Raw genomic sequence first — 72,089 nt, 5'->3', positions numbered from 1 at the left:
GTCATCATTTTGAGACAGTCGATGTGCAGGCGTTACTCCAGGCTTGAAGAGGAGCCAAACATTGGTCTGCCATTGTACAGTGCTCCCCAACCCAAATTTCCTTCAGGAGGTCAGGCCCAATAGAATGCCTGTCTGATACAGGCAAGGGTCTTCCAAGGGGCCACAGCTCTGATGCAGCATTGGGTGACCTTGAGGCGAAGCCATCCCAGAAGCCAAGCGTGGGACTGTACACAGGCTTTGAGCCATAACTGGAGGAGCCACATATGAAGCAAGCTCAATGGAATCACAGAGGAAGTTGCTGTCATGAGGCCAAGCATTTTCTGGAAATCTCTGAGTGGGCGAGAATCCCCCAATGTGAACGATGCCCACATCCCAGCCAAGTCGATAACTGTACTCATGTAGACAACCCGCTGACTTGGAGACAGAAAGCTTTTGGCTAAATGGATTTTCATCCCAAGAAGCTTTTAAAAACATAAATGTCCCGCTAACAATGACCCCACCCCACAGTGACATTGGACGCTGACCCGTAGAAGCCATCTCAATCTCAATGAAGAAAGGAAGAGGAGAGGGCCAGGTACTGCAGAGGCCAGATTACCCTCAATGATTTCTCGTACTTGCTCTCCAGGCCCTTCGTTTAGCTCTGAGTGATGGAAGCTTTGTTCAGGCTGGGCCCATCCTTCCCACTCAGCACGTGCGCAGGCAAATTACCGCTGTGATAGTGCACCCACGTACTCAAAAAGTACATCTCCTCTTCATATTAACACAAATTTCAGTTCACTACCCCGTGTGGCAACCTGCCACACAAAAAACTCAGACCACTTGCCACCCAGCTGCAAGATTGGAAAGCTATTCTGGGCTGGCGGTGGCTTATCAATATGCAGTCCTGCCCTTCAAACTGTTTCTCGCCTTTTTTCGCTGCATAAAATTGATGTATAGCTTTCTCCTCAAGTAACAGATTTCCAAGATGAATTTCTTGATGCAGCTGCAGACAGTGGTAAATGACATCTGAAGTACTCCTGAGCCCATGTGGCTATATTTAACACCTCAGCATTACGGTTTCTTAAGGCCGGGACACACCAAGCCGACTTCAAAGAACCAACGGCAACGGAAGCCGATGGTGTTGTCGACTCGCGTCGGCAGCGTTGGACCAAAAAGCTGCTCACGAACACACCGCACAGACTACAGCCGAAGGCAAACTAACACGTGCGTTCTGCGCTTGCGTGAGAGGAATTAACTGTCTATATCAGCAGCTCTCAATAGTATATATTCGTCATTCAAAAGGAGAAGCCGAAACAAAAGGATATACGAGATAAATGCAGATATACAAAACGTAAACAAATCAGCGCTTGCTTACCATTTTGAATATCAGTAATGTTGATAACTTTAATCATTTTAAGCGGCTCATGTTGTTATGAAAACATTCGCATATTAGAATGATTGGGAAAGATCACGTAACATTTAAACAGCCTTCTGTCTGTACCGCCTTCATTTATTCGATTCAATTAAAGTTTATTTGTATAGCGCTTTTTACGATACAAATCGTTGCAAAGCAGCTTTACAGGAAATTAAGTTTCTACAATATATTTATATATATATTGTTAGTTTCTATAATATATTTAACTTAAGGCAAAATTGGGTAATTCTGTATATTGTCTGAGGGCTGGCATCCTCTGAGGTCCTCTGAGGGGTTGGCATCATCTCTTCCCAGGTGTTTGGTCATCTCAGATCATTTAAGGGTTGGATCCAGACTGAAGCTTCTGTAATTCCAGAAATAGAGAAGCAAATATAGACATAATTAGCGTATCTGCTGTTCCATTTATGTGCTTGTTTTCATCACTTTTGCTGTAATTCTCAGGCACTGACTCGTTCACTAAACTGAACATCCAATCAGAGTTCTCCCTCTCGCCGACGGCCCCAATGTCAAACTGCCGCCAACATGAGCCCGACGAGAGCCGACAAGTGGAACACACCAAACAAACTAGCCCGACCGTCATTTGCCGTCGGCAAATGCATTGCCATCTGATGGCTCAAAGGTCAAGCACCTTCAACTGAGGTTTCCTGCCTTGCTCAACATGTACTGTGATTTCTCTGGATTCCCTGAATTTTTTCACAATATTATGTATGGTACTTGGTGAAAGACCTACATTATTTGCAATTTTGCATTGTGAAATGTGATTTTTGATTTTTTTTTTTTCACACTTCTCTTGTGAAATTTGGAACAAAATGATGAGCCATGATACAGCTTTGCTTGCAAAGACTGAGATGTTCCTTTTATACCCAAACACGATACCTTGACATGATACCATTACCAATTCACCTTCTTACTGTGAACTGTTTCAAAAGAGTTTAAAGTGGATATTCTATAACCTTTTCGCTTTTATTTTCCCTCTGTTCCTTTTTTTTGTGGAATGTGTTGCAGCCGTCAAAAACAAAATTTGTTCATATTTACAAAATAAATTTACGTACAGTAGGTCAGTGAACAATTTTGAAATATTTTCTTTGTACTTTTTTAAATTAAATTAAAGTTAGAGAGAATGAACAAATCACAAATTCTTGATTTTACTGCATTTCACAAAATGTCCCAACTTCTCTGGAATTGGGGTTGTACATCATACTACTACTCAGGTATTTCAAAATTCTATTTACCCCTGGGTGAAAAACGAAAAAGCGTGGCCTTTACATGACAGCATTTTTTGTTTGTAGTTTTGTAAAGCTTTCCCACACTGCTGATTCAGCTTCATTTGCACTTCTCATAAGTTTGTCTTCTATTGACATGGCATGACATGAAAAACGAGCTGCTCAAGTTCCATTCTACTGCTTTTCAATGCAAAAATGCTTCTGTGTGAATGGCCAAAAATGTGTTCTGTGCTGCCATCAGTCCATGTGCGAAATAATTAAGAGTTCAACATGCATAAGTCAGATTGTTTAAATCAGAATAATAAATACAATCAAGCAATAAACTACACAACAATCTTTTTATTCCATACCTGGTATGGTTCAATTTAAATATGATTGTCAGTTGATCACATTGGAATTACACTGTAAACCAGTAATCAGTTGTTTTGTTGAGTGGCAGTGAACATTTGATTACTTATTTCCATTTCCTGTTAGAGAGGCAGTGTCCTGTTTTAACATTAGCCACTCCCATGGGCGTAAATTTAATCTAACAATTGAGGTGGAGACAATAAACATTTCTCAAGAGCACTTTTTGAAGGGGACACAATAATACAGCCACAGCTGTACTATGGGGACTTTTTGTACTTGCCAGTACTTTTTGTACTGAAAAATCTGTCCAACAACAGAAACACTTAACATCATATTGAGCAAAACCCAACACAGCGGTAGAGCTACAATATTGGTCTAATATCAGTTCCCTATCAGTCGGTCACTCCGAGTCACGTCGGTGACCGACGAATTGGGATCTCGCTTAGAGAGACCAATCCCCTACGAGAGTATCTAAACGAGCCAATGCACATTGGCATGCGATTATTGCATCCAGCTGCCGCTAATCACAGCGTGAGTATAAGTAGGCAGCGGGTGCAGCGCATATTCAGCTTTTCGCTTCGGAGCCGAGCGGTTACATTGTTCTGCTCCTGATCTCTGCTGACGAGTAAATTCAACGAGTTAAGCACGCTCTTTGGGAGACTCTCGTGCTGGCGGTACGGCGCTTCAGCGGCGGTGGTTCTTCCTGTGTCGAGTGGATTGCACACATCAGGCTGCACTACCCCCTGATTGTGTTGCAAGTGGCCATCTCCCCTGTGCGCTTCAGCACACTGAAAGAGTGATTTCTCTAAAAGAGCATTCACGGGTGCGTCTTTTTAAAGACGACGTTGCATCTGGCAAACTCGACGTTGCGTCTTTGTAAAGACGAGTTGGGTCTTGCTTCAGACAACGTGTCACCCGTGCGTTTCTGGATGCGGTCGTTACCTGGTGCCGGGTGATGGTCATGATCACTGCCTCACATGCCTGGGCAGTAAGCATGCTGAGGTGGCGTTCGTGGATGAGGCATCTTCTCATGGTGGGAAGATGATCATCTTGGAGTTGCGGGACAGGCTCCGATACCTCGACAAAGGGACGGAGCTCTGTTGCCCCTGCCTTGATTTGGCTCTCGTTCTGGCTGCAGACAGACGGGGACCATTTCAGGCGGTGGCATGGTGGCAAACCCTCCAGGGAACCAACCCTTGAGGGACCATCGCCCCTCTTGCGCTCCAAAACCAGTTGAGCTGTCAGTGGAGCGTGCTGGGCCCTCTACAAGGGGAGCACCAGCAGTTACCCTGGCGCTCCTCCCGATGACCAGACGTCGACTGCTGCATCGGAGGGTGAGCTGGAGATTTCTGGGCAAGAAGATTCGGCTGCTGCTGCTCCGGCAGTAGCAGTGCCTGAGTCGGATCTAGAAATCACGGCTATGCTTTCCCGGGCCACTGAGAGGGTAGGGCTCGAGTGGAGATCCCACCGTGTCCCGAGCCCTCGAGGTTGGACGACTGGTTTCTCGGGGTAGTTTGCGCTGGTTCTCAGCGCCCTGCCCCAGTGCCTCTCTCCCGGAGGTGCATGGGGAGCTTACCAGGTTGTGGACGGCACCGTTTACTGCCAGAAACCGCCCTGCTAGCTCCTCCCCCTCACCACCCTCGGTGGTGGCGCAGCTAGGGGGTATACGGGGGTCCCCCCGGTGGAGCGGTCGGTTGCGATGCAGTTGTGTCCTAATACCGTCTCCACTCGGCTGGGCGAACCGTGCCTCCCCTTCCGGGCCTGTAGGTACTCGTCTGGTCTGTCCGGCGGTGCTTATATGGCCTGTGGGGAAGCTGCCTCCACCTTTCGCTACGGCGTTACTGCAGGGTCCTCAGGCTAAAAGCACTGAGGACATGCACGGGGGTGGTTACGATCCGGAAGCTCTGAGAGCTTGTACCTCGGGCCTCGCGCTACGAGCGACGAAGGTGACGCGGTCTCTGGGTCGTGCGATGTCCACACTTGTGGTCCAGGACATTCAACCCTGGCTGTGTCTGGTTGACATGGGGACACCGACAAAGTATCGGTTCCTCAAGGGCCCTGTGTCCCAGACTGGCCTCTGCGGCGACGCAGTCGAGAACATGGCCCAGCAGTTCTCGGCTGCTCACGAGCAGGCTGAGGTGATCCAACACCTCCTGCCCCGGCGGCCAGCTGCTGCCTCCACCCGTCCGCCAGCTGCAGTGCCCCAGCCTGCTTGTCGCCGAGGGCGGCCCCTGCGTCCGTCCCTGCTCCCGCACCGCATCCGCAGCAGCTTCCAGAGGTGGTGCCGTTGAGCTGGGCGTAGGCAGGCCGCCCCGCCCGTCCTGGCCCCCGTCAAACCTGGCGGTGAGCGGAAGAGCAAGAGGCGCAGGACGGGCGACCCAGAGAGAGAGAGGACTGCTTTGGGAGGTGGCGGATGAGGAGGGCTGGGTGGAGATTCTTCTATTTCAAAAATCTCGACAAGAAGCGGTTGTCTCTGCCTCTGGGTCCCAAGAGGGTATGGAGAGTCACGGACGGACCAACTCCGGACCGCGCTCATCCTCCTCTTCGCCAGCTGGCAGCAGTGGGCGGTTCGAGAGCATCATCAAAGGCCCTACTCACGCACCCTCTGCCAACCTCGGAACCAGGTAAGCGTGCACCGCACACCCAGACCCCTTGGTCCGCCACGGGCCGTGTTCCTGTGTTCCACCTCGCTGCCCCACCGCGGGTACGTCGGTGGTCCCGCTGGTCCGCTTGTACGGTGTCTGGGTGCCTGCGTCTACCCAGCCCGTCTTGCTGGCTCCAGGGGGCCATCTGACTCGGCTATGCGGTTCAGTTTCCTCCCAGTTCAGGGGCATCCACCTCACAGCAGTGAAGGCAGCTGATGCTCGTGTCTCATGTGGAGAGATCGCTGTCCTACTGGCGGAGGACGCGATGGAGCCGGTCCCTCCAGCCGATATGAAGACAGGGCTTGCAACCCTTACTTCATTGTGCCCAAGAAAGCGGTGGGTTATGACCAATCTTGGATCTGCGTGTCTGGAACTGGGCCCTTCACAGGCTTTCGTTCAAGATGCTCACGCAGAAACGCATCTTTGGGTGCATCCGTCCCCGAGATTGGTTTGCAGCGGTCGACCTGAAGGACGTGTACTTCCATGTGTCGATTCCTTCCACGCCACAGCCCATTCCTGCGGTCTGCGTCGAAGGACGGGCATATCAGTACAAGGTCCTGCCCTTCGGGCTGTTCCTGTTACCCCGTGTCTTCACGAAAGTTGCGGAGGCAGCCCTTGTTCCCATGAGAGAACAGAGCGTTCGCGTTTTCAACTACCTCAACAACTGGCCCATACTGGCTCAGTCTCAGGACCAGTTGTGCGAACACAGGGATTTGGTGTCACACCTCAGCCAGTTGGGCCTTCAGGTCAACTGGGAAAAGAGCAAACTCTCCCCGACGCAGAGGATCTCTTTTCTCGGTATGGAGTTGGATTCGGTCAGCCAGACAGCACGCCTCACGCAGGAACGTGCTCTGTCGGTGTTGAACTGCCTGAGTAGGTTCAAGAGCAGGTCAGCGGTCCCACTGAAACAATTTCAGAGGCTACTGGGGCATATGGCAGCTCCAGCGGCAGTCACGCCGCTGGGGCTGCTTAATATGAGACCGCTTCAACACTGGCTCCATGGCCGAGTCCTGAGGTGGGCGTGGCAGCGCGGCACTCACCGGGTCCAAGTTACACCGGCCTGCCGCCGAACCCTCACCCCGTGGTCAGACCTCTCGTTTCTGCGGGCAGGAGTGCCCCTGGAACAGGTCTCCAGGCTTGCTGTGATTTCCACAGATGCCTCCACCACTGGCTGGGGCGCCACGTTCAACGGGCTTGCAGTGTCGGGGGTTTGGACGGGCCTCCTACTGCACTGGCACATCAATTGCCTAGAGTTGCTAGCAGTACGTCTGGCCTTGATCCGTCTCAGAAGGCGCTTACGAGGCAAGCACATACTCGTCCGCACGGACAACACTGCGACCGTTGTGTACATCAACCGACAAGGTGGTCTGCGCTCCCGTCGCATGTCGCAACTCGCCCGCCACCTCCTCCTCTGGAGTCAGAAGCATCTGAGGTCGCTTCGTGCCATTCATATTCCGGGCTTGCTCAACCGGGCAGCCGACGAGCTGTCACGAGCTGCGCTCCCCGGAGAATGGAGACTCCATCCCCAGACGGTCCAGCTCAGCTGGCCGCGGGGCCTTCGCAAGTATGCGTCTCCCCCAGTGAGCCTTCTCGCAAAAACAGATACTATGCAAGATCAGGGGGGACGAGCAGCAGGTCCTGCTAGTGGCGCCGTACCGGCCCACTCGGACTTGGTTCTCAGAACTGATGCTCCTCGTGACAGCCCCTCCCTGACAGATTCCTCTGAGGAAGGATCTACTGACTCAGAGACGGGGCACCTTTGGCACCTGCGTCCAGACCTAAGAAGCTGGAAACTTCATGTCTGGTCCCTGGACGGGACGCGGAGGTTCTAGGTGACCTACCCCAAGGGGTAGTTGACACCATCACTTCGGCTGGAGCGCCGTCCACGAGACAGGCCTACGCCTTGAAATGGAACCTGTTCATCGAGTGGTGTTCTTCTCACCGAGAAGACCCCCGAAAGTGCCCGATCAGAGTCGTGCTTTCCTTTTTGCAGCAGGGGTTGGAGCGAAGGCTGTCTCCCTCCACCCTTAAAGTCTATGTGGCTGCGATTGCTGCCAACCATGACCCCGTGGAAGGGAAGTCGGTGGGTAAGCATGACTTGGTCATCAGGTTCCTTAGGGGGGCAAGAAGGTTAAATCCTCCACGGCCCCCCTCTATACCCTCTTGGGACCTGTCTCTGGTGCTCAAAGCACTACAGCAGGCCCCATTTGAGCCTTTGCAGTCAGTTGAGCTGCAGTTTCTTTCAATGAAGACTCTGCTCCTGCTTGCATTGGCCTCCATCAAGAGGGTAGGGGACCTGCACGCATTTTCGGTCGACGATTCGTGCCTAGAGTTCTGACTCCAAGGTAATCCTGAGGCCCCGGCCTGGCTACGTGCCCAAGGTTCCCACTACTCCCTTCAGGGACCAGGTGGTGAGCCTGCAAGCGCTGCCCTCGGAGGAGGCAGACCCAGCCCTTGCTTTGCTTTGTCCCATCCGAGCGCTAAGATGCTACGTTGACAGGACACAAAGCTTCAGGACCTCAGACCAGCTCTTTGTCTGTCACGGAGGTCGGCAGAAGGGGAAGGCCGTCTCCAAGCAGAGGATGGCCCACTGGATAGTGGACGCCATCACCCTGGCTTATCAGGTACAGGGTGTGCCCTGCCCGTTCAGGTTGAGAGCTCACTCTACTAGAGCTGTTGCATCCTCCTGGGCGTTGGCTCGTGGCGCCTCGCTGGCAGATATTTGTAGAGCTGCGGGCTGGGCGACCTCTAACACGTTCGCTAGGTTCTATAGCCTTCGTGTGGAACCGGTTTCCTCCTGTGTTCTCACCTCAAACGGGTAGAAGCACTGAGAGGTTCCGTTTTCGGGTCGGCTTACTAAAACTGCTCCAGAGAGTCCGTACTGTAGACCCTTTCGAGTTCCTCCGTCCCCTCTGCAGTCAGATGTGGCGGAGCATCTGACGCCAGGCCCTCACTCGCTGAATCCATGAGAACCGGTAGAGGGCTGGGTTCCATATGAAAGGCCTTTTGGACCCCATATGTGTATAGTCCACGGTATAGCCTGAGAGCCCGTGTTTCCCCGGCAGGTCTTCTGCCAATCTCCATGAGGTACAATTTCCTCTAATTCTCCATATGCGCCTAAGGTTGACCATATGCGTAATTGCTCCGAACCTCCTACGGGAAGGGCGAGCTTCCGTAGCGTCCGGTTCCAACTGGAACGGGTACGTTTTCCCAGTGTTATCCAGTCTTACTGAGTGGGTAGTGCCATGGCAGCAGTAGCTGGTTTTCTGCGGTAGCCCTGACCTGCGCCAAAAAATAGGGGCACAGGAGGCTTCCACAGGACACTGGAAGGGGCAGTACCCGTGGCCTTTTGGTAGGGATCCCAATTCGTCGGTCACCGACGTGACTCGGAGTGACCGACTGATAGGGAACGTCTCGGTTACGTATGTAACCCTCGTTCCCTGAAGAAGGGAACGGAGACGTCACGTCCCGTCGCCACGGCTGCTGTACCACCGCTGAGCGGCCGGGTCACCGGCTCAGCTCCTCAGCGAAAACCTGAATATGCGCTGCACCCGCTGCCTACTTATACTCACGCTGTGATTAGCGGCAGCTGGATGCAATAATCGCATGCCAATGTGCATTGGCCCGTTTAGATACTCTCGTAGGGGATTGGTCTCTCTAAGCGAGATCCCAATTCGTCGGTCACCGACGTGACGTCTCCGTTCCCTTCTTCAGGGAACGAGGGTTACATACGTAACCGAGACGTTCACACATTAGCTTGTCGCCGTGTTCAGTAGCGTTTACCCACCACGCAAAGCATGCAATTACATGGAGCCCCGCAAGCTGGGGGCCCCCGCGATTTCTCCTGAGGGACATCCCTCTCGGAGATTTGCTTATGGCTCCCCATACCGTAAACACACCCCTGGCTGTTATTTGTAATGGGTTACTTACTATCCAACAAGCACTAAACAAGCTGCCGAACAAGCTAACATTATAATTGTTAAAATAGTGGATTCATGTAAAAATACAATGGTTATCATAATTTTTTGTCATGACTGAGCATCATCTGTATTAAAGAGAAAAAATAATAATTTCATAAAATGTTTAAAGCAAATAAAATAGCCTTGACAGCCTACTTGCTGGAGAATCACAACTACTGAAGAACTTTGTTCTCACCGTGTATCAGTGAGGTAAAGCAGGCAGTGGACCAAACCACTGAGAGGCAAGGGAGGGGGACTCAAAACGCATTGCATTTGTATTGTTTTACTACTTATGCAATTATTTTAAGTATACATCATTATATTATTTACAATACACAGCGTGTTTTTTTTTTTTTATTGTATTTTTTGGGGGGAAACCCCTCATTTGTCCCCCTTTGGCCACTCCAATTTCTTATCTCCGAATGTTGAATACATTGAACACATACGTAACATATTCACACATTCTTCTTTGCTCATTAAAGCTGATGTAAATGTAACGGTACTACACACGGCTCAGTTTTTGCCTCTTTCATACTGTCATTATTTTCCCAAAATATTACAACTTACCCCATGGCATTAAGGTAGAATGTAGCAATGGAACATTTCTCAACATCAATCCTTCAAAACAGTTTTATAATCTTACAATGACTCATGTTGTTAGGAAACAGACCTTGCGTAACCTTCTGTGAAGATATGAGGGATCTGAAACTCCCATTGATGGAATAAGATTGCAATTATCAGGTGTCATGAACTATTAGTTTCCATGTAAGCCCTCATATAAATCTGAACTCATGTAAAATCTAATTGAGCTCTATTAATCTATGAATGTATCTAAAAGGTAATGAACCTTTTGTCCTTTGTGACACTGACATAAATACGTTAGTAAATAATAAATATATAATATTGTCACGTGCACGCAACGGGGAGGAACGAGGAACATGAGACATGGAATAAACTCAAATCAAACAGTCTTTAATAAATCCAAGGCAGGGCTGACACACAGAAACACCGGGAGTAACGATTAGACCAGACAACAACTAACTGAACAGGCAGGACTATAAATACACAGGATAATAACAGATAATTAGACAAACACAGCTGGACAAGAATTAACTAATAATCACACTTAACAAGGACAGGAAACAAACCAAATATGGAAACATGAGGGCAGGAAACGCAAGACACACAACACAAGGCTGACAAATATAAATAATAACTAAATAAAAAATTATATTTGATGTGAAACTGTCACGGTGCACACAGCAGGGAGGACACAGGAAACGAGGATGTAACTCAAAAACATACTTTACTAGGACATCAGGGCAGGACAAGGCAAGGCAGACACTGACAGGAACACCGGGGAGTAACGAGTAGACCAGACAAAATGGCACAACACAGACAGGACTATAAATACACAGGTAAATTAACAGACATGGCTGGACAAGGATAAACTACTAATGACATGAAACGAGAACAGGAAACAAACCAAATATGGGCACAAGAGGCAGGAACACATGACACACACACAACAGTTCTCTTACATTACTCCCCCCTCCCGAAAGGCTCGTCCCGAGCCTACTCAGTTCCATCAGGGAGGGGGGGTGGGCGCTCTGGAGGCCCCTCAGGACAGACACAAACATACACAGAACGGGGCCTCCAGCGCGGAACAGAAGGCCGCAGGCCGAGGTGTAACTCAGGAAGCCATGGCGGGTGGTCCTCATGCCCATGGCCTCGTTCCTCGGCCCGGCCACTCCAACCGGAACCCTTCTACCCCCCCCCAAAATTTCCATGGGGCAGCTCGGGGGTATCAGGATCCCGGGAACCAAATGAAATGGAATTTATTAAAAAGACCTTGGTCACTGGTCAATACGGCGGCAACCACGGCCGGCTGACCATCCCAACGGCGGGGACCGGTGGGCTGTAGGAAGCCCCAACCGGTGTCGGGCCGAGTGACTTCGGACGGCGGGTTGGCCTTCCCCGCGAAACAGTGGGCAAGGTGAGCCGCGAACAGCGGCGTGATCTCCCGCGAACAGCGGGGTCGGTGAACCGCGGACGGCGGCGTGATACCCCGCGAACGGCGGGGTCCTTGAGCCGCGGACGGCGGCGTGATCTCCCGAGAACGGGGGGCTGGAGTCAGCGGCGATCCGGCGGGCATTGAGTCAGCGGCGATCCGGCGGGCATTGAGTCAGCGGCGACACGGCGGGCTTGACTCAGCGGCGATCCGGCGGGCTTGACTCAGCGGCGATCCGGCGGGCTTGACTCCCGTGAACGGCAGCCTCCTCTCCAGCGACCGGCGGGCTTGGTGATCCGCGAACGGCGGCCTCATCTCCCGCGAACGGCGGGCTCGATGATCCGCGGACGGTGGCCTCACCTCCCGCGAACGGCAGGCTGGAGTGAGCGGCCGGCATGACTTGTGGGAGCCGCGGACAGTGGGTGTGCTTTCCCCACGGACCGCGGCGTGAGACCCGCGAACGGCGGGCAAAAACACCAAACACAGGAACAAAAAAAACACTAGAAAAACTTGACAAAACAAAACGCGGTGAAGGGACGACGCTTACTGTACTGGTCTGGTCTTCTGTCACGGTGCACACAGCAGGGAGGACACAGGAAACGAGGATGTAACTCAAAAACATACTTTACTAGGACATCAGGGCAGGACAAGGCAAGGCAGACACTGACAGGAACACCGGGGAGTAACGAGTAGACCAGACAAAATGGCACAACACAGACAGGACTATAAATACACAGGTAAATTAACAGACATGGCTGGACAAGGATAAACTACTAATGACATGAAACGAGAACAGGAAACAAACCAAATATGGGCACAAGAGGCAGGAACACATGACACACACACAACAGTTCTCTTACAGAAACATTGATATATATTAGCAAGCTAATGCAAATTATAACAAAATATTTCATTTTAAATTTAATTTTAACAACTGACACTAAAGACAAGTTATCTTGTTAGGTTGCAAGTTATTTTATTTATGTTTATTTTATTTTTTTTACCTGTCCAAAATAAGAGTACTGAATTCTTTTAGCGAGTAGTCATGTTCTTTTAAGATATGACAGTTTGTGTAGTCTGTGGGTGGCACATAGAAACACAACAGTGTTACTGTCTCGAGTTTTGAGATCTTTATAAAAAGATAATATATCATGATGTCATCCAGCTGCACTGTCAGATTTATAGCGTAAATCTGGAAGTTATCAAAGAGTGAATCACTGCAGAAATAAAGCCTGATGAACCAACTACATCACATGGTGATGGAACTTTGTGTATAAAAGTCTTCATTGGTTTCATCTTTAAAGTATGTGTGTTCAAACGTTCCTCCTCTTTCCCATTCATTCATGTTTGTTCTCTTTTTTCCTGAATTTCGGTTAAACCATATGTGACCCTGGACCACAAAACCAGTCATAAGGGTACATTTTTCGAAATTGAGATTTATATATCATCTGAGGGCTAAATAAATAAGCTTTCCATTGATGTATGGTTGTTAGAATAGGACAATATTTGGCCGAGATACAACTATTTGAAAATCTGTAATCTGAGGGTGCAAAAAAAAAAAAAAAATCAAAATATTGAGAAAATCGCCTTTCCAAAGGAAGTTCTTAGTAATGAATATTACTAATCAAAAAGTAAGTTTTGATATATTTACAGTAGGAAATTTACAAAATATCTTCATGAAACATGATCTTTACTTAATTTCCTAATGATTTTTGGCATAAAAGAAAAATCAATAATTTTGACCCATACAATGTATTTTTGGCTATTGCTACAAATATACCCCAGCGACTTAAGACTGGTTTTGTGCTCCAGGGTCACATATATGGATTGAGTGTATCCTAAAGAGGACAGGTTTGGCACGATACAATCCTTTTTAAAAGCAGATAACATTACAGTGCATATCATTTTATGGAAAGAGGAACAATAAATATAGTTGGTAAGCATCTCAAGAAAATTCCACATATTTTTTTCAAAGCCGACTTTGAATAAGTGAATAGAGTAAAAAAGGTGAAATATACTTGTTACTATTATTATTTTTTAAATGTTTTAAATCACAATTTACCCCCCAAATTCATATAATAAATACTCCTTTTTGATTACTTATACGTGTATGTAACGTATCTGTTTCTGTTTAGTTTCCTTTCTGCCCATATTTGGTTCTTCCTGTTTTTGTTCGTGTCCTAGTTCTGTTAATTAATTATCGTCATCACCTGTGTTCTATTAATTACCTTGTTTCCTCGTTTGTTCCTCCCCTTTATAAGTCCTCAGTTTTGCCATTATGTTTGTCCGATCTTAAGTTAACATATTGTCATAAGTGAGTTGATGCGGTTTATTAAAGACTCCTCTTTTGTTTATTCTGTCGTTGTGTGCCTTGTTACTACAACCACTGAACCGTTACAGAAGATCGGACCACACAGAAGATTACAGCATGCAGAGGAGGCGGTTGGTTTTGGTTCCCCGGAAGGGAGCTCCGGAGATCCACAGCTCGCTTCCCCTGTCCGCCAAGAGTTGGTGGATTCCGCCCGCGGCAAATTGGTTTCCGCCCGCGGCGAAGAGGAAACCGCCGTACACGGCGAGGAATGTTCCGCCCGCGGCGAAAAGGATAACGCCGCAGGAGGCGATGAACGTTACGCCGTCCACGGCGAAGAAGTTTCCGCCGCCCGCAAAAATAAGGATCCCGCCGTACCCGGCGATGTATGTTCCGCCCGCGGCGAGGAGGATTCCGCCGCAAAGGGCGATGAATGTTGCGCCGGCCACGACTAAAGGGGTTCCGCCGGTGGCGAAATGGATGCCGCCGTCCGCGGCGAAGAATGTTCCGCCCGCGGTGAGGAGGAAACCGCCGCAACCGGCGATGAACGTTGCGCCGAACGCGACGGTGATTCCGCCACCCACGCATAGGAGGATTCCACTGACACAGAACAGGGGGCTACTGGATGAGGCTCTTCCTCCGGAGTTCTCGGCTCCCGTGCTTTCTCCAGTGTCTGCTTCTAGCCAGTGCCTTCCTGTACCTGCTCCTCGTAAGCGCCCTCCAGTGCCAGCTCCTCGTCAGTGCCCTCCAATTCCTGCACCTCGCAAGTGCCATCCAGTGCCTGCTCCTCGTCAGTGCCATCCAGTGCCTGCTCCTCGTCTGTGCCCTCCTATCCCTGCACCTCGCAAGAGGATCCCGTCCAGCCCGCCTGAGTTCCCGCTGGTCCCGTCCAGCCGTCCTGAGTTCCCGCTGGTCCCGTCCAGCCGTCCTGAGTTCCCGCTGGTCCCGTCCAGCCGTCCTGAGTTCCCGCTGGTCCCGTCCAGCCGTCCTGAGTTCCCGCTGGTCCCGTCCAGCCGTCCTGAGTTCCCGCTGGTCCCGTCCAGCCGTCCTGAGTTCCCGCTGGTCCCGTCCAGCCCACCTGAGTTCCCGCTGGTCCCGTCCAGCCCACCTGAGTTCCCGCTGGTCCCGTCCAGCCCACCTGAGTTCCCGCTGGTCCCGTCCAGCCCACCTGAGTTCCCGCTGGTCCCGTCCAGCCCACCTGAGTTCCCGCTGGTCCCGTCCAGCCCCGCGCCTCCCGTGCGCCCTCTAATGTCCGCGCTACAAGAGCGCCCTCTAATGTCCGCGCTACCAGAGCGCCCCTTCGAATCCACGCTGCAAGAGCGCCCTCAAGTGTCCGCGCTACAAGAGCGCCCTCAAGAGTCCGCGCTGCAAGAGCGTCCTCAAGAGTCCGCGCTACAAGAGCGCCCTCCTGCGTCTCCGCTGGTCCCGTCCAGCTCTCCTTCGTCTCCGCTGGTTCTATCCAGCTTCGCGCCTCCCGTGCGCCCTCAAGTGTCTGCGCTGCAAGAGCGCCCTCAAGTGTCGGCGCTGCAAGAACGCCCTCAGGAGTCCGCGCTGCAAGAGCGCCCTCCTGCATCTACGCTGGTCCCGTCCAGCTCTCCTTCGTCTCCGCTGGTTCCGTCCAGCTTCGCGCCTCCCGTGCGCCCTCAAGTGTCTGCGCTGCAAGAGCGCCCTCAAGTGTCGGCGCTGCAAGAAGGCCCTCAGGAGTCCGCGCTGCAAGAGCGCCCTCCTGCATCTACGCTGGTCCTGTCCAGCTCTCCTTCGTCTCCGCTGGTTCCGTCCAGCTCCGCGCCTCCCGTGCGCCCCCCAGTGCCCGCTCCTCCAGAGCGCCCCCTAGTGCCCGCTCCTCCAGAGCGCCCCCTAGTGCCCGCTCCTCCAGAGCGCCCTCTAGAGCCCTCTCCTCCAATGTGGCCCCCAGAGGGGAACTTTCCCAAAGAAATTTTGGGGGGGGGCCATATAGTCCCAGTCTGTGTGGCCAGGCCAAACGCCAAGGCCACAAATGACCCAGATCCGCCAAGGCCGCCCGAGGACCCCGATCCGCCATGGTCGTCCAAGGACCCAGATCCATCAGGGCCTCCCGAGGACCCCGATCCGCCATGGCCGCCCGAGGACCCAGATCCGCCATGGCCGTCCAAGGACCCAGATCCATCAGGGCCGCCCGAGGACCCCGATCCGCCATGGCCGCCCGAGGACCCCGATCCACCATGGCCGCCCGAGGACCCAGATCCGCCATGGCCGTCCGAGGACCCAGATCCGCCATGGCCTCCCGAATCTCCTGATCCGCCATGGCTCCCCGAACCTCCTGATCCGCCATGGCCTCCCGTGTCTCCTGATCCGCCAGGGCCTCCCAAGGCTCCAGATCCACCATGGTCTCCCGAGTCTTCAGATCCGCCCTGGAGGCTTCCCTGTCCTATCCTGGCCCTACTCCAGCCTCCAGGACGCCCGCCCCCCCTCCCCGATGTTACTGTTACGGTGCGGGACGCACCTTCCGGGAGGGGGAGATACTGTAACGTATCTGTTTCTGTTTAGTTTCCTTTCTGCCCATATTTGGTTCTTCCTGTTTTTGTTCGTGTCCTAGTTCTGTTAATTAATTATCGTCATCACCTGTGTTCTATTAATTACCTTGTTTCCTCGTTTGTTCCTCCCCTTTATAAGTCCTCAGTTTTGCCATTATGTTTGTCCGATCTTAAGTTAACATATTGTCATAAGTGAGTTGATGCGGTTTATTAAAGACTCCTCTTTTGTTTATTCTGTCGTTGTGTGCCTTGTTACTACAACCACTGAACCGTTACAGTGTAATTAAAGTTGCGATTTTTCTGATAATTTAAAAAGCTTCAAAACAAGAATAAATCAATAATATATATATATATATATACTGTATATGTATATGTGTGTGTATGTGCTGGATGTTATACAATGCTCTTTAATAACTGCATAATGTAACTCATATATAATTTTTTTTGATGAATGGTACTTTTATGCATTCATAGATTTTGGAAACATTAAAGATTTATGAGTGACAGGTGGGAAACAAGTTGATAAAAAGTGCTGTTGTGAAGCGTTAACTGTGTGGCATTTAAAAGGGAACTATTTCAAGAGCTGTGTGTTGAACATGAATAAAAAACGAACAAAAAAAAAAACGGGTTGAACAGGTTGAGAGACCTGTCAAAATAAAACCTAACACACAAAAAAATTTATAAAATAAAACGGTAGCATGCCATGATTCGGTAGATTAAACACTGATTTTTATTAAACATTCATCGATTCTCATACGTCAGTGTACAAATAATACTAAAACAACAGTCAGACTTTCATATTTTTACAGTGAAGGATTCAAAACACCAGAAACAATTTCACGCCCAGAGGAACAACAGACCCAGATATGTCAAGAGTTTGCATAACACAGTCAAAATAGACATTCTCTTCAAACACGCTTATCAGCAACTAAACATGCTATTATCACCATTCACCCATGTACTCTTAGAGCAGGTTTTATCAAATTATTACACCAGAATATTTTTTTTGCATTAAATGTCAGCAAATTATTCCCCAAGAACACAGTGCAAAAAATACAGAACGAAAAAGAAACAAAACAAAAGCCAAAAACCCGAGCTCACATAAAACTACTCCTTTGTTGCTTTGTTGCAACACTGTGGATTTTTGCATTCAGGAAATGCAAATGGAGTTATATTTATCATCGCTGATACTGTAGAACTGTAGTAAAACTTTTGAAGACCTTTTTTGCATTTTGTCCTAAATATTTATATTTAGGCTAAACCTCCTGAGATAGTTGACACCTTCAGGTCAGGTCTGGAGATCACTGCTAGCCGACTGAACCGGCTGTCCAGATTTTTAAGCATCTCTGGATGAAAGTCATCCTCTGGAATGGATATTGCATCCAATTCATCATTGATTGTAGGCTGTCCTTCCTCTGCGTAACAGCACGGTTTGTAAATATCACATTCCTCATCATGGGCTTGGAGAGCAAGTAGTTTCTGAGGAGAAGAAGGGGAAAAAAGTACCATGAAAATTATTTCCTTATGTCCTGTCAAACATTTGGACACAATTAACCACATTTATTTCTCACGATCTAAACAATCCTGTTGATCTAGAGTTCTTAATGTTTACTCAAGGAACAAGGAACGTTTTCAGAATGGTTCTCTCAAAGTTATGAACAAAATTTATTCCAGTAATGTTAATAAAATGTTAATTTAGAGTTATCTGCTCTAAACTATAATTTGAATGTCCACTTTAGATGTTCTACTAACTATACTTTGCAACACAACTAGAAGTCATCGGAGTATTAGCAGACTTTCTACATAGTATCTGCTAACGCTTTATTTTGATGCTCCCCTAACAGACATTCTACTAAGTAACTTTGTATAAGTCAAATTATTCTACTGACCCTGACCTTAACTTTCTGTAACTAATACTCTTATTATTTAATAATAAGAGTATTAGTTAATAACGAGATAATTTTTCATGAAAACGTTTTTGCTCTGTTTTTCTGAATTAAGAAAAACAGAGCAAGAATTTCGTAAGAATTACGAGATAATTAAGTCATTAATTCAGAAAAACAGAAATAATTTTTTTTCATGAAAAATTATCTCGTAATTCTGAGATAATTAACTCGTTAATTCAGAAAAACAGAGTAGATTTTTTTTCCTCAAGTGAATGCAATACGCTTCCGTAACTTTCCCATAATTTTTGAAAAATTATAAAATGGAATGTTCCCTTATTGCTCAAACTAGTGCTGTCAAACGATTAATCACATCCAAAATAAAGTTTTTATTTACATAATATATGTGTTTATATTTATTATGTATATATAACTAAAAACACATGCATGTATATATTTAAGAAAAATATGTTGTTTGTTTATATTAAATATATTTATATATAACAAAATATAAGAATATGAATATGAATAAATGTATAAACGTAAATATTTTCATAATGTGTGTATTTATACATACATAATAATTCATAAATATATAATGTAAACAAAAACTTTTATTTTGTATGCAATTAATTGCGATTAATCATTTGACAGCACTAGTTCAAACAAACAAACAAATAAAGTTTGGTAACACTTTATAATAGGGAACACTTATTTACTATTATACTACGGGGCCGTTGAATGCTTGAATCTGATTGGCTGACGAACGTTCTGAGGTGTGCAATTATTTTCAGGGAAACGCACGGCGAACGTAGTTCCAGGCAGCTCTCTTGACCGCATTACAGTTCCATATCACTTCGCATAGTTAACTGTAATAACGGAAATTAGCATACAGTAGTGCTAGCGTTACCTATACAGCACACAGGACTAACAAAAACAACAACATGACAGACATTTCTCACTAGCGAGGTAATAACAGCGCTGCATCTTAAAGCAGACTTACAGTTTAGAGACGGTGCTTCAGAACACTGTTGAGGGACACACAGAGGTAGCCTAATTCATACAAGCTCTCTCTCTCTCTCTCTCTCTCTCTCTCTGTTTCTCTTTCTCTGTGTCTCTGTCTCTCTCGCTCTCTTTCTAATAACTTCATTATTAACTGCATTAGTCTGCTATCAACGGCTCAAGCCTCCATTGCCAGCTTTAAAATGACGTTTTGGAACTAGCAAAAGAGTCGTTGGATGAGATGCGGAAGAAATAATCCTACCCACAATAGCGATTTAAGTAGAAAAACCGGACGAATCCCTTGAAATATATAATCTGATCGATGTCTTGAGGTGTGGCAACCGTAGTATAAACGGAATAATTGACTCCGGACCAATTATTCCGCTTCGCGTCGTGGCCGCATCACCACCTCGGGTGTGCATTATTTTTCTAATAATTCAACGGCCCGTCGTCAATTATTCCTTACTTAACTACGACTTTTCTCTCAATAAACTCCTAATTAGCTGCTTATTAATAGTTAGTAAGGCAGTTGTTAAGTTTAGGTATTGGGTAGGATTAGGGATGTAGAATAAGGGCATGTAGAATAAGGCATTAATATGTGCTTAATTACTACTAATAAATGGTTAATATTCTAGTAATATGCATGCTAATAAGCAACTAGTTAAGAGACCCTAAAATAAAGTGTTACCTAAAGATTTTAAAATGTTTAAAAATTGGACGTCATTCAAAATTAACTTAATGGTAACATTAACACAAGATTCTTAAAACTCTTTTTTTTTTTCATTTTTTAGATGACATTACATTTTATCACAAAATTCACAAATTATAGTTCTGAAATTAAGAAAAAAAATATATAAATAAAGATTGAGTAGACACTAGAGTAGTAATGTACGGTGACATTATATATATATATATATATATATATTTTTTTTTTTTTTTTTTTTTTTGAATGACCCTCTAACACTAGCGTTCCCTATTCTAATTTTATTCTATCAATTTGTTTTATTTTTATTCATGATGAAAAAACCTTGCTACGTGTACTGCGTTGGGCTAACCGAGACTTGCCAAAGCACTTACATATTATTGCTGTTTTGTTGGTTTTAATTGCTTCTATTGTCCTCATTTGTAAGTTGCTTTGATAAAAGCATCTGCTAACTAAATGTAAATGTAAAATCACCTGCTTGATGAGAATGGCAAGGTTTTCACCCATGTAAGATGCTTTGGTGTGGCAGGAATAGTTGCTTCTACAACTTGATTTGACACTCGATTGCTGGTTGAAAAAAGCACAGACAATGTTGAGAAAAAGGCTGAGTTTTGCTGCAGTTAGCATATCATGTGAATTATTACTGTCATTTTATTCTTACCTGAAAATTTCCTCTGTATGCACGTCTTGTGGAATTCTGAAAAACATACAGAAACGGTCCATTGCAAATCAAGAGAAATGACCAACACTTTGAAATCTTGCTGTAGCTGTTAATACTGACCCTGTACGTCGAGTGTTGGAATGGCTGGTCGTTGTAGACTGACGATGGAGTCTGTGAAACGGCCAGCTGTCCTTTGTGCATCACCTGGATGTCATGAAGCAAAATTATCTTTTTAAGAAAATGTCTCCTGTTTATGGTAGCAAACAGGATGCACAATTTCAATTTAAGGAAGTAGGAATAAATACATTTTTTTTTTTTTTATTATTTCTGTTTGACTTACTCTTGAACAATTTATCATACACACAACATGCAGGCTATTTCCAGAAACATTATAGACAATATTAATAATAATTGTTTGAATTTGGTTTGACAGCAAAATATTATTTCCCAGAATGCTCACTGTAAAAAGTGATAAGTTGACTTAACTTAAAAAAATTGAGGAAACCCCTTGAACTTGACAATTCACTTAACGTATTTTTTTAATTATTATTTACTTAATAATTTTAAGGCAACGGGTTTCCTAAATTGTTTTAAGTTAAGTCAACTTATCACTTTTTACAGTGCTCTAATTCACCCCAACTGTCAAAGAACATGAAGAGTTTTATTGTTACTCACAGTTTGTGATGTGCCCTTCTGGCTTGAGTTCATAGTTTTAGTCGCATTTATACCGTTTACGTTGGAAGAATCAGTTTTGTGAATACCTACACTGGAAGACACCTTCATGAACACATAAGGATTTACATTAAAAGTTATTCAAGGCAACATGTTTAATGTTTGATATAAATATGAGCTGAACTTATCAATACTTTACACTAAGGTTAGGTTTATTATTATTAATTAATGATTTGTACTAACCATGGTCAAAAATGTTTAAAGCATTTTTTAATCTATAATCATAATGCAATGTAATGCTATTCTACAGTATTTGTTATATTGCAATAATTAATTACAACACAACAAGTGTGTGTGTGTTAAATTATACATTTTATATTTATATTTTAACATTAACAAATGATGTGTGCATTGTTCTTTCATGTTATTACATAAACTAATTACTTGAGATAATGTTGACATAAATCCTTGTTTTAAAGTGTTACCTAAAATTGAATAAAATGCACAAATTCAAACATTACTAGTTGTGTGATGAAATTACCATGCAGTCTGTTCCTGGATTTTCCGTATTCGTTTTGATGAGATAACCGAGGCCATCATCCATCATAATCATTTTTTTCTTTGCCTTGCAGGACATCAGTAGACTTATTAAGCACATTGCTGAAATATAAAAAGAGAGTATTTATATTAAACTTGGATACTTTCACAAAGTTATCAGCTCCATTGAACCCATTTTGAAGTGTCTAAATGAATAGTGAATTAAAATTTACTCAGGCCATTGAAGATGTTTGAGTTTGTTTCTTTATTGGACTTGGAGAAATGTAGTATTACATCACTTGCTCAGCAATTGATCCTCTGTAGTGAATGAGTGCCGTCAGAATGAGAGTCCAAACAGCTGATAAAAACATCACAATAATCCACACCACTCTAGTCCATCAATTAACATATTGTCAAGTCAAGTCACCTTTATTTATATAGCGCTTTTAACAATGTAAATTGTGTCAAAGCAACAGCACAATATCAAAAAAGGAAAATAGTGTGTCAATAATGTAAAATGAAAAGATAAAAAAAAAGATTTTCAGTTAAAGGCATTTCATTATTGAATTCAGTGATGTCATCATCCAGCTCAGTTCAGTTTAAATAGTGTCTTTGCAATCAGGTCGACGATATCGCTGGAAATGAAGTGTCCCCAACTAAGCAAGCCAGAGGCGACAGCGGCAAGGAACCAAAACTCCATCGGTGACAGAATGGAGAAAAAATCCTTGGGAGAAACCAGGCTCAGTCGGGGGGCCAGTTCTCCTCTGGCCAAACGAACCAGCAGTTCAATTCCAACTGCAGCAAAGTTAGATTGTAAGGGCTCAACTGGTTCCAGATGGCTGTCTAAGTGGCGGGGTCCTCACTGGGGATCTGTCTCTGGCGCTCATCTCGGTGTCCTGGTCTCCGCTGACGTTCAGGGCTGTAGAGGTCGTCTCTGGGTGCTGATCCACCATCTGATCTGGATACGGACTGGATCTGGTGACTACAGTGACTGGGGATATGTCCCCGGGGCTCATCCAGGTGTCCGGCCTCTGCCGACGATTAGGGCCACATACATCATCTCCCGGTGCCGATCTATCATCTGATCTGGACACGGACTGAGAAACTGAATAAAAACAGACAAATATTAGCGTAGATGCCATTCTCCTTATGATGTAACGAGTACATCATGTGTTATGGGGAGTGTTCCCGGTTCCGGTTGATCTAATTAATGCAGCCTAACAATTCTTTAACGGATTTGAATAATAGAAGTGTATTAGTGTGTTATGTGTAAGCCAGGTTAAAGAAATGTGTCTTTAATCTAGATTTAAACTGACAGAGTGTGTCTGCCTCCTGAACAGTGTTAGATAGATTGTTCCAGAGTTTGGGTGCTAAATAGGAAAAGGATCTACCGCCCGCAGTCGATTTTGATATTCTAGGTATTATCAAATGGCCAGAGTTTTGAGAACGCAGCAGACGTGGAGGACTATAATGTGAAAAGAACTCGCTCAAGTACTGAGGAGCTAAGCCATTCAGGGCTTTATAAGTAATTAACAAGATTTTAAAATCTATACGATGTTTGATGGGGAGCCAATGCAGTGTTGACAGAACCGGGCTAATATGGTCGTACTTCCTGGTTCTAGTAATGACTTGTAACGAGGAGGCAGTGTCTTTAAGATCCATGTGCAGCTTTATTATCACAAAAGAATGGTCATAAAAACATAAGTCAATCACAGGCGTCAGGTACCACTTGTCATGGGGCTGACGAGACGTGAGACGTGCGGATCCATGTGCAAAGCTTTATTATAAAACATGGTCATACAGGCAGGGTCGGGAGACAGCAAACAGGTATGGCAGAGGCAAGACAGAGCAATCCGTGGAGCAAGCGTGGGTCGACGATCGGCGTACAAAATCCAGACAGGGCAAGGCAGAGAGAATAATCCAAGAACTCGGGCAGGAATCAAAACACAGGAAAACTGACTAGAAAACAGGGAAACGCTTTGTAGAGTAGACGGGCTAATAATACTCGGCAGTGAGCAAGAGCAAGTCCCAGACTTAAATAATGAGTGACGGTGATTGTGAAATTGTGATCAGGTGTGGGCGAGATAGTGAACAGGTGTGCGTGTCGTCGGTGCAATGGATTGTGGGAAATGGAGTCCAGTGTGTTGTGAGTGAAGTCAATGTGGTGAACGGGTGACCTCTAGTGGTGGTTGACCGGGAGAGCATGGACCAGATTCGTGACACCACGTAGGCAGAGCAGAATCATAAACAGAGTTCGGGCTAGAGGTCTGGGCAGGCAGCAGACAGATAACACAACAGATCAGCAAGGCAGGCAGAGTCAAATTAGGCAGGCAGAGTTCTTTCATAAACGGGTAAACAGTCCAGGTCGGCAACAGGAAATCAAACACGGGATAAACGCTCAGAAATGTCTGCATGGCAAGAATAAGACTTTGCAATGAGAGCAAGGGTGGAGCAGATTAAATAGACCAGTCAATGGGGAACACCTGTGCAGGTAATCAGTCTCAGGTACGGGGTGTGATGGGAAATGAAGTCCGAATGACAGAGTTAATACTCAGGTGAAGGATCCCTCTGGTGGTGATCGGAGGGAGCCACAGAGGCTGAGTTCGTTACAGGACTGTAGCTGCTGCATTTTGGACCAACTGTAATTTGTTGATCAAGCGTGCAGAACAACTACCCAATAAAGCATTACAATAGTCTAACATTGAGGTCATAAACGCATGAATTATTATTTCTGCATTTGACGTTGAGAACATATGTGGCAATTTAGATATGTTTTTGAGATGGAAAAACACAGTTTTAGAGATGCTAGAAACATGGCTTTCAAATGAAAGATTGCTATCAAACAGCACACCTAGATTCCTAAATGATGAAGAAGAAATAACAGAGCAGCCGTCAAGTGTTAGATAGTGTTCTAGGTTATTACATGTGGGGTTTTTAGGTCTGATAATTAACACATCTGTTTTTTCAGAATTTAGCAGTAAGAAGTTACTCGTCATCCAGTTTTTTATATCGACTATGCATTCCGTTAGTTTCTCAATTTGGTGTGTTTCACTGGGCCGCGAAGAAATATAGAGCTGAGTATCATCAGCATAACAGTGAAAACTAACACCATCTCCTGATAATATCTCCCAAGGGTAACATGTAAAGCGTGAAAAGTAACGGCCGTAGTACTGAGCCTTGAGGTACTCCGTACTGCACTTGTGATCGATATGATACCTCTTCATTCACTGCTACGAACTGATGGCGTTCAGATAAGTACGATTTGAACCATGCTAATGCACTTCCAGTAATGCAAACAAAGTGTCCTAGTCTGTTTAAAAGAATGTTGTGGTCGATAGTGTCGAACGCAGCGCTAAGATCCAGTAGAACTAATAAAGAGATATAACCACAACAAGCAGGTCATTTGTAATTCTAATGAGAGCAGTCTCAGTACTATGATACGGTCTAAATCCTGAAAGTGAAAGGATGCATGTTTGTAAGAAACAAACAAACCCATCATTAACATTTTAACTGTTGTTTTCAGCTAAAATATGAGTCCATATTCCATAACATTTCTTCCTCCAATACATTCTTATGGCACCCATTCACTGCAGAGGATCCATGGTGAGCAAGCGATGAAATGTTCAGAACAAACAAAGTCACCCAAATCTTGGATGGCCTGAGGGTAATTAAATTGTCAGCAAATTTTCATTTTTGGGTTTCAGTTCTATTCCTTTAAAATTAAGTGAATAAATTACCCCCAATTCTTCCCCAAATGCAGAAAAACAAACATTCAAAGTGCCTTGTGGCAAAACAAAACTACAGTATTTACAGAGAACAAAAATAAAACTTTCAAAATTGTATGTGTCGTTCAAAAACAGGTTTCTACAGGTTTCCATGGCAAGTCTTCAATTGTTTTACCACACCTTTCATGCTTGGATTGACTAGGATTGTACAGAAGGGTTTCAGTATTATGAAACCGTTTGCAAAATCCTTCATTACCTATTAGTACTCATCCAAATATTAGACATCACCATCTCACCTGTGAGAATCAGAATTGCAAGAATAACCATCCAGGCGGCAACAGGCCCCATCCGAGTCTGCAAAACCATCCTGGCATGGCAGTTGGGAGTGATAGAGCAGTCACACACTGTGGCCGTCAAGTTCTGGATGGAGTAAAGTCCCTGCTGGTCTGATATTTTGATCTGGAGGAGGTGATGTCCTGAATACACAAGTTTGTCTTTTATAAGACTCACCGTTGTGCCTTCAGGAGAAAAATAGTGATGATAAAATGAGAGTTAGTATTAGTGTAAGTATATATGGGTCAATATTTTGAATAATTAAGAGATTTAAATGTTTTTCAAATAAGTCTCATATGCTCACCAAGGCTACATTTATTTGATCAATAATACAGTAATATTGTGAAATATTATCACAGACTAAAATTACTATTTTTTATTTGAATATATTGTAAAATGTAATTTATTCCTGATCAAAGCTGCTCAAGAAACATTTATTATAAATGTTGAAAATAGTTATGCTGATTAATATTTTAATTTTAAACATAAAAAACTTAATTATTCTAAACTCTTGGCTGTTAATGTAGGCACAGGAATCTTAAGGAAGTCATGGAAGAACACTCAGGACATAATTTACCTAAAGTCAGCATGTGTTAATAACCTATTTTATTTTTGTGATGCGTTTTCAAAATGAAATATGATGTTCTGGACTGAGTGAAGAAGACAGTGGCATTACCATGAGCTGGTTCAACCCTCCATTTGTCCTTGACATCTCCTAAAAGCTCATAGTAGAAAGGTGATCCATATGGAGGAAAGTCCAGGTCTACGGCTGTGATGTTGACCAGTGTGGGCTGTTTATCTATGCATATGCTAACTGCATTCCTCTCCAGTATTGGCACGTTATCATTTTGATCATTCAAGTGAATCACCAGAGTTCCAGTCCCTGTCAGCGGAGGAACACCTGCAGATCAGAGAATGGAGGAAACAGAAATTAGAGTATAAAACATGATCAGGAATCATGAGGTATTTTTTTTATGCAAGTAAACAAGATATCAGTTAAACTAGATGTAAGTAAATGCATGTATCTCAAATTAAATTAATTTGAAAATAAAAGGAAATAAAACGTCTTACCTTCATCCACAGCATACAGGGTTGCTATATAGGTGTCGTTTATCACAAATCGTGACTCTCTATCCAGAATTGTAATCGTGGATACTTTTCCAGTCTTTGCATCAATAGTTATCCATTTAGCAATATCTTCACCTGTAACAAACCTGAGATTCAAAGAAACACCAGATGACTTCACCTGATACTTTGCTTTTAACAGTGTCAGAGCCATTAGTGAAACATATACAGTAATATTAGCTTCTCTTACTTAAATGTGTTTACGTGGCTTCCATCCATGTCTTTAGCGGTGAAGGTTGTAAGACTTGTTCCAATATCTATGTTCTCCATTACCACAACGTGTTTAACAGGGGGTATAAACACCGGAGGGTCATTGATATCTTCAACATAAATGGTCACTGGAATGCTTTTATAGAGGTTTGCAGCACTCATGTCAGAGCTTTGGGATATTTTCTCGAGCACCCACATGGCATTTGGTACTTTCTTTTTAATCTTACAGGAAAAGTAAGGAATTTCATTCTGGACACTGATGGACAAATTGTGATGTGTTTGCTCCTCGTAATCCGTTTGCTGAAATGAATAAAGCGAGTTTAGAGAAAAATCAACATTAAAGTATATAGAGATATTTTTGTATCTGTTCTGCTTTAAAATACCTCCTATCCCAGCAATCCGTCATATATTGATGCTTTGTCAGGACCCCTTTAGAGTCACTTTGAGCCCAGTCTCATGAAAATGCATATCAATAGCCCGATTTGTTTTTTGTATTTTACGTGCTATTTAGATGTAGAAACTGACTTTCATTCAATACGCACGTTTGACTTGCATTTAATACACAGTGTTTGCGTGCATATGATACACACTGTTGGTGTGCATATAAAACACAATTTGGCGTACGTATAATACACACCTATCCCACACCCCTAAACCTACCAATTGCGTTTCATATGCACGCCAAAGTTGATTTTTGCATATAAATAGTACACCAAACAGAAACAGAAAATTATGCCATTGAAATGCACATTCGTGAGATGGGGTCACTTTTCAACGTGCAGGGTATTCCATTGCATTGAGCTGTTTGCCTTATGCACCAGACCAAGACACATTTCATGGTTTGCATGCATTTGTAAAAATATAAATAATTTTATATAAATTTTGGAGCACCTAACTCCACCCCTACCCTAAACCTACCAACTTCTGAACAATACAAAACAGGTAACAGGTAAATGAAAGTACAGTCACAGGTATTTATTGCAAAAACTGTCCATACAAAAGCAGTATAAAATCATTACAAACAAGTTGTCTGTTCTTTGCACAAAGATATTGTCAGGCTTCAGAGTAAAACATAAGGTTTTAATCGCTGAAAATGGTCCCGCTCCAGTAAATTACTCACATTTTATGCATAAAGATACCAGGGGCTAGATTTACTAACAGATTAGGCCAGCGCAAACCATCTTTTGGCATTAAAATAGTACTGTCAGGATTTACTAAAGACGCGCATTGTAGAATTAATGCGAACAAGGCTATTTTTGCCCCGACCTTATTTAATATGCACTTGTTTCCCTTTCAGATGCAACATTTATGGGAGGAGACTATTAAAATGAATTACACAATGCAATTTACAAACACTTGTGCTTGTCAAATTACTGGTATTTGCGGTATTATTTTACGCCTAAAAGCATCCGAACATATCCTTTTTGGTAATTTGTGCTGCGCTTGGTAGATTGCATTGGTCATTAACGAAATGAGATGTTGAGAATTTGCGCGATGTCAGTAAATCACCCACAGAAAATTCCACACCCATCTGCGCTGTTTTGGAACTGTGCTCTCGCGCTAAAATCTGCCCTTTTTAGTAAATCTGGCCCTAGGTGTGTTTGATTTCATGTGGCGCTGCAAAGGCCGATCGGCGGCTGACTTACAGCAGTGTATGCCGGTTAGAAGCATGATGCAATCGGTCATGAGACACACAAGAGCCAATGACATTTCACAACCAGAGCTGATGTGACGCTTCTTCTGGCAGCAATTTTTTTAATTTGTGCACAGACTGTGCATAGGATCTGACCTTTATGGTCAATGGAAATGGTGATCGCGTGTATTTCTCTCACGAATCAAACGCTTTGCCTCGGAATACTTGGAATATTAATAATTATATTGTGACTGTAGTTGTATCTGCCTCTTATATGCTGTGTTTTGTTGACAAATGGTAGGTTTAGGGGCAGGGGTTGGGTTACTTGCTCATAAATGTGTAAAATAATATAATGTAAATAAAATTGTGACTGGTTACATTGAAAAATCACAACCCAACATATATACAATAATGTTAAAATTATTACCAAATATATAATTTAATCATGACGATATTATAGACCCTTTGTCTGTTAGTAAACAGTGACATTTTTCTGTGGGCGGAGCTTAGGTTGAGTCCACTGACCGCTTCACTAACGCTAGCTATGAGAATTGAAGATTGAAGACAAATAGTGGTGAAAATCGTCTCGGTTACGTACGTAACCCTCGTTCCCTGATGGAGGGAACGGAGACGTTATGTCGTGACGTCATAGGGGATTTACTTGGAAACCCCAAACATCTCTGACTTAAGAGAAAACGCCAATGAAAATTGGCTAGTGGATTTAGCATACCTGAGCCACTCCCCGTACATACGGGTATAAAAGGGCAACAGGTGCATCCACTCATCAGGTTTTACTCACTGAGGAGCCAAGAACGAGTCCTAGGCAACCAGCGATGTTCCAGATTGTGACATGGGGACATAACGTCTCCGTTCCCTCCATCAGGGAACGAGGGTTACGTACGTAACCGAGACGTTCCCTGTCTGTCGGTCACTACGAGTTATGTCATGACGACATAGGGGTCTTATGGAAAGCGCCACGACCTGAACCCCGTCACGACCTTGTGGCATGCAGATGTTGACAAGCTAGCCATGCCATGCGAAGGTCGCAACCTTCCCATTGCCCCAGCGCAAATTCGCTAACCTTGGTGCCCGCAGGGACCACTGAGTACATTGCTGGAGATTTACCCAAGAAGTCGGAAGGGATTTCGACCCTCTATGAAAGATAGCTTCAAGTCTTTCCTATTTGTTGTTAAAGCTTGGCAGTAACGACGGGGAAGCGAGCCTTCCGGAAAAGAGCGCTACGGAGGCCACATCCTGCCCGAAGGGAGGTAACATGTGGAGACACTGATATGGACTGACCCAGGCCTGGGGCAGTACTACATACGACTGGACCCTGGGGCAGATCCTACCTAGGAGTAGGGAGGAAGGCTGCCAGCAGGGCCTTACAGAGAGCTCTGTCAAAGGGAAGACACGGCTTTACCGTGAGGGAAACCGTACCGTGGACGAATACACGTGTGGGATTACCCGAAGGGAATCAGGCCATACGGACACCTAGCCAAGTACAGGGGCTGACTGGAGACCCGGGCGAGCTGCTCCGCCCAGTCTGACTGCCGTGGGTGCTGGAGGACTCCACCAGGGTTCGCCTGGAGGAGGAAAAAAGGCGCTCGTATCCCCGGGTGAGGGGGAATGGCGCAGCAAGCGTGACACCGGCCAACTCTTCCCGCCACTTACCTGTTACCCAACACACGGGAAGAGACTGGCTCAACACGGAGACTGTAAAATCTCGAAGGTGTTCGGTGTCGCCCAGCCTGCAGCTCTACAGATGTCTGCCAAAGAGGCGCCGTGCGCCAACGCATAGAAGGCGGCAACACTCCGTGTGGAGTGAGCCCTCACCCCGAGGGGGCACCGCTCGCCTTAGGATTGGTACACCAAGGCGATGGAATCCACTATCCAGTGGGCCAACCTCTGCTTGGAGACAGCCTTCCCTTTCTGCTGACCTCCGTGGCAGACAAAGAGTTGCTCAGAGCTTCTGAAGCTCCCGGTGCGGTCCACGTATATGCGCAATGCTCTTACGTGACACAGCAACGCCAAGGCTGGATCAGTGCTTGCAGGTTCACCACCTGATCGCGGAAGGGCGTGGTGGGAACCTTGGACACGTATCCAGGCCGGGGTCTCAGGACAATGTGAGAGTAGTCCAGCCCGAACACAAGGCACTCTTCACTCACCGAAAACACTTGGAGGTCCCCGACCCTTTTGATGGACGTGAGCGCGGTCAGGAGCGCTGTCTTAGCCGACAGGAATTTCAGTTCGACTGAGTCTAGCGGCTCAAAGGGACCACTCTGAAGTCCAGCCAGGACGATAGAGAGGTCCCAGGAGGGCATCCGTGGTGACCTAGGGGGATTCAACCTCCTGGCACCCCTCAGGGACCTCACGATGAGATCATGCTTTCCCAGGGACCGACCGTCCACTGCATCGTGATGGGCCGCGATAGCAGCCACATACACTTTCAAGGTGGAGGGTGACAGCCTACGCTCCAACCTTTCTTGCCGGAAAGAAAGCACTACTCCAATCATGCATCTTCGGGGGTCTTCCCGGCGAGAAGAACACCAGTTCGCGAACAGACTCCACTTCAGTGCATAGGCTTGCCTTGTTGAAGGAGCTCTAGCCTGAGTGATGGTCTCTAATACGGCCTGTGGTAGACCACTTAAGTCTGCCGCGTCCCGTCCAGGAGCCACACATGAAGGTTCCACAGATCTGGGCGCGGGTGCCATATGGTGCCGAGCCCCTGAGAAAGGAGTTCCTTCCTCAGAGGAATGCGCCAGGGAGGGGCTGTCGCGAGGAGAATGAGTTCGGGAAACCAGGTCCGGGTGGCCCAATACGGCGCGACCAACAGGACCTGCTCACTGCAGGCTCACTGGGGGAAATGCATACTTGCGTAAAGCCCGAGGCCAGCTGTGTGCCAGTGCGTCCATGCTGAGGGGCCCCTCGGTGAGGGAGAAATATAGCTGGCAGCGGGAGGACTCGCGGGAAGCAAACAGGTCTAGCTGAGCTTCCCCGAATCGACTCCAGATCAGCAGGATCGTCTCGGGATGGAGTCGCCACTCTCCGGGGAAAATGAGCTGTCGTGAGAGCTCATCGGCCACACGATTGAGCTCCCCCGGAATGTGGACAGCGCGCAACGACCTGAGCTGCGTGTGACTCCAGAGGAGGAGATGGCGGGTGAGCTGTGACATGCGGCGTGATCGTATACCTCCCAGCCGGTTGATGTATGAGACAGCCGCAGTGTTGTCCGCACGGAGAGATGCACTGCCGCAAGGCCAGATGCACTGCCAACAGCTCCAGGCAGTTGATGTGCCAAAGCAGTCGAGGCCCCGTCCAGAGCCCCGAGGCTGCCTGCCCGTCGCATGTAGCGCCCCAGCCGGTGCTGGAGGCATCTATTGTGACAACAACATGCCGGGACACTTGTTCTAAGGGCACCCCGGCCCGTGGAAAGGCAAGGTCCGTCCAGGGGCTGAAGGAGCGTCGACACTCCCGTGTGATATTCACCCGAAGTGCACCATGGCGCCATGCCCACCTCGGGACTCGGGAGTGCGACCAGTGCTGAAGTGGTCTCATATGAAGCAATCCAAGCGGCGTGACTGCAGCTGCGGATGCCATATGCCCCAGGAGCCTCTGAAACTGTTTCAGTGGAACCACAGTCGTGCCTCTGAAGGAACTGTGGTTCCACTGACAGGATTAACGTTACCTATGGTTGAGTGACTCATATCTATAGAGAAACCTAATGTGCAGTAAAGAGAAACTCACCTGTGTCTATCTAGTCATGAAGATGTATATATATATATATATATATATATATATATATATATATATATATATATATATATATATATATATATATATATATATATATATATTTCAATTTCAGCTGGCAACTATTTTTACAGCTACATGAGAGTGAACTGGGCCAAAATACAAAAAGTAAGTTAAACATTCAATGTGATGGATATATTATTTTATAATGTATCATGCAATGCATATACTTTAAAATAGTTAGCCTATTTTAAAGTATATGCATCCTGTAAATGATGTAAGCTAAATTTACAGGGACATTTTAGTACCTTTACAATACTTTACATACAGTAAGATGTGCATATTTTCTAGAAAAAAAAATTCCAGAAACTAATTTTGAACTTTCTGTGTTTGATTATTCTTTCTTGTCAAGTTCTTAGAAATTTCAGCCACTATCAATCACAACAATGTATATTACAGAGGATTAAGCATATAAATCGGCAGTTGTTTTACACACATACACACAGACATTATTTCATACACAGCATAATCGTGAGATGCATAAGAAATCTTTAGACACGTAACAATAAATAATCTATAACAACAAAGACAATACTTTAATGAACCTTTTCTGATAAAAAGTGTGCGCTGCAAACGCAACCATTTTTGGTGATCATTTCTGTCCAGTCCGCTCGTTTTATTGCATTTAACCACAGCTGTCGTCGGTTTTTTGTCTGGCAGTGGCAGCAGGTATGCAATAAAATTTCAAATCGGAGCCTGTACCATGTCGATTCTGGCACCCAACATAACAACAAGATGATATTTTAAGATCCTTATATAGCCGAATCTGCGTTGATTTGAATGGGCCTTGAATTTGCCTCGAGCTAGCGCTGTGACATAATTGTGACGTCTGCACAAAAAGGGTCTATTCCAAATGCCTTTTGCATTGGCATACTGACGCCAAAGGTTTTTAATTTAAAGCAACGGAGGACCATGCATGTCAAAAAATGGGGTAAAGGGGTACCCTTTGCGTCAAAAATTTATGCCAAAGGGTCCTGACCAAGCATCAATATGTGACGAGTTGGGAGTGAGAATGTGTTTTGTGCAGAGTCAACTATAAAGGCATTTCTGTGTAAACACTGATTTTAGAGCATCATAACCAGCAACACACATACTCAACCTTTGGGCAGGTTGGCTTACAAAACAAAACATCAACCATCTACCTACCTTAACGACTGTTAAAATTCCTTCATTCGTAACAGGGTCTGTTTCTATTTTGAATATTTCTTCTTTATCTTCGTGGATTGTGTATTTGGCTTTCCAAGCTTTTGAACCATGGGCGTCTTTGTCTGTTACTTGCAGTCGCAGAACTTCAACCCCAGTTTCTCTCTCCTTGACCTTCCCTGGTCCCTAAAATAAGTCAAATATTTAATTTGGTTTCACTGGAAAGTATTTCTAACTTGCCATTAAAAGCAATAGTCAAGAAAATCACAAGCATAATAACAGTCAACTATGAAACTTACTGTTTTGCCAGAGAACTCTGGAAGATTGTTGTTATTGTCTGAAATATTGATTATCAGTGTACTTGTACTTGAGAGCTGTATCTTTTCCCCTTTGTCCTTTGCTTCAACAAGGAGTGTGTATTTCTGAGCTTTCTGGAAAAGATTCATTTAGCAGAAAATTTCTTAGACGGGAAAGGAGAAATATTCATAAAGCACGAAAAAAAAAACGTGTTGTCTCAATGAGCAGATGTATCATAGGTACAAAAATAATGCATTAATACCAATGAAAGAAATTAAGGTCATACCTCATAGTCCAAACACCCCTTAAAATAAATTGTCCCAGATTCTTTTTGCTGATGAATATAAAATTCAACATGATCTGTCTTTGGTGTGACAGACTTGATTGTGAAAACGAATGTTCCATTGTTTGTACTTGAATCATCCTGATCAGAAGCCAGTACAGTCAGTACTTCCTTGCCTTGATACATATTGAGAAAATTAAGTGTTAATACTTACACGTCCATTATTATTTATCAACCCAAATGCTGCTTCAAACCTATATACTGTTATTTATCCTGTGGAAAATTATGCTGTAAATATATATACTGCTCCGGGTGTGTGTTCACGGTGTGTGTGTTCACTGCTGTGTGTGTGCACGTTGGATGGGTTAAATGCAGAGCACGAATTCCGAGTATGGGTCACCATACTTGGCAGTATTTCACTTCACTTCACTTCACTTCATATTGTGTGTGTGTTCACTGCTGTGTGTGAGCACTTTGGATGGGTTAAATGCAGAGCACGTTTTCCGAGTATGGGTCACCATACTTGGCCATATGTCATGTCACTTTGTCACTTTTATATATATATATTGCCAGTCCTCTGTCGTGTGTGTCATGTGTTCCCGCTTCTTGTGTCCATATTTGGTTTGTTTCCTGTCCTTGTGAAATGTAATCATTAGTTAATTCTTGTCCAGCCGTGTTCGTCTCATTATCTGATTTACCTGTATATTTATAGTCCTGTCTGTTCAGTTTGATTTGGTCTGGTCTACTTGTTACCCCCAGTGTTTCCTGTCTGTAAGCCTTGCCTTGTCTTGTCCTGCCATGTCTTGTCCCGATGTCTACATTAAAGACTATTATTTGAGTTTACGTCCTCGTCTGCGTGTTCCTGTTTCGTCCTCGTGTGTGCACCATGACAGAAGACCAGACCTAACAGTAAGCAGCGCCCCTTCACTCCGTTTTGAAAAGTCTGTTTTTTTTTTTGTTCCTGTGTCTGTCCGTCCCTTGGCAAGAAGTCGCCACTCGTGATCCCACCATAGGCTCTTCTTGTAGTGGCCGCGGAGGCCATTTCCAGCTGCCTGCACCCTTGTCGTGGAACTGGAGGCGGTTGCTGAGGGACCCTGTGAGGGCCCCTGACTCCTTGTCATGCCCAGGAGAAGCCTCAGCTTCCGAGCTAGCCCAGGAGGGCTTCCTGTTCCTGTGGGTTGTCCTGTCCCAGTCCTGTTCCTGTCCTGTCTTGTACTGTTCAGTGTGTCTAGCCCCGGAGGGCTCCTGATACCCCCTAACTTCCCCAGGGAAATTTGGGGGGGGGGGTAAAAGGGATCCGGCTGTAGGGGCCGAGCCGAGGGGTCCGAGGCCAAGGCCCCGAAGACCATCTGCCATGGCCTCCTGAGCTCCCAGCTCCGCCTTGGCCTCCATCTGTCTGTTCCACTCTGGAGGTCCCCGTCCTGTGTTCCTGTCCGTGTCTGTCCTGAGGGGCCTCCAGAGCGCCCACCCCCCCCTCCCCGGTGGAACTGTTAAGGCTCAGGACAAGCCTTTCGGGAGGGGGGAGTTATGTCAGTCCTCTGTCGTGTGTGTCATGTGTTCCCGCCTCTTGTGTCCATATTTGGTTTGTTTCCTGTCCTTGTTAAATGTAATCATTAGTTAATTCTCGTCCAGCCGTGTTCGTCTCATTATCTGATTTACCTGTGTATTTATAGTCCTGTCTGTTCAGTTTGATTTGGTCTGGTCTACTCGTTACCCCTGGTGTTTCCTGTCTGTAAGCCTTGCCTTGTCCTGCCATGTCTTGTCCCGATGTCTACTTTAAAGACAATTATTTGAGTTTACGTCCTCGTCTGCACGTTCCCGTTTCCTCCTCGTGTGTGCACCGTGACATATATTTATTATTATTATTTTTTTAAAATCATTACGCAGCCCTTGCTGTTCAACGACGGTTTATGGTGACCAGTGGCTGTCAAGCTAAAAAAATGCATATTCAATGGATGTGATAAAAAAAAAAAAAATTATAAAAAAAAGTTATTAATTAACCATGTATTTGCCTGCAGTTAAATGGATACCCATAAGGTTTTTGTTCAAAACACGCTACATTGACTGTCCATTACACCAAAACACTGACATTTCAAAAAGTACACAAAGACATTGTAGAAGTAATCAATGAATTGAGCAGTTTAACACATATGTTCTGGAGAGATGTGATTACGTCATATGATGAGCATGTTTAATTTAGGCTTTTATTCACATTAAACATTGATCAAGGCACATACAAAGAGCACATCTTATATGGCAAAATAGTAGCTCAAACATATTTGCGTCACAACTAAGAACAAAGTTCACTGGTTCTCGCACATCAAGCAAGCATGTTTGAGCTTTCATTTACCATACAAGTTCTATGTTTGTGCACTGGGCTGCGTTTCTTGATAACAATTGATCTTAGCGATTAAGATAATTTTACTACGAGTCATTATATGAACGTTCGTTATTGTTTCGTGTGCGTTTCACAAAAATGCACTTAACACAATAACATAATCGCACGTAGCTTTTCCATTTGTGTAGTGCTGAAATGTCACCTTATAGAATGGCTCGTAATTGTAGTACGCACTTGTTTATTGAAATGTTAACCTAATGCTGTGTTCCAGACAACAACAATTTAATATAATATAATATAAATATACTATATATATATATATATATATATATATATATATATATATATATATATATATATGTGTGTGTGTGTGTGTGTGTGTGTATATATATAGCTATTATAGTATATCATATCTAGAGACGTTATTTCCAGGTACAATGCATGGCTGGTTTTTCATCATTCATTCATTCATTACATTTTTTATTTTATTGGTTTAATTTTGTTAAAGGGGTCATATGATGCTATTTCATGTTTTCCTTTGTCTTTGGAGTATTGCACAAGCTGTTTGTGCATATATAAGATCCCTAAAGTTGCAAAGATTAAAGTCTCAAACCCAAAGAGATATTCTCTATAAAAGTTAAGACTCATCCACGCTGTCCTAAAACGGCTCATTTAAACACACACCCACATGTCTACGTCACGGTGTGGGAAGATTTGCATAATACTGCCCAAACGTATACGTAAAGAAAGAAGGCGGAACAATTATTCTCGCTGTAGTATTGTTGTTGCCGCAGCCATGTCGTGGAGATGCCGTGTTTCGTTGTGAAAGTATTTTGTTTGGGCTTCCAAATGAGGACACAACTAGAAATCAGTGGTTTACAACACTGTTCCAGACCAGTACAACGCAAATATTCGAGTGTGTGCAGCACATTTTACGGAGGACTATTTCCTGAACCTGGGAAAGAGTAGCCTACAATGTGAACACTATGAATGGCTGTCAACACTATAAAGTGAGGCAATTCCAACGTTGCAAGGACAGTCTGGTGCTTCTGACTCACAGCCTGTAAGTACGTTTCGATATTTAAAGAATTGGCTACTTACTATTCAAACACAAGTTTTGAGCAGTGTAGAGTAGCGCTTGTTTGTCATTTCTACGATCACAAATGCAGACATGGTGTTATGTTTATGCAGCGCAACGCAACGTAAAAAAAGACTGTATGAGTAATTATAATCTGTAATTATGTCCTCTCTGGAAGCAACAAATGCCTCGTTTATAATGGGTTTTATTGTTTTTGTGTCGTCGCACATTGAATGTTGGTAAGGGGCTTAACATTTCCGTCACATGCTTGAGGTATTCGCCCAATCAAAACACACTGGATAGCTGGCCAATCAGAGCACACATTGCTTCTCAGAACGATGAGTTTTGTAAAAATCAGCGTGTTTCAGAAAGGCGGAGCATAGAGGAGCAACAATAATGTACAATGTGAAAATACTGTGTTTTTTGAACCTCGAACCACGTAAACACATTGCATTACACCAAATACACTGAATAATTATCTTTTTAGCAACATCATATGACCCCTTTAAATTAATTTAAACAAATAAATACACAAGCAAAGCTATAAACTAATGACTAAATACACATAAGAACAATATTGAAGTCACACTGGAAATGAATAAAGTTTAGGTACACTTTGCCGGTTGTCCTGCAGGTGACCTTATAAATCTGTCTCCTTACGACACACTTAGGGAGCAACGATGACTTCAGAGCACTTGTAGATCTACAAAGATTACTTTGTAAGTAAACGATACTTTTGGGAAACAGGCCGTAAGTCTAAGATTCGTATGACCATTTTTACAATCTACTTAGCCTTACGAAGCTTTTGGGAAACGCAGCCCTGATCAGTGATCAATGGTGTTTTCGAAGATGAACAAAAGTCTTTTGGATCCACATGAGGGTGTGTAAATGATGACAGAATTTTTATTTTTGATTATCTTTTTTTATAGTACCGGCAGCTGCAAAAGCCCGTGTAGTGTGTAGTAATTAGAATAATTAAAAAAAAAGTTTACTTTCGTGTTATGAAGAGAAAAATAGCAACACTGTGGACTGCAATGACACGAGGGTGAGTAAATAATGACAGGATGTTCTGTTGTTTTTTTCATAAAGGGAATAGTGAAGTAGTGAAGTACAAACTATAATGGATTACCTTGATCATGTGACTCGTCCACAGTCACTTCATAGACTGACTTTTGAAATTTTGGTGCATGGTCATTTATGTCCAATATTTTGATCTCAAGCCCAAGTCTTGTATCCACTTCATTATTGGATTGATTTCTTGCTTCAAATGTTGACTGCAATTGATTCCAGTGAAAATTAATATACAAGGCTTCCTTGCAGTGTATTTGAATGAATTTCAATGCTGTTATGCAATGGATTCAGTGTTCTTAAGGATAACTTACACGGAGAAGTTTAGGGCCGTTTTCATAGTCCAGCCTTCCATGTACTAAAACATAACCTGATTTATCAATGCTGAGAATATCCTTTGGCTCTTTATCCACACCATCACCATGTAATATGTAATTTACTAAATAAGACCTATCAAGTTCAACCTGAAACACAAACAACATACACACTGAAATATTCACATGATCATTATTATCCAGCAATTTAACATGTACTGTTATGTGAAAAATAGTATTCAAATAAAACTGAACTGAATGAGCTCTATAGCTGATGTGGTGACTGTTTTGATGCTGCTCACCTTTCCTATTTTATATGGAAACGGACCAGGGTATTCTTCCTCAATAGTAAACGAATCAATGATCCATGCACGCTTCTGTCGTATCCTCGCGCTGTCAGCCCATATACACACGCTCCAGACAGACTGAGTTGAAATGACAAAAGTTACAATAGTTAAGTCAATGTGTGAATCTGGCCATAATATGTCCATATTATAGAGGAAGAAAATGTCCATATTATATGAGAAATAGCACTGAGTTTAATGTCAACTAAAAAACTAAAAACAAAAGAAAAACAATTTCAGCACTCATAATTCTTGTGAAATTGTACTTCATCTTCATGAAAATAATATGAAAACAATACTAAGCAATATTTGAAGAATGTTGGTCAATGGTAGCCACTGACATTTATAAAAAAATTTTCTGAATCAGAATGAGCTTTATTGCCAGGTATGTTTGCACATACGAGGAATTTGTTTTAGTGACAGTAACTCCACAGTGCGACAGAATGACAACGACAGGACACAGATAATAAAAAAAAAATATGTACAAATATACAAAATGGACAATATGCAAAATAGCACAAACACAAAATAGACCATTCAGTATGTGCTGGTATGTTAGGTGCAAGTTTGAACTGTAATAAGTATGTGTGTTAAATGAAAACTAAAAATAAAAAGTATGATAGTGTTGCGAGTTTCATGTTTATTGTTAAGTGTTCATGAGATGTATTGCCTGAGGGAAGAAATTGTTTCTGTGTCTGGTCGTTCTGGTGCTCAGAGCTCTGCAGCGTCGACCAGACGGTAACAGTTCAAAGAGGGAGTGTGCTGATGTGAGGGGTCCAGAGTGATTTTACCAGCCCTTTTGTTCACTCTGGATGAGTACAGTTCTTGGAGACTGGGGAGTGTTGTACCAATGATTCGCTCAGCAGTCCTGACTACCCTCTGTAGTCTTCTGAGGTCCGATTTGGTAGCTGAGCTGGACCTGACAGTTATTGAAGTACAGAGGACGGATTCAGTGATGGCAGAGTAGAACTGTTTCAGCAGCTCCTGTGGCAGATTGAACTTCCTCAGCTGGCGAAGGAAGTACAACCTCTACTGGGCCTTTTTGACAATAGAGTCAATGTGAATGTCCCACTTCAGGTCCTGAGAGATGGTGCTGCCCAGGAATCTGAATAACTCCACTGTTGTTACAGTGCTGTTCATGATTGTTAGTGCAGGGGGTTTTCTCCTGAAGTCCACGATCATTTCCACAGTTTTGAGCGTTTTGAGCTCCAGGTTGTTAAGACTGCTCCAGACAGCCAGCTCTTTAACATCCTGTCTGTAAATAGACTTGTCACCATCCTGAATGAGGCCGATGAGTGTGGTGTCATCTGCAAACTTCAGGAGCTTGACAGAGGGGTCTTTAGAGGTGCAGTCGTTGGTGTAGAGGGAGAAGAGCAGTGGGGAGAGTACGCAGCCCTGAGGAGCTCCAGTGCTGATGGTGCGGGTGCTGGAAATGTATTTTTCCAGCTTCACTAGCTGCTGCCTGTCTGTCAGGAAGCTGGTGATCCACTGACAGACAGAGGTGGGGACGGAGAGCTGAGTTAGTTTGGGTAGGAGGAGGTTTGGGATGATAGTGTTGAAGGCCGAGCTGAAGTCCACAAACAGGATCCTCACATAAGTCCCTGGTCTGTCCAGGTTTTGCAGTATGTAATGCAGTCCCATGTTGATTGCATCATCCACAGACCTGTTTGTTGTGTAGGCAAACTGGAGGGGGTCCAGTGATGTCCTTCAGATAAGCCAAAACCAGCTTTTCAAATGACTTCAATTTCAACTTTTTTTTTTAAATTTTGCACTTCAAAATTGCTAATAAATTTTACCACAAATTACAAGGGCAAGTAACGCATTGAATTAAGTGAAGTAAAAAGACCGAATGCTTATTTTCTTGTAAACTGCAATAATGTTCTATTATTTGCAACATTTTGTTTTTTTTTACAGTGAAGATGGTTTTAAATTTGAAATGTAGATCCTTAAATTACATTGAAAATTTATTTTAAACATAAACATTTTGCCGAGAAGGTTTTGACAAAACAATTAAGTAAATTTTCAGTCATCAGCATAATTAGGTTAATTAAATACAGTTTTCACTGCATAGACGTACATTGTTTGTTTATACTTGATTTTATCACCAAAAGAGACGATTAATACTGTTGCATAAAGATTCTTTATTCGTAATGTCAGGGTGAAAGTCCCTTCATTTAGCCTGATGGGCATATTATTTATGATTTAACTTTAATTAACTCATTTGTTTTCCCACTGTGAAATTTGGTATGATCAGAGGTAGACAGTAACAAAGTACATTTATTTGATTACAGGTACATCTCAAAAAATTTGAATATCGTGAAAAACATTTTATTTTGTAACTTATTTCAAAAAGTGAAACTTTCATATATTTTAGATTTATTACATGTAAAGTAAAACATTTCAAAAGTTTTTTTGTTTTAATTTTGATGATTAGAGTTTACAGCTCATGAAAGTCAAAAATCAGTATCTCAAAATATTAGAATATTTACATTTGAGTTTCAATTTAATGACCATCCCTACAGTATATATTCCAGGTATCTCTTGTTCTTTGAAACCACAATAATGGGGAAGACTGCTGACTTGACAATGATCCAGAAAATGATCATTGATGCCCTCCACAAAGAGGGTAAGTCAGAGAGGGTCATTACTGAAAGGTGTGGCTGTTTACAGAGTGCTTTATCAAAGTATATTAAATGCAAAGTTGACTGGAAGGAAGAATTTGGGTACGAAAAGGTGCACAAGCAACAGGGATGACTGCAAGCTTGAGAATACTGTCAAGCAAAGCTGATTCAAACACTTGGGAGAGCTTCACAAGAAGCGTCTTACCTGGGCTGTGGAGAAAAAGAACTGGACTGTTGCTCAGTGGTCCAAAGTCCTCTTTTCAGATGAAAGTAAATTTTGCATTTCCATAGAGAATCTATGGGGTATTGTCAAGAGGAAGATCTCCCAAAAATGCAGATGACCTGAAGGCCGCTATCAAAGCAACCTGGGCTTCCATTACACCTGAGCAGTGCCACAGGCTGATTGCCTCCATGCCACGCTGCATTGATGCAGTAATCATTCATGCAAAAGGAGGCCCAACCAAGTATTGAGTGCATAGAAATGAACATACTTTTCAGAAGCCTGACATTTCTGTTTAAAATATCCTTTTTTATTGATCCTATGTAATATTCTAATTTTCTGAAACACTGAATTTTGGGTTTTCATTATCTGTAAGCCATAATCATCGAAATTATAAGAAATAAAGGCTTGAAATTTCACTCTGTGTGTAATGAATCTATGTAATATATGGGTTTCACTTTCTGAAATGAGTGACAAAAAATATTGACCTTTTCATGATATTCTAATTTTTGAAGATGTACCTGTACTGTACTTAAGTACATTTTTGAGTATCTGTACTTGACTTGAGTACATTTTGTTTTTCTGGAAAATTTTGTACTTAACCTCACTAGTTTGGAAAGGTGAATATCGTACTTTTCACTCCACTGCTTTTCTATCAAGGTCCTCAAAGTAGAAAGTCATTACTACAGTATCTAGCAGCTTTGAAAGTCAGTAGGTAATTTTTTTTTTTCCTTTTTCAGTATTATTTTTTTTCAGCAATCATTCTTGTTGGGTTATGGAAAGTGATTTCCCAGCATTTCTTGAACACTGATCAGTTGCAAATGTGATATTTATTTACAACAATTTAATAATAAGTTATTGTGATATTACACACAATATTTTCTGATTTTGAAAAATTGTGTAAACGAAAATATTACGAAAATAAAGCCACAGAAGAACTGATGTACGCCTCCTAACAAAGAACAATAGGTGTTTGGCTTGAAGCAGCACTGTTTTATGGCAGTTTTATTTTTTCTTATCAGTATTTACATCAATTTCACTGTGCACTCAGTTCAAATGTGGATTATTACTGGCTACTAGATGTGTGCACACACTGCCAGAGGTGGGTAGGACTGTTAAATAAAACAGTGTTTTGTCAACTCACTTGTTTCTTTTCTGTAGGTTTTCAACATTCTAAAAGATCTTTATTCCAAAGATACTACAAGCTAGTCAATGTATTCAGTAGGCCTAATGTATTGTAAGTCGCTTCTAAGGCATAAGGTATTGAAAGTATTACATACAACAATAAAACAGTGCATTGACATAAAAAAGGAAATGTCTTTTTGGTACTTAATTACTTTTAAAAGCAAGTACTTCTGTACTTTTATTTAAGTAAAAATCTGTCTTTGTAACTTTTACTTGTTATGGAGTAATATTTGACCAGCAGTATCTGTACAGTACATTCACTCAAGTAATGGAGTTATGTACTTCGTCCACCTCTGGGTATGATTAACTAAAAATCTAATTTAATTTGATCATGAGGTTATAGTCCATTGACAGGCCACTTAACAGACATCCACATATCTGCAGCCTAGCTGCTGAAAATATATGCAAAGTATCCTTTAAAAGTTGAATAGTTGTCAGTATCGGTTAATGATGTCAAAAGCTAATTAGTTACTGCTGATGGAAAAACTTTAAAAGTTTAGGACCTCTGCCAAATCAATATCTAGGTGTTTTCCGAAAACATGATATGTATTTTCTGGCCAGCATTCACAGTAATAAATCAAATGTGATGTGTGTGATGTTTATGTTATAAGAATGCTTGAGGACATATACGTTTGCAAACCACATCAGAAATTTTCTTATTCACATGTCAGTCCTTGAAAAATGAAGCTCACATCTGTGCAGATTGTAAAGAATACTATATACAATAATTAGATATTGCCATGCATTTTGACTCAGTTCACATAATTATTTATTTTTTATTAATAATAAGCATATATGAGAGTAGACGGGTGCTTTAAGGCATGAGATTACAATGCAAACAATTATTAAAGTGCAGACTAATGTTCTTGTGTCATGACCCAGAAGATTTAGAGGAACGAAAGTCCCTTTCATCCACACCCCTAATGGCTGTAACATAAACCAAACTCAACAGAACTAATTCAAACATGTCCTTCCTTTACAGTTCTTACTATCTGACGCATGGCAAACAATCACATCAGTTAATCATTCAATGGAAAGCAAAGTTTCTGTAGCCCATTGTTCATAAAGCTGACTTTACACAGTGTGACAGACTTAGTTCCTGCAACATAAATGCCTGTTATCAAAAGATATGAGCAGAGAAACATGAAGCAGTGCGAGCGGCTCTAGTGTATCACATCACACAGAACTTTAACTCACCAGCAGCAGGAGAAAGCTGACAGGAAGGGTCCTCATGCTGAAGCAGATCGTCACTGAGACTGAGCTTTCCTCTGTCTCTTACAGTAATCCAGGCTGCTCAATGACACACGAGAGAGAGGGGAGGGCATATTCAAGTGACGGTGGGAAGAAACTGGGGCCAGGGTTTACTAGTTTTTGTTAGTATTTTGAAATAGATTTTTCTTGCATATTTTCTGTTGTGATTTTAATTTCATTTAAATTTTTTATATTTTGTATAGTTTTGTCATTTTGTTTTTGTAATAAATGTGTATATTGTCATCATTTGTAAGTCGCTTTGGATAAAAGCGGCTGCTAAATGACTAAATGTAAATGTAAATGCATATAATTTTTTTATTAAGTTTTAGTTTTAATTTATTTATTTTCAGTCATTATGAGATATAGCTGCCCTGACACCTACCGGTAATAATAAAAAAAAAAAAATAAAAAAAATAAAAACAAATTATGTTTTGTTAATATTTATTTTATTTAATGTAATGACAATATTTTATCATTTTTGTTTTAGTTAACAATAATAACCCAATTGATGGAGCGCAATATGTAGCCAGTCGGTTAGAGGTTAAAAAAAGAGAGAGACTTTTACATTTATACACTATTCAGAAAGGCATGAATAATAATTTCAAAATTAATAAAGAATGAATAGTAGACAAAAAAATTATTATACAGAGCTTACATGAACTTACAACATGCAGAAGTGAAAAAAGAGTTTGTATTATATTTTTGATAAGACCAATATAATAAATGCACTTTAATATATATACATTACATAAACAATGCTACCTGTGTGTAAATGATTTAAAATTATCATTATTTAATAATGATAACATTATTATTAATATTATTTTTACTGTTTTTATTATATGAGGCATATTCGCTAAATGGTTACACCTCGTTAACGTTTATGTGCTTAGCTATATATTATAATAACCTGTATTATTTTAATTAATTCAAGTAAAACATCCAGTTGTTGCCTACAGGAGATTTTATAATATTCTGTATTATTTTAATTAATTCAAGTAAAACATCCAGTTGTTGCCTACAGGAGGTTTTTAATAAGAAATTTGGTAATACGACATTAATTATATTATTTGGAAACAGTGTTGAACAGTAAATGATGAGAAATAGTTTGACTCAAGACACACCTTAACAGCCGGTGTTATCAGCCGGTATTATCAGAGGGTGTTATCTAAGTGTTTGCCTGCCAGCTATACACATCATTGCACATTTCCTGAGACAGAACAGGCTGGGCAAGTTAGCACTTGGTAAGGGAGTATACTTTTAGTCCATTGTCTCTACATTTCACCTTAGCAATACTTTTTTGATCCCCACCAGTGGAAATTGGTATATAAAAAAACAGGAAAAAGTACGAATTTATGGTATGGTACTGGTCATTACAGTACTACACAGGGCTTGAAAAAAACTCTGAGCAGAATCGATATTTTAACATTTCTGTTCCTGCGTTCCTCTGTATTATTACTGTTCCGAAACCAGTTCGAGTAGACACAATAACGGTGAATAACATTTTTTAACTTGTCTTTGCCTATAATAATAATAATAATACTAATAATAATAATAAAGTAGGCTAAAGTGTTATCTTTACATAAAAAAGAAAAAGAAAAAAAAAAACAAACAAAAAAAACAAACAAATAAAACAAACAAACAAAAAAAACAGGAAGAGACGGTGTCTTAACCTTATCATAAAACTTATTAGACCTTATCTTAATTTTTATACATTTCTTTAACTTTATTTTATTTATTTGATAATGAACAGGCTGCAATGTCCCAAAACTATTTTGTGTCTTTGTGCGCGTGAGGCGCCTGCGCTATATGGCCATACCAAAGCTGGTTGGTTATAGGCTACAGATGCAAGATATCATTCAAAAGTGTCAAGCTTTTGCAAAACAAATAAAACTGTAAAATAAATAAAAAATTCCTTTTGAAAACTACTTTCTGCAGTCTCGTTTTCCTTTCTGAGAATTCAGCATAGGCTATATTTTTGTTTCGTGATTTAAACATATTCCAGTCAGTGGTGTCAAAACAGTCTTGAAGTGCCTCTGACGACCCTTCCGGCCACACTTGTATCTGTTTGTGTATTGGTTTGATGACTTTAACGAGCGGTCTGTATGCAGGCATTAGCATGACAGTGATGTGGTCTGAGCCTCCGAGGTGGGGGGGGGCCTTGTAAGCTCCTCTCTGGGTGGTGTAAACAAAGTCCAGAGTATTTTTTCCCCTTGTTGGGAAGTCTATGTGTTGGTGTATTCTTGGGAACACACTCTTTATGTCTGCGTGGTTGAAATCCCAAGCCAAGATGAGAAAAGCATCTGGGTGGGCTGTCTGCTGCTCACTGGTGTGCTGGTACAGATCATTTAGTGCCTAACTCCTGTTGTTGTTGTTGGAGCTGAGAGGGATGTATACAGCAACGAGCAGTGTGGCTGTATATTCCCTCGGTAGATAGAACGGCCGGCACTTAATAATCATAAACTCCACCAAGGGTGAGCAGTGTTTGCAGACCACAACAGCGTCGCGGCACCATGCATCATTGATGTAAACACAAAGCCCGCCGCCGCGGATCTTACCTCCCTCGACGAGAGCTCTGTCAGCTCGATAGCATGTTAGCTGGTCGAGCTGTATGGCGCAGTCCGGTACGCTGTTGTTAAGCCATGTTTCTGTAAACACAAAAACACAACAGTCTCTTACAGTCCTCTGAGTAGAGCGAAGTAGTTGGATGTAGTCCAGTTTATTGTCCAAAGAGCGTACGTTCGCCAGTACGATGGTGGGGATAGCTGGCTTGTGTGGGTTGGCCGCTAGCCTAGCTCAGAAACCTCCGCGATTACCCCTCTTCTGCTTCCTCTCGCCCACAGGAAGAATCCGATTGGGGCAGTCGCCCGTGGGTGGATCCTGAATCGGGTCGTTTAAATGGACACAAGAGCTTTGTTTATGGCTGGTCTTGCTTGCTCTCACGCTGCCCTGCTTGAAACTTCGACTCCTCATCTGATCGTGCTGTTAAGCACTCTCAGCCATATACCATCTGCCAAGCAACCACTTCATCAAAGTTACGAAAAATAAATTTGAACATCTGAAGCCGTAAGAAATGAAACAAACTTGCTAAGCGCGTCATTACGTCACTGAGAAGACAACCGCCAATTGCAAGAGGGCATCCCCAGTGGCATCACGCAACGACATCAGTCACAGCCTCGGAGGCTTCTCTTGGACCATGCTGGAACACCAGATCAGCCGTCAACTCAACTCAGAGCAAGTAATCAAACAATTACCTTCATATCTTGCTGAACCTGGGTTGCATTCATCTTTAACAGTAAAGATAAATTCTCTTTTCGTGGTTGGCACCTCTGGTAGACCTTTTGGAATAGCAAATAGTGTTATCCTTTAACTGTCTTCAAATCGCAAAAAATAATTGCCTGCAGCGTGTATGGATTTCTTTCTCACCAGTAATTCTATCATATCAAATATTTCCGAATCAAAGATCCATCCAATTGTCGTTAGCATCCATGCTCCAGTAACATTAAAATGGAATAGAAGTGAAACTCATAAACCTGCTACTAGATGGTGTTTTAATATATCTCTTATGAAAGATTTTGACAATTATTTTAAAAGAGAGTGGGCATTCTTTCTAGAAATGAATGATACCCCTGGAACCATCTCCCTCTCTAGAATCACCCATGACACAACCTGAACTTCTTACAGCACTATAACTCATGCCTAATAATATAGCACCAGGCCCTGATGGATTCCCCACTGAGTTTTACAAACACTTTTGGTCCACTTTATCCCCACTCTTCATCAGAATGTTTAGTGAGTCACAACTAAAATTAAAACTCCCAGCTCATATGAACACAGCCACAATTTTACTTCTTCTCAAACCCAGTAAAGATACAAAATTACCATCAAGCTACAGTCCCATTTCTCTGATCAATGCTGACATTAAAATCATAGCCAAAGTATTATCCCATGGAATAGAAAAGTTCACACAATCTATAATACAACCCGAATTCTGGAAATGTTGGGACATTTTTTTAAATTTTAATAAAATGAAAACTAAAAGACTTTCAAATCACACAAGCCAATTGTATTCACAGAACATACATAACATAAATGTTTAAACTGAAAAATGTAATTTTCTTTGCACAAAATAAGCTAATTTCAAATTTGATGTCTGCTACAGGTCTCAAAATAGTTGGGAAGGGGGCATGTTTACCATGGAGTAGCATCTCCTCTTCTTTTCAAAACAGTTTGAAGACGTCTGGGCATCACGGTTGTGAGTTTCTGGAGTTTTGGTGTTGAAATTTGGTCCCATTCTACCGTATTCCGTATTCACATATGCACCCCCATACCATCGGAGATGCTGGCTTTTGAACTGAACGCTGATGACACGCTGGAAATTCTCCCTTCTCTTTGGCCCGGAGGACATGGCATCCACGATTTCCAACAAGAATGTCAAATTTGGACTCGTCTGACCATAGAACACTTATCCACTTTGAAACAGTCCATTTTAAATGAGCCTTGGCCCACAATACACGGCAGCGCTTCTGGACCATGTTCGAATATGGCTTCCTTTTTGCATGATAGAGCTTTATTTGGCATCTGCAGATAGCACGGTGGATTGTGTTTACCGACAGTGGTTTCTGGAAGTATTCCTGGGCCCATTTAGTAATGTCAATGACAGAATCATGCCGATGAGTGATGCAGTGTCGTCTGAGGGCCCGAAGACGATGGTCATCCAACAAAGGGCTTGCAGCAAAAGAGTGGGAGAGTTTGTTCCCAGCATACATAAGTTCCTCCATGTTCTGTGAGAAGTTTAGAAGTGGAGATGCTGGAGAGAGGGATAATGTGTGTGGTGAGTGGGGCTCTGGCACTGGTATTTCCGGTGGCTGTGATATGTTGTCCTGGCTTCGCTGGCTGTTTTCCAGAAAGTCGTCCTTGGGTGCTGAGTCTTGTAGTTCGTCACAGTCTGTCTGTGATGAGCTCTGTGGGCAGGGCTCAGCTGGGATAGTTTCCATGAGCAGTGCTTGTTGTGGCTGCGTGGCATTATCAGTGTCCTTGTGGGATTCTTCAACCACATGATGACTCGAAAGCTTATATGAAGTCATGTGGTCACTCATATTCTGTCCAGGTGTGTGTGTGCAATTCAGGTTAAGTGGATTGGCACACACTACTGTAGGATGTAGAGGGATAGATAGATATTGTCCTTTAGCACTCTTGCACCAAGTTTGTTTGGGTGGAGGCCATCCAGTTTAAACAGTTGTCTATGGCCCCAGTAAAGATTGAAGTTGTCGATGAAGTTGACTCCTTTTATACCGCAGGTTCTTTGTAGGCATGTATTCAGCCCAAGCAACCGTGAAAACATGTTAGTTCCCCTTGCTGGGAGTGGTCCACAGATGATAGACTGAACTTCAAGTCTTTGAAGTGTTTCAAAGAGTTCACTGAATTCCTTCCTAAGGAGTTCTGACTACACTTTCCGAATATCTTTCTGCCCCACATGGATGATGATTCGATTTGCAGTCTTGTGCTTCATTCGAATGTTCCGAAGCTCCCTGTTCACATCAGAGATGGTTGAGGAAAGCAGCATGACGTTGTAGTCTTGCTACTGATGTTTCTGGTATTGTATTCCCTTGTACACCTTTTGGTATTGAACCCCAATTAAAAAAAAAATGTGAAAAGGTCATTGAATCACTGTCCATCACTATGGGATGTCACATCCCAATTTCTCCATCACTTTGTTTAATAGGCGATATATCCATATTCAATTTTGACAATATAAACAGTCAGTTACTCCTAGTGGCGCTAGCTATCACCAAACAAACTATCCTGAACTGTAAATCAAGAAATTCCATACATATTGCATCCTGGAAAAATCTACTAATTGATTATATCTCGATGGAAAGTCCATCCAGTTCATCTCATAGTAATACAGTAGAATTACACCCCTTCTGGTCATCTCTCATTACTTTCCAGCAGTCATAAATCTGTTGACCTTCTTTGTCTGAGACCAATCACAACAACACATCTCCACCTAAACTACTATTTGTACTGAATTTGAATGTTAATCTTTGAGAGTTTTAGGGAGGGGGTGGAGGACAACATTGATAAGAAAACACTGTTAAGAAAGGGTTTAAGAAAATGTTAACCTATTTATACTCTAATGTATTATATATATACACTCACCGGCCTCTTTATTAGGCGCACCTGTTCAATTGCTTGGTAACACAAATTGCTAATCAGCCAATCACATGGCAGCAACTCAATGCATTTAGGCATCTAGATGTGGTGAGGACGACTTGCTGAAGTTCAAACCGAGCATCAGAATGCGGAAGAAAGGGGATTTAAGTGACTTTGAACATGGAATGGTTGTTGGTGCCAGACGGGCTGGTCTGAGTAATTCATAAACTGCTGATCTACTGGGATTTTCATGCACAACCATCTCTAGGGTTTACAGAGAATGGTCCAAAAAAGAGAAAATATCCAGTGAGTGGCAGTTGTGTGGACGAAAATGCCTTGTTGATGTCAGAGGAGAATGGGCCGACTGGTTAGAGATGATAGAAAGGCAACAGTAACTGAAATAACCACTCGTTACAACCAAGGTATGCAGAAAACCATCTCTGAGCTAGGGCTGTAGATTTCCAGACTCGAGACTTTTTCTATCGTCTCGGACTTGTCTTGGACTCGTTGGTATTTGGACTCAGACTTGGTCATTGGACTCGCCAAATGTTCTAGTTGGTCTCGACCGAGTCCATTAATCTGATCAAAACCATTAATCTGGCTTGCTTGTTCGGAAAATGGGTAATGTAATTGGTTTAATTCCATCTTGTATTATTTCTGAACATATAATATGCATAAGAAAAGTTTGTACAAGATGTAGTTGTAGTTCATGCATCTTTTGTGCAAAGATATTTAATTTGTTTAACATTAACATCATGATGACAACTTCATGTGTGGTGCACTTAGAATAGAATTTACTTTAACTAAAGGGTTAATAACGAAAAAGTTGCTTGAATCATGTTGTTATATATTTAAGTTGACTAGTTAAAATCGTACAATATCGAGAATTGGTCTTTTTTTTTTTTTTTTTTGCCATATCACCCAGCAATAGAAACAAATATAAAAAATATTTGTTTAATTGTCTGTTCGCTAACTGAACTAAATAACCTCTTACACCTGTAAGACTGTCTATATAGGGGGATGTATATATTATACATGTAGGCGGGGCTGATGCCACCTAAGATGTAAGCTATATAATGTGGTGGTTTTGCCACAACTACAGGGTTTCCAAACAAATGGAAAGAGCAAGCAGAGAGGTGCACAAACGATCTTCTCTATTTGACACTTAAATATACTTAAAAATATAATCATACAAAACATACAATTCGTAAAAAAAAAAAACACAAATCACGAAAGTAACACTGTTGTTTACAAAACAATAGTATTCAGTGGCCACCTATAATGTTGCATCGTGACCTGACAACATCAATATCCCTTGGGATAAGTTAACATTTGGGGTTTCCTGTTAAAAAAAAACAACAGAAAACCCCAGTAAATGCAATACAAACAAAACCATCAAAAACTCACACTTTCCCACAAATCAATAAAGCTAAATAAAATTTACCTCACTCAAAATAAATAACCAAAACAACACAACATGCCAACAAAAGAAAGCAGTGAACCCTCCCCACAGATGATAACCCTTGCTGGTTATAAGGGAAATGACAGTCAAAGATAACAATAGCTACTCACAATTCGTACAACAAATGACAAGACACAAAATTAAAGAAAACACATAAATCAACATAACAAAAAAAAAAAAAAAAACACACCACCGATTAATCTTAACACACACACACAGCATACGAACACGCACTCCCACAAACACACGATTAGTTCACTGTAATGCGACTTGAACACACACAGTCAAGTGTCCTTGAAGAAGACAAACTACTTCTCCGCAGCACATCGGCACAGTCCAACCACCACACAGCAGCAAGACAGCAATGGACAGGTTTCTATAAAATAATTACCCGATGGTCATTAGACACACGTCCACTAAAAATTTAAAAATTACATCTTTAAATAGCAAACAACTTACAAAATACCATATGAGAACCTACCTGTGGCACAATCAACTGGCTCTCAATATGAGTGGTGAACGATCCACCAATCCTGCCAAAATCAAGCTAAAAAAAAGCAGGTCCACTGTTAGTCAACGCCACCTCTCAAAAATAAAGCGGCAACATAAAGCAATACAATAACGTACCCTGAAATGCGTTGATGCGGTTGAACACCCTCAGGCCCACGCACGGAGTTAGAGAAGAATTCCAACCTTATACAGGTTAATGTGCTTACTACAGACTCACTGCTTAACGCACATCAAGTAGTTTTTACAACAGGATCAACATGCCGCCAGTGTACCATGCCAGAGGAAAATGGAAGTAAAGGAAAATCTCTGCGCTTTTTTAAAGGGGCCGCAAATTGAACTTCCGCCCAATTCCATCCACCCACACAGAACGGAAAACCCATTAAAGGGGATCACCCCATTACATATAGCACCTATATTATATGGCAAACAAACAAATGCATGGACAGCCACACACACAGACACACAGACCTGAAGGTGTTTATATGTTACACAGCCTTGCTTGGGAGGGTTATATTGTACTATGGTTCCTTTAGGACAGAGGTCTCGAAACTTGGTCCTTAAGGGCTGGTGTCCTGCAGAGTTCAGCTCCAACCCTTATCAAGCACACCTGAAACAGCTAATCTAAGCATACTATAAATTTTCAGACAGGTGTTTTGAGGCAAGTTGGAGCTAAACTCTGCAGGACACCCTTGAGTTTGGAGTTTGGACACCCTGCTTTAGAACAAGTAACAAGTTCAAGAATGGGGACATGTTGATTTTTTTTTTTTTAGACTTATGTTGCTTGTTATTTGTAATATGCAGCCCAGAATGTGATTGTTACACTATAATAAAAATGCTGAAAATGTGAAGTTGCACTTCAGCTTATGTGACTTTAGTAAAATTGCTATACCTAAAGTAAATAAAATAGCCTAATTTGATCCTACAGTGTTGCTACACATGGTTTTAGATCATTACAAATAATGCAAAATGATTATCTTTGAATAGAAAATATGCTGTCTCTTGTATCACATAAATTATCAATAGTTAAGTATGTGGTTTTGAAGTAGATAATTTTTTTCTTTCTCTGTTTTGACGGTCTCAGTTGGACTTGGACTTGACTTGGACTCGAACCTCTTTGGACTCGGTCTTGACTCGGACTTGATAGTCCTGGTCTTGGACTCGACAAAGGTGGACCTGACTACAGCCCTACTCTGAATGCACAACACATCAAACTTTGAAGCAGATGGGCTACAACAGCAGAAGACCACACTGGGTGCCGCTCCTTTCAGCTAAGAACAGGAAACGGAGGCTTCAATTCGCACAGGCTCACCAAAATTGGACAATAGAAGATTGAAAAAAGGTGCCTGGTCTGATGAGTCTCGATTTCTGCTGCGACATTCAGATGGTAGGGTCAGAATTTGGCGTAAAGAACATTAACGCATGGCTCCATCCTGCCTTGTCTCAACGGTTCTGGCTGGTGGTGGTGGTGTAATGGTGTGGGGGATATTTTCTTGGCACACTTTGGGCCCCTTAGTACCAATTGAGCATCGTTTAAACGCCACAGCCTACCTGAGTATTGTTGCTGACCATGTCCATCCCTTTATGACTACAGTGTACCCATCTTCTTATGGCTACTTCCAGCAGAATAATGCACCATGTCACAAAGATCAAATAATCTCAGACTGGTTTCTTGAACATGACAATTAGTTCACTTTACTCAGATGGCCTCCACAGTCACCAGATCTCAATCCAATAGAGCTCCTTTGGGATGTGGTGGAACGGGAGATTCACAGCCGACAAGTCTGCAGCAACTGCGTGATGCTATCATGTCAATATGGACCAAAATCTCTGAGGAATGTTTTGAATCTATGCCACGAAGAATTAAGGCAGTTCTGAAGGCAAAAGGGGGTCCAATCCGGTACTAGCAAGGTGTACGTAATAAAGCAGCCGGTGAGTGTGTGTGTGTGTGTGTATATATATATATAAATATCATGCGTTTTCTCTGTGCATTCCAGTTAATCTCAATCAAACTGCAGTTGGGTTATTTTGATTAGGTAAATAAATAGCTAAAAAAACCCAGCTAACTAACAAAATAAAACACAATAAAAACATGATGATAACAATAAAAAACATGATTTTTGAAATTGGCTGCCCACTGCTCCAGGTGTATGTTCACTAATATGTGTACACTTGGAGGGGTTAAATGCAGAGCACAAATTCCGAGTATGGGTCAACATACTTGGCCACACACCACTTCCCTTCCCCTTTCCTTTTTATCTGTTCAAAGGCCATTTGCACACTTTGTGAATATCGCCACCTAATGGGTGGTTGTGCAATCATTTTTCTTTTTTTTTTTTACGTTTAATCTTTAATCCTTGAAAATAATAATTGTATTGTTTTTTTGATGCTATTTATATAATAAATCATGAGGTATATATTTTTTTTAATAGAAATACATTATAGAAAATGCAGATCCATGATGTGTGAGATGATAATAAAATATAACAAACATATATAATAAAATAAACATTACCTTGTCATAAGTGTTTTATAATTTAGGCAGATAACTATTATGCCAATTTAGCTTTTACTTGCATAAAAAATAAAATAAAATAAAATAAACACACATTCAATAATAATAATAAAAAAGAAAAAAAAAACACTATGGGCCCTATTTTAATGATCTAAGCGCATGGTCTAAAGCTCTCGGCGCATTCCCTTTAAGAGCCAGTTGTGCTCGCGCCATGGCGGATTCGCAAGAGCAAAGACTGAACGCTTCTCCAGAGAGCAAACAGATCTGCTCGTGTGTGAGCAAATAGGTAGCCTTATTCTGATACATGCAATGACTATCCATTATGACATGTAGGCATTTTTATATTTATGTAGCCTACACAATAATAACCTTTTACATTACATTGTACATTGATCTGCCTTTAATTTTTAATTTTTGTCATGTTTGTGTGCTGCTGCGCGTCCCTTTGTGTGTAATAAAAAGAGAGTATGCGCATTGTGGACCCACCTATAGGCGCATATTTCTAACGTGCTCTTTAAATAACAAAAAAATGCTGCGTTATTGACTTTAGAACAGGTTTTAGTTGGTCAATGGCGCAGTCTATTTCAGATGCCTCAAAATAGCAATGCGCCTGAACACACCTTGTTTTCAGACCAGCACGTCCATGAGCGCACAAATGGATGCAAATGCATTTGCTATTTTAAACAACATGGATAATAAATAATAATAACTGCGTCGGGCTGAAACTAGCAAAAAACGCATTGCGCCTGGTGTATGATAGGGCCCAATCATTGAAGGAAAGAACAAGAAACAAAACTACAACTGACATACAGCCACAGCCTTAAATGAAATCAACTGAAATAAAACAGCAGATAATCAAACAACTCCACAAACAGCATTGCCAGCTCCACTTATTACTAACCATTTTGACTTAATTTCTGTCATATATCTACAAAAATTATTTGAGAATTAACAGAGGTTTATATAATATTATTATTATTTCAAATATTTTGTTTGATCTCACCATTTTGGTGATCAGTGTTGGCTCTTTATCCTTGACTCTTTAATGTTAGTTTTTCTCTGGCTGTTGAACTGTGTTTGTGAAGGACATTTGTTATTTCAGGAAAAGGCAATAAATTGTAATTAAGTGGTTTTTGTTAACTGATGATGGTGATGTCATCATCCTCTATGACCTGATTCACTGATCTCAATTAGTGTCAAACGATATGGGTGATTTGTAATTAATTTCATATTGTTTAGTAATATTACGCTACAAGATAATTTAATAAACTATTATGAAGGAATTTAAAAACATTTTATACACAAAACCTTTAGAGCTACAGCACCATTTAGACAAACACATACATCAAGATGTCATGTTTATTTTGAGCATTGGAAGGGTTATTGGTGTTTTTTAACAAGACAGTTAAAGATGCGAGATCTGCTTATTTTTCCAATTTAATTGACACCAACCGTCACAATTCTAGGTTTCTATTTAATATAAATAATGATTTGACAAACCGGCGGCCTAGTTTTGCATTGAGTTCTATTGACTAGGTCTTTCATGTAATTTTTTTTGTGGACAGGGTCGCAAATATAATGGCTTCGATTATCCCTCCTTTGGTTCAATGTGAGGAAAATCCGGGTTGTATGGAGGTATTGTTGGACTCCTTTTTACCTGTATCAGAGTATAATATTTGTAAGATTGTGCAACAGTTGAAACATTTGAGTTGTTTTAATGACATGGTTCCTGTAAGACTGGACCTGTAAGGTCCTATTTTACAGTCTATAGTGAACAGTACTCTTATTTATGGATGTGTTCCGGAGGAGTTGAAGATTGCTACGGTCCAACCGCTCCTGAAGAAGCCCTCACTAGATCCTGCAGTTGTAAATAATTACAGACCCATCTCTAAACTACCTTTTGTTTAAAGAATTATAGAAAAGGCAGTAGCCAAGCAATTGTTGAAGGTCGTTAATGAGAATAATATTTTTGAGAAATATCAGTCTGGTTTTAGAGCTGACCATATCCATTTTACGAGTGACCAATGATTTATTGATGGCAGAGGATGCTGGGGAATGTTCAGTTTTAGTTTTATTAGATTTGACTGCAGCTTTTGATATAGTTGACCATTCTATTTGAATTAATACGTTGAAAACATGGGTCGGGGTTTCAGGGCCGGCGTTGGATTGGTTTGTGTCTTATTTGTCAAATAGGACATTTGAAGTGTTGCAGGTGAAGTATCCCAACGTTCTAAAGTTGTATGTGGAGTTCCGCAGGGATCCCTGTTAGGACCATTTTTTTTTTTTCAATTTATATGCTTCCGTTAGGTGCGGTAATTCAACGATATAATATTAATTTTCACTGTTATGCAGATGATTTACAGTTATACTTATCATTGAGCTCTAAGGATCTAAATGGTCTTGATGTTCTTCGAGCATGTTTAATAGATTTAGTTTGTGCAAAGGGTGAACAGGCAGTTGAGAGTTCCAAGGCACCGCATATACCCATAGGGCCGATCTAATACGCAAATACATAAAAAAGGATGTGACTGGCAGATTATATTGAGTTGTAAGATTCTGGAAGGATTTTAAACCACTATCATCATAGATATCTCCCAGAGTGTTTACTTTACTATGAGTCCATTGCGGACAATGAAATGGAGTACTGCCTGAGAAAAGGTTATTATTGTGGAAAATAGGCGAATGCCTATGCCATTTTGTAGCTAGTTGTGAACGTCTTTCAACATCCCTCCATGTGGAGAGGAGATGGGTTACAATGGGACCAAACCGAGATTTACACTGCCTAAGCGGAACTCCCGAAAAAAAAAAAAAATCATGAATTTATACGGATAAACAGTAGATTCCTCAATTGCTCTCCAAGACACAGAAGCGTCAGGATCAAACCAAACTGGAAAAGGCTTGAGCATACAGTCTAAAATTAGGGAAAGAAAGACCTCCATGTGATCTACATCGTTGTAAGGTAGTCAGTTTAATACGAGGACATTTCCCATCTCATATATACCGTGAAACAAATCCATCTAGTTTATTCCAGTAGCCAACCGGTGGAGCGAGACGAATCATGCAAGAAAAGAAATTAATACGTGGGAGAACATTCATTTTAAATCACCGATATATGGGCCTGAAAAGAAGTAGGAAGACGAGACCAATTTTCCTTATCTGAGGATACTTTGGCTAGAATACCATTATAGTTTTTTGAGACGATTTCCTGCAGGGAAGGAGAAACATCTATCCCCAAGTACTTAAAGTTTTGAAACCAATGGAATAGATATAGAAAGGAACATGGAATCAATTTTAGAACTGAGGTGAAATAAACATGTCTTACTCCAATTAATTTGAAACCCAGAGAGAGAATTGAAACCCAAAATTGTCAAATAAATTCAGCACATGAGGAATAGTATGTAACGGCTTCTCCAAAAACAATAACTTATCATCAGAAACAAAGAAATATGATGATGAGTATTCTGTATATTTATGGGAGAAATCATTTCAGATTGTCAGGCCGCTTGAGCTAAGGGTTCCAAGGATAGGGCAAATAACAGAGGAGACAGCGGCCAACCCTGACGAGTACCTCGATGTATAAAGAATGGGTTAGAGCGAACAGCACCTGTGAGAACAGTGGCTGCTGGATTGGCATACACAACTTTTATCATATTTATGAATCTCGATCCTAGACCCAGATGCTGTAGAACCGCCCATAAATAGTTCCATTCTAGCTGATCGAAAGCTTTCATCGCATCTAGAGATAATACTGCACAAGGAGAGGACAAACTATTATTTGAATGAATAATAAGATATAACCTGCGTAACTTTTCCGAAGCTAAGCGAGATTTAATGAATCCTGTTTGGTCGTGATGAACTAGCCTTTTCATAAATTTCTCTAGATGATGAGACAGTACTTTAGCATATAATTTAACATCAGTACCTATCAAAGAAAGTGGCCGGTAACTGGAACAGGAAGTCAGATATTTATCTTATTTTAACAAGAGAGAAATAACAGCTATATTAATAGATGGGTGAAATGAGCCTTGAGGAACTGAAAAATGTATCATATCTAACATGAGGGGGCCTAAATCCGACCAAAAAGTAGTATACAATTAAATTGGCCATCTATGCCTGGGCATTTCCCCTTGTTCATAGATCGAATTGCTGACTCCAGCTCCTGAAGAATGATCGGTTCAGCCAGGTTTTCCGAATCCGAATCTGACAGCGGTGGTGGCTTTTGCCGATGCTGTGAGGAATCATTCTCAATGTCTTGAGGTTTTGATGCCAGAAGAGACTTTATTGTCATTTAGACAATAAGGCTGAGACAACCCTGCAGAGTAATCTCCTGAATCTTTTTTTGCATTCTCCTTTATACCGTTTTTTTCTCTAGGTGTGTTCAATACATTGTATACATGTTTGTCATGGGACCACGATGCAGTCAGGAGGCAGTTAGGAGGCCTTAATTTTATGTTCTGTGAAAATAAGGGCCCCATTATATATTTTGCCTAAAGGAAAAACAGGACACACAGCCTCACCATATGTCTGCATGTTCCATTCATGCAGGCCTTTACACACAGACCCATGATCATGATAGTAGGATAACTTGATACATAAATGACTATATTTACATTGATTATACTAAAATAATTTATATTTAGATTAATAAAACTCTTCGTCACAGCCTAGGTAAATCAAGGTTGGACAGAAAAGATGCAAAAGAGTCAGGGTCACCATCAGCAGAAGTAGTATAGAGGTTAGAGTAAAAAGAGTGAAAGGCGATATTAATGTCTTTTGGGTCTGTCATAATGAGCCCAGATTGGGATTTCACAGCTGAAATATTAGCAAACTTTTCATTGTTGCCTAATCTTAGGGCTTAAAAGTGGATTGGTCTACTCCCTTGAAAATAGTAATTCTGCCTGGATCGAATTCTGCCCTGGATCTCAGTAATGAATTGAGTTCGGATCTAACCGCCATGATTTTACTGAGTGTATTATCTGAGAAACAATGCTGATTATCTCTAGTCAGATTCTGGAGCTGTGATTTCTTTGTGTGTCAGTTTTTCTGAAGGAAAGATGCATATGAAATTTAGTTATTCCTTATAAATCCTTTAACTGCATTCCAAAGTGTTCGAGGATCATCCATTGAACCTTGGTTAATTTCAATAAACTCAGCAAATTTATTTCTGAATTTAATTCTGTAACAATTTAGGGTTAAATCGCCATCTAGTGGCACAAGATGGCAGAGGGATCAAAGATAATCTGCACAAATTTCCATCATGATCTGACAGAGATAAGGAACAGATATCGGCATCACGAACAGCTGAAGATAAAGAAGTAGAAATTAAAATATAGTCAATTTGCGAATAGGATTGATGAGTAGCAGAAAAGAAAGTGAAAGACTTAGCAGAAGGATTTAATAAATGCCAACTGTCCACCAACGAGGATGAGGTTACACATTGCCGAAGTTTGTCAGAACACAAAGCTTGAGAGTGTGATTCCTTTGGTCCAGATCTATCTAGGATATGCAACATTACAGAATTCATATCTGCACCCAATACGGTTTCAAAATCTGAAAACTTCAAGAGATAGCTTGACAAAACAGATACGAAAATAGGGTCAGGAGTACAAGGGGCATAAACTGAGAGAAATACAATATTCCTATTCTCCACTATTGTTTTTATATGTGTTATTCTACCATCTGTATCACAACCTTTCTCTAAAATAGTAATATTTAAAGTCCCCCGCACCAATATTAGGACACCCTTGGTTTTAATATCTGAAGATGAGTGAGATACCACTTCATGAAACTTATTATTACACCTGCGTATATCCTCCTTTCAAATGGGATTTTTGAACTAACACTATCAATCTTTCTTCTTTGCAAAAATTCCAGAAAACCTGTACGTTTATGAGGGCCATTTAGCCCATTAATATTACAACTCAGAATATTAAGGTCAGTCATAGGTATCAAACAGAATTACTGCATAATAAGACAAAATACAAGTTTGAAATTAAAAGCAGTTGAGTCTACCATTAAAGCACCCCCCACCCTCCCCGTTACCATCAAAAAAAAAAAACACATTCCCATGAACTATGGCAGATAAAATCAAGAACAAACCTTGATCTGCCAGCACCCCTTAATATGGTCCGTGGCATCAACAAAAACCTGCACAATACTGAAGCACCAACATTTGGCCCCATAGTCACATAATTGACTAGGTAGTATTTCTATTTAAAAAAATTAAAATAAATTAATAAAAAAAAAATAAAAAAAAAATAAAGAAGGAAAGAAATAAAGAAATAGAAAAAAATAAGAAAAGATAGAAAGAAAAGAGAGATACAGAATACAACTAAAACAAATAAAATATCAAAATCAGTAAGCGATACTTTATGCACAATGAACTATGAATTAAGAAGTGAACATTAAAGTGAACAGTGAAAGACAGTCACCTAACCATTTAGAGTGTCTCTTCTCCGATTAGACGGCAAATGTCCAGCTGGAGATCACTGAGAGTTGGTGGATGAATGGGATCTGAAAAAAACTCTTGCTTCTTCTGGGGAATATAGCATTTTAGGTTCACCTTGATTGAGAATGACCTTCAGCGTTGCAGGATGAAGGAGAAAATTCTGGATGCCAGTGTCTCTCATCTCCTTCCTAATTGGCGCAAATGCACTTCTTCTTTTTGCGGTGACCGGAGAAAAATCTGGAAAGAAAGACAGCGTTGCTTCGTCTGAAGTTTTCATCGGGGCATGAAGTCTTGCAATAAATCCAAGTCTATTAAATAACTCCCCACCAGCAAAAATCACGTTTAAAAGCCTTAATTACACAACAATGTATGAAACTGGATGTAGAGAATGAATAACATCCTGTAAATCTACTAATTAAGTGAGGAATAATCTAATAATGATCCGCTTTAATGCACAAAGCAATTTTATTAGCTGTGCTGATAATATAAAATTTTGTTGTTTCTATAAATGTCTTACCTTTTTAAAAGTTTGTCTCTTCTGCTGCATCTCTATGGCGCTGATAGTATTAGCGTGAACTTCCGGGAACTATTGAGTGGCTCCACGATCCGCCATTGCTGTGAAAAAACGGTCCATTGGAGTCAACAGAGTTGTCACAACTCTCTCTCTCTATGGCTCTGACCCGGGCCTTAAAGGAACACTCCACTTTTTTTTGGAAATAACTCATTTTACAACTCCCCAAGAGTTAAACAGTTGATTTTCTACCATTTTTTGAATCCTTTCAGCCGATCTCCGGGTCTGGCGGTAGCCCTTTTAGCTTAGCTTAGCATAGATCATAACTCTTGGACAGTTGTAAAATGAGCCTATTTCCAAAAAAAGTGGAGTGTTCCTTTAAGTGGCTGGGGGCGGACTCTTCTGGCTGGAGCAGACCATATGGAGCAGAGTTTCATATACATATAAATATTTTCATATACAATTTCCGATTGTATGCCATCAGGGAAAGTATTATTAATGAATAAAACATAAAATGAAATGGAAAAAAAAAAAAAATCAGCAAAAAGGGGCCAAACATACAGAGCTCTACTCAAGTGTGACTAGGTTTATGAGCACGTCCAGTGACCTTTCTACACAACAGTCTTTTTATTCCATACCTGGCTTGGTTCAACTTAAATATGAATGTCAGTTGTTTACATTGGAATGACACTGTAAACCAGTAATCAGTTGTTGGTAACGCTTTAGATTACAACCTGCAACGTACTGCATAAGTAAAGAGAACTTAGTGTAACTTTTTTGTAATTATAATGTACCTATTCAGTACCTCCGTGTAAGTATAAGGGAATAATATGTGAAGTTTGGGGAATAAAGGGATAATAACCTGTAAAATTACAAATTATTTTTACTGTAAGTTTTTTGAAACTAAGTGGTACCTATTCTAATATTACGTGGTATGTCGGCTATACAACAATCTTATATTTGCAAGCGATTTAACAAAAATGTACACTGTGTAAGCCTACTTTTAAACACGCTGGGTTATTGTTTCAATCCAAACGCTTGGTATAGACTGTTGCGTTAGGAAGCTGACTTGATTTGACCCAATTTGGGTTGATATCAGTAATAAAAATAACCCGACGGTCCTGGGTTAGGAACTGTAGTGTTGCCAAGTCTGCGGTTTTCTCGGGGAACCCCCCTCGTAACGCAATTTGGGTTAGTTTTGAGTGGAAATTGGGTGGGTTTTGTTGTGAAAACCTGGCAACCCTGGTTAGAATGTGGAGGTTCAAACCGGGTGTCTCACTCATCTTGAAAAGTGAAGCTGCAGGCTCTTTGATCGCCCCTTGGTGGCTGGCTGCAGAACAGGTCATAAACCCTGCCCCCTCAATGTAAACGAATGGGACTTCAGATCAATTGCTCGTTTTTGTGATAAGTTTGACTTTATCTAGTAATTTGATGCTATAAAACCGGGGCGTGTCGCTATGGTTGATTGGGTCTGTGGGAGTTTGGGCGAGAGTTTGATACCGCGGCTCCACCTCACGACACTACTGGGCAGACACTGGCTCCAAATGAATCTCTACTGCGCAGACTTGGGCTCCAAATGACGTCATTTACTCAAGATGGCAGCAGCCATACTGAGATGGATTCGCTTCACTTTTCTATAATGGAAGTGGAGACCATCTTTTTTTTTACAGTCTATGGTTCAAACGCGAACCAAATCCATGGAAATGTGTGAAAATTGGAAAAAAATAATCGAAGCGCTGACGAGGGACAACTTTGAAACTGTGTTCGTTTAAATCTGGAGCAGTGAATGTGCCGATCAGGAACTGGAAACAGCTTGAATGGTGCTAATCGAAGCGAAGAGGAGAGAGATATTTTGAAACTGACTGCAATGTGTTCTTTTAAAACTGGAGAGTTTTGTTCTCACAACATTGAGCAGTAAAGCCGGGAAATGGTGTATTTACCCGGTAACTAGGGGGTGGTGATGGCGCAGTGGATAAGACACATGCCTTTGGTGTGAGAGACCCGGGTTCGAATCCACTGTGAGACACCAATGTGTCCCTGAGCAAGACACTTAACCCCTAGTTGCTCCAGAGGCGTGCGACCTCTGACATATATAGCAATTGTAAGTCGCTTTGGATAAAAGCGTCAGCTAAATTAATAAATGTAAATGTAAACTACATGGAACAAGGAAGTAACAAAGCACCACTTTAATTTAAAGCCCGCAAATTTTGTATTTACACTGTAACTACATGGAATAAGTTGGGCTTAAACACAGAACAAGTATATATTTGCACAGTAATTACAGATACAAACTATTGCACTAGTGTTAATTTAATTGTTTGATGGCCAAACTAAATTCTTTTTTTTTTTTGCTATAAAAACTGAAAATACAAATACACTGAAATACAAATGCATTTTTTTTCCAGCAAACAGCTGGAAAGAGGTAAGCTTGTTTTAAGCTGCATTGAACCTTGATTGTATATCATGCAAAGTTATTTGTTGATAGTGGTGTTGGGAAGTTGCTGGTGTGACTCAGATGAGATCGAAGGTAAGCTGACTTGTGAATTATAAATCATAGCAGAAACTCATTAACTCATTTCACTAGATGTCCAGTTTTGTTGTTCGGTAAATATCATGTTTTCTTTAATAATAGAATGGTTAAAAATACATAGGCCTATAATAAAATACCAGTATAAAATTATACAAAGAATATTGTCTTTCTAAATCACTCCTGAACATAAGATTATTGTTTAGGCCATACCACATAATATTAGAATATGTACCCCTTAGTTTCAAAATACTTACAGTATAAATGACTTGTAATTTTAAAGGTTGTTACCCCTTTATTCCCCAAACTTTGCATATTATTCCCCTATACCTACACTATAGTTACAAAAACGTTATGCTGCAAAATCAGTTTACTTACGGAGTTCTTTGCAGGTTGCATATCTGGTTGTTACCCTCTTATTACCCAAACATATTGTTCCCTTATACCTACACGTACGTTCTTTATAGGTACACTATAATTACAGAAAAGTACACTGTCAATTCAGTATACTTACGCAGTTCTTTGCAGGTTGTCATCTAAGCGTTACCCAGTTGTTTTGTTGAGTGGCAGTGAACATTTGATTATTTATTTCCATGTCCTGTTAGCCACTCCCATGGGTGTAATATCCAACAGTTTAGGTGGGGACAATAAACATAAATTTCTTTAGAGCAATTTTTGAAAGGGACACAAATAATACAGCCAAAATTGTACTATGGGGACTTTCATGTTACCAAAAGTATTGGAACAGATAGAAGTAACATATATTAAAGTGAAAAAGACTTAATATTTAGTTGCAAATCCTTTGCTTTCAATAACTGCATCAAGCCTATGACCCATTGACATCACCAAACTTTTGCATTCTTCTTTTGTGATGCTTTTCCAGGCTTTCACCGCAGCCTCTTTCAGTTTTGGTTGGTTACTCCCTTCAGTCTCTTCTTTAGCAGGTAAAATGCATACTCTACAGGGTTTAAGTGTGGAGATGGACTTGGCCGGTCTAAAACCTTCCACTTCTTGCCCCTGATGAACTCCTTTGTTGTTTTGGCACTATGTTTTGGGTCATTATCTTGCTGCATGATGAAGGATCTCCCAATCAGTTTGGTTGCATCTTTCTGTAAATTGTCAGACAAAATATTTCTGTAGACTTCTGAGTTAATTTTGCTGCTGCCATCATGTGTTACATCATTAATGAAGATTAATGAGCCTGTCCCAGAAGAAGCGATGAAAGCCCAAGCCATTACATTACTTGTGTAATGTGTACTATAATGTATACCTGTGTACACTGTGTTTCAGATGAGCTTGTATGTTTGGGATCATGAGCAGATCCTTTCTTTCTCCAAACTTTAGCCTTTCCATCACTTTGGTCCATAAAATCAGTCCATAAAACCTTGTCCCAGAATATTTGAGGCTCGTTTCCTATTCTTCTTGCTAATGAGTGGTTTGCATCTTCTGGTGTAGCCTCTGTACTTTTGTTCATGAAGTCTTCTGCGAACAGTAGATTGTGATACCTTCACTCCTGCCCTCTGGAGGTTGTTGCTGATGTCACTAACAGTTGTTTTAGGCTCTTTCTTTACAGCTGTCACAATGTTTCTGTCATCAACTGCAGATGTTTTCCTTGATCTACCTGTTTGAGGTGTGTTACTCAGTACACCAGTGGTTGTGCAATGGTTTGATTGATTTTTCAGCTTCTCTCAGCTTCACAATTGCTCGTTTTTCACCCATAGACACCTCTCTGGTTTTCATGTTGATTACACATCTAACTAACTATAAATGCAGTCTGCACAGATCTGAAACTGAGCGCAGACATTCAGTGCTATTTATTGTTTGAATAATCAATTAATTGTACACATCAGGGCAACAAAACACACCTGTCAGTCACATGTTCCAATACTTTTGGTAACATGAAAAATGGGTGGGTTCAAACAAAAGGTGTCATCTTCTCAGTTGTGTATCAGATCCAGATGAAAATACCTGTAAATAAAAGCTGAAATGTTATATTCATCTTTCATCTATTCATCTCATATTCATCTTTTGATGTCAAACCCAAATGTTTACAGTCTACAGCAAAAATAAAGGAATTGGCCTTACTGTTCCAATACTTTTGGAGGGCACTGTGTATATATATATATATATATATATATACAGGTCCTTCTCAAAAAATTAGCATATTGTGATAAAGTTAATTATTTTCTGTAATGTACTGATAAACATTAGACTTTCATATATTTTAGATTCATTACAACACAACTGAAGTAGTTCAAGCCTTTTATTGTTTTAATATTGATGATTTTGGCATACAGCTCATGAAAACCCAAAATTCCTATCTCAAAAAATTAGCATATTTCATCCGACCAATAAAAGAATGGCCATTATGTTCATTTATGCACTCAATACTTGGTCGGGAATCCTTTTGCAGAAATGACTGCTTCAATGCGGCGTGGCATGGAGGCAATCAGCCTGTGGCACTGCTGAGGTGTTATGGAGGCCCAGGATGCTTCGATAGCGGCCTTAAGCTCATCCAGAGTGTTGGGTCTTGCGTCTCTCAACTTTCTCTTCACAATATCCCACAGATTCTCTATGGGGTTCAGGTCAGGAGAGTTGGCAGGCCAATTGAGCACAGTAATACCATGGTCAGTAAACCATTTACCAGTGGTTTTGGCACTGTGAGCAGGTGCCAGGTCGTGCTGAAAAATGAAATCTTTATCTCCATAAAGCTTTTCAGCAGATGGAAGCATGAAGTGCTCCAAAATCCTGATAGCTAGCTGCATTGACCCTGCCCTTGATAAAACACAGTGGACCAACAGCAGCAGCTGACATGGCACCCCAGACCATCACTAACTGTGGGTACTTGACACTGGACTTCAGGCATTTTGGCATTTCCCTCTCCCCAGTCTTCCTCCAGACTCTGGCACCTTGATTTCCGAATGACATGCAAAATTTGCTTTCATCCGAAAAAAGTACTTTGGACCACTGAGCAACAGTCCAGTGCTGCTTCTCTGTAGCCCAGGTCAGGCGCTTCTGCCGCTGTTTCTGGTTCAAAAGTGGCTTGACCTGGGGAATGCGGCACCTGTAGCCCATTTCCTGCACACGCCTGTACACGGTGGCTCTGGATGTTTCTACTCCAGACTCAGTCCACTGCTTCCGCAGGTCCCCCAAGGTCTGGAATCGGTCCTTCTCCACAATCTTCCTCAGGGTCCGGTCACCTCTTCTCGTTGTGCTGCGTTTTCTGCCACACTTTTTCCTTCCCACAGACTTCCCACTGAGGTGCCTTGATACAGCACTCTGGGAACAGCCTATTCGTTCAGAAATTTCTTTCTGTGTCTTACCCTCTTGCTTGAGGGTGTCAATGATGGCCTTCTGGACAGCAGTCAGGTCGGCAGTCTTACCCATGATTGCGGTTTTGAGTAATGAACCAGGCTGAGAGTTTTTAAAAGCCTCAGGAATCTTTTGCAGGTGTTTAGAGTTAATTAGTTGATTCAGATGATTAGGTTAATAGCTCGTTTAGAGAACCTTTTGATGATATGCTAATTATTTGAGATAGGAATTTTCGGTTTTCATGAGCTGTATGCCAAAATCATAAATATTAAAACAATAAAAGGCTTGGACTACTTCAGTTGTGTTGTAATGAATTTTTTGAGAAGGACCTGTATGTGTATATATATATATATATATATATATATATATATATATATATATATATATATATATATATATACAAACACACACTATTATTAACGAAACCCTTACCCACAGCCTAACCCTATTCATAATAGAAAACTTTATGCATTTTTACAACAATAATAATACAGTACAGATATTCCCCAAATGGCTCAACTTTCATGCTGTTTTTTTTATTTTATATTTATTTTATTTTTGTTTTAAATCTTATTCTGTTTTATAATGTACTGCAGATTATGTATTCTAATCTCTGTTGATATAGGAAACATACAAAATTGAAATATAATTGAGAATATTAGTGTGTCTCAATCTCTTCTTCTCCTTAAAGTGCAACTTGAGTGCAAGTGACAAAACTTACCCCCGGCCATAACACATTCACACACAGTCATGTTGCTCTTCTGTTTGCTCATTACAGCTGTTGTAAATGAAACGGTACAACATAGGCTCAGTTTTTGCCTCTTTCATACTGTTATTATTTTCCCAAAATATTACAACACACCCCATGGCATTAAGGTAGAATGTAGCAATGGAACATTTCTCAACATCAATTCCTCAAAACAGTTTTATTATTATCTTACAATGACACATAATGTAGGAGACAGACATTGTGTAACCTTCTGTGAAAATGTGAGGGTTCTGAAACTCCCATTGATGGATTAGCAAGATTACATTTATAAGGTCTGACACAGCGGACAATGAGACTGAAGCATGAAACTTATGAGCTATTAGTGTCTAGACTTAATGTAAGCCCTCATGTAAATATAAACTGTAAAATGTAAAATCTAATTTAATCCGTAAATGATCTAAAAAGATGGTTAACCTTTTGTCCTTTGCATGGTGACATTGATATAAATAATTAAATAAACAATATTTAATAATATATAAAAAAAATTAAAAAGTTGAAAGATGTGACTAGGCAATGATCAAAAATATTTAATGCAAAGCATTCATACATTAGCATGCTAACGCAAATTATGACAGAAAATGAATATTTTCCTCGTTTAATTTTAACATCTGAGACTAAAGACAAATTATCTTGTTGTCAGACCCAAGGACTGTTTGTTGTGTTTTCTCCCCCCTGTGATCTGTGTGACCTAGTTTTCCCTCATGTCTATTATTGTCATTTGGTTCAGGTGTGTGTCATTAATTACCCTCATCAGCCCTCCTATTTAAGTTGTGTTCAGTTCACTGTTTTTTGTCCGGTCTACTACGTCCCTATGTGTGCATCCTGTCTGTCCGTCCTGTATTGACCCTCTTGTGGATTATTAAAGACTATTTGTATTGTTCATCATCTTCTTCCTGTGTTTTATTCACTGTAACGTGACAGAATACCGGACCTACAAAAATAAAGAAAAGTATACCCATCATGTTTTCCCCATTTTTGTCAGTTTTTGATTTACTTTATGGACTTTCACGCCTCCTGATTCATCGCCATTGCCTGAGCTAACCCTGACCTGCTCGACATCGCCAGGGACTTCAGTGTTTTCTCCATGACCTGCCCATTTGACGATAAGACATTGAAGTCTCTGTTCTGGATCGGGGCGAATCTTCACTACGCCATTGATCCCCCAGGGTCTGACTTGGAGGGAGGCGATCATCCGGTGTTTGGGGAGCGTCCACCCCTGATCCGGAATACAGCTAGACCCAGAGTCCAGCCCACTATCACCCCGATGCGTAGAGCAAGAGCCTGAACCCACAACTGATGGAGAGCCAGAGCCACCCGCCACCCGCGACTGACGAGCCATTTTAACATCTGCTTATGATCCTTGATGGTCATTGGGACTTCATGTCTTAAGAGACCGTTTTAGCCTTTTGACATTTGCATATAATTCACAGCCTGGCCCCACATTCTACCTTTTATATGGGTGCTAAATTGCCCATGGTTGCCCCCCACTCTCAAAAAGGCGTTAGGACTTTTTTAGACGATGGACTCTCCATCGGACTTCAAACACATTCCAGAGAACTAAATAACCCTCGGTACCAGGCCTGGCTGACCACTGGACTACCCTCCCACGATTACAAGATACATCACACACACACAGAGACATTGTCTTTATTTAGACCATAATTAATCAGTTACAAATGTATCTGGTATATGCATGTGTTGTTTGTATGTTTCCTTATTATATTAGCCTAATTACCACTTGTTATTTGCATTAGTAAGCTGTAAACACTAAAGTCGTGAAGTCGTGACGTGTTGTCAAGTATGGTGACCCATACTCGAAATTGGTGCTCTGCGTTTAACCCATCCAAGTGCACACACACAGCAGTGAGTAGTGAACAAATGCACACACACACACACACACACACACCGTGAACACACACCCGGAGCAGTGGGCAGCCATGCTGCAGCGCCCGGGGAGCAGTTGGGGGTTCGGTGCCTTGCTCAAGGGCACCTCAGTCGTGGTACTGAGGGTGGAGAGAGCGCTGGACATTCCCTCCTCCCACCTACAATTCCTGCCGGCCGGGGGCTCGAACTCGCAACCTTTCGATTACGAGTCCGACTCTCTAACCATTAGGCCACGACTAATTTTCAAGTGTATGAATGGGTCTCTGGTTTAATATATGTTAGATGTCTCTTTCTTGATATCAAAATGATCTGCTGTTTATTTCTCAAACAATGATATATACTATGTGAACGTGAAATACAACACACAATTTTTACTATTAAAGAAAATGATCCTGAAACAATAATTTATTATATATAAATTATTAGCTGTTTCAACACATTTTTTACAAAATAAAAAGGACCATCACACTATTGAGCATAAGCACTGGTACAGTTAAACTTAAGGCATATGTAAAAGATACAAAGCTATTATTAAATTGCAGATCCCTTGCGTGAAATCAGAGAATTGAGTCTGTGACCCATAGAAATCACCAGTCTCTTGGTCTAATCCTTTGAACTGTTTTTCCAAGTCATTAAAACAGCTGTTGTTTGTTTTGGGGAGTTTATGCCTTTAGTTTCCTCTTTAGACTGGCAGACAGAAATCACCTTGGAGAAACTCAACAGCAGTTCAGAGTTTGAAAAGACAATATAGAAAAGCTGAGCGGATGTGGCGGATACAACTTGAAATTCACTATAGCATCTATAAAAACAGCCTTCATGCTTTCAATGTGGAACTAGCCACAGATAGACAGACCTTATTCTCAAACCTTATAAACAGTAACTTAAACCCCCCCCCCAAGTCAGATTCCCAGTGAAATGCTATCCTACAACAAATTAAATGAGTTTACGTCCTTCTTTTCTGAGAAGATCAATAATATCGGAAAGGCGATTGGAACATCTCCAAGTTATGCAGAGGTCATACAGATTCGACAGCAATTTCAAAAATAAGTAACTATGTCTGTTTTTGAAGCAATTGATAGCAACATTTTGGAAGAAATAGTAGAGCACCTTAAATCGTCAACCTGCTATCTTGACACACTTC

The 72,089-nt window shown here is 41.6% G+C and overlaps 1 protein-coding gene across 1 annotated transcript; it reads right to left on the bottom strand.

The window, feature by feature from the left end:
• Positions 1-17,130: 17,130 nt before the first annotated feature.
• LOC306860660 (cadherin-like protein 26) lies at positions 17,131-44,888 on the bottom strand. The gene is made up of 17 exons (XM_079402469.1): positions 44,804-44,888; positions 39,539-39,661; positions 39,237-39,386; positions 38,984-39,128; positions 34,442-34,614; positions 34,158-34,289; positions 33,862-34,044; positions 27,253-27,572; positions 27,009-27,151; positions 26,614-26,838; positions 25,901-26,122; positions 21,884-22,002; positions 21,346-21,447; positions 20,791-20,874; positions 20,671-20,706; positions 20,484-20,576; positions 17,131-17,900 (listed from the first exon to the last, which is right to left on the bottom strand). Exons 1-17 carry the CDS (start codon positions 44,837-44,839, stop codon positions 17,673-17,675), a joined length of 2,514 nt encoding a protein of 837 aa, XP_079258595.1. The 5' UTR covers positions 44,840-44,888; the 3' UTR covers positions 17,131-17,672.
• Between the last annotated feature and the right edge of the window lie 27,201 nt (positions 44,889-72,089).

The sequence above is a fragment of the Barbus barbus genome, assembly GCF_936440315.1.
Source record: "Barbus barbus genome assembly, chromosome: 41".
NCBI lineage: Eukaryota > Metazoa > Chordata > Actinopteri > Cypriniformes > Cyprinidae > Barbus > Barbus barbus.
Note: the sequence above shows the minus strand (reverse complement) of the source record. Positions and strands in the feature narration are given on the sequence as shown.

Bases quoted from the DNA above. Each gene is read 5' to 3' on its own strand.
- LOC306860660 (XM_079402469.1), bottom strand. From the start codon at position 44,839: ATGAGGACCCTTCCTGTCAGCTTTCTCCTGCTGCTG. The intron at 34,615-38,983 runs GTAATCCATTAT...ATATGTATCAAG, and splicing joins GGACGAGTCACATGATCAAG to GCAAGGAAGTACTGACTGTA. The intron at 20,707-20,790 runs GTCAGTATTAAC...TATGTTTTTCAG, and splicing joins TCCAACACTCGACGTACAGG to AATTCCACAAGACGTGCATA.